Genomic DNA, 72089 nt, shown 5'->3' with positions numbered 1-72089 from the left:
ACCACAAAAACATTCACCACATGACACAATTATTTATACGTGGAAAACCCAAATAGGTAAAAACCATGGTGAGATGAGACTCACAAGATAATATCTGAACTCTTCTGAAGTTTGCCCTATTAGGAGCCAAACCTGTTAAAGCTTTTACAAAAGTCCTGTTAAGAACTGATCCTGTTAGGAATCACCCGGTTAAGGGATTGAATACAAATGCCCTGTTAGAAGCAAATACCTTGTAAGGATTAACCTCAATAGAGGATTTGCAAATCCAATCTAATGGACCACCTTGGTAGAGGATTTAATAAGTAACCAAGCTTGTTAGAGCTTACCCAGTTAGGGGATTTCAATTCTATTGTAATTGTTAGAAAACATTAGGAGTTTCTTGATCTGTCTGAATAGTAGTACACTTGCTTGATCAGATCCATTTAAACTTCTATCTGCCTTTACTCAAACTATAGACTCATTCTCTGGTTTGACAACCACACACTCAACTGATTTCTGTCAACTCTTACCAAAACTAAACAAAACAACTTCATCGACCTTAAATACAAATCAATTAGGTCGGTAACACAACAAAATTCTAATCCTCTCATAGAGATTACAAACAAGTTGGTACAAGCATGACCATTGGATTTCATAGGAATCTCTACACATCACTCAAGAAAACCTCAACCGCTCCTTGATTACCGCTTTGTCGAGCTCAGTTACTCATCACCATATTTGCATTAAATGCGATACACTTTACTCATTCCCTAGACAAACAAACAAACAAACACGCCAAAACAATTGACCTTGTCTTCATACTATGACCTTACATGTCACTATCATTACCACTCAGCATTAGATCATAAACCAACATAACCAATTTAACAACCTTTATCGGTTAGGGTTTAACAAAAACAACTGGTAGGGTTTTCCAGTTACATAACATAGAAAGTGTTTAACCTTTTACTCCAATTACCGGTTCAACTCACAAACTTACATACCAGTTTACAATATTCTTCACAAAGTTCTTCCTACCAGTTACAAGACAATATCAACAATAACACCAATATCAGCAATATCATTATCAGTTCAATTGACATCAATGACAACATAACATATCATTAATGCAATCTTCATGCAAATGCCAACAATCTCCCCCTTTGGCATTGATGGCAATATAAATATCAACACCATTTCTTTGTTGTTGTGATTGTGAATAGGAATCCTGGTTTACATTACCAAGTATTCACATGCTCTCTCTGTCTTCAGTTTGTCACTGGTTTTCCTTCCCATAATCACATAATTTTTCTCCCCCTTTGACAACAATGTCAAATTGAAAGTAAAACATGTAATGTCAAATTTTCACTATGCATCAACAACATACTGCAACTTGATGCCCCCCTGTGGAATACATCCACTTCTACACCAACCCTTGTAAAATTATGCAAGTGATTCAGGGACTGATGCAGTCATCATCATGTTCAACTAACTTCATGAAGAGGGAAAACCCCTAATTGAATTCTAAGATAATCAAAAGTAGTCTTAGGTAGAGGTTTGGTAAAAATATCTGCAAGCTACTCCTTGGTAGAAACATGGGTATGTGTAGGATCATGGTGTGCCAAAACAGGCCCTTAAGTGGCAATGAAATTTCAGAAAATCAGAGTTATGCAACTTGACATGAAAATTTGAATAAGTTGTGAACATTATTTTTAAAATATGTAAGAAGAGAATATATAGAAAATTGAATTTAGTTTCTAAGCTACTAGTTGTTTTTTGGAAAAAAAAAATCCTATTTGATGTAAATTTCAAATTTCAATGTAGTGGTACTAAAATTTCAGGAAAAAAATAAGTACACGTATGTCTGACCACCCTAATCACAATCAAACCATAATATTTTTTTATAATATTTATAATATAAGTATTAGACTCATGTCTGGATGTGACACATATTTTTTTAAAATTTTTTTATATAGTAAATAATTATTTATGAATATTTTACTATAGCTTTTCAGAAATTCAGAAACTCCTACGTCTGACCACCTTAACTTGGTCAAAACCTTATGAAATTTAATTTTTTTAAATTTTTTGTGATAGTAGATAAAGCATAGGATGTGATGCATGTTTCGGATTCAAAAAATGTTATACCGTTTGAAAGTTATGAGTGTTTTTCAATTAGTATATCAATCAGGACTATTGTCAGAATTCAATTAGAAAATAAATAATAATTATTTATTAAAGTCAAAATAAGACAAGCCTTATATTGTTGGAAAGTTGGGAACGTCCTTAAAAAACCCTTTTCGTTTTATCAATTTTGGCTACAAAAAAAGTCATCACCCACTAGTGTAAAGTCTGGAAAATCAAGGAATATTGAAAAACACGTTTTTTCAGTTGACTTTCCAGGCTTGAAACTTCCAAGCCAAATACCAAAGCATTCCCAAGCCGAAATTTGAAATTTGAAAATTTGACAGCAAAAATCGGATATCCGATTTTAATTAGTAAATTCTCTAACTAGATTTGTTTATTAATATATTAATATATTAATTTATAAATAAATTAGTATATTGTTGGCATATGCACACTCCAATGGGACATTGTAAGTGATTGAAGGTTTTGTCATTGATGGCAACCTTACAATCCTATGACATCGGCAAGATAGTTCACCGGCACTAGCAAGATCAACCTCTACACTGACACTTAGACCACCGGCACCGGCAGAGAAAGGAAGCATACCGGCACAGAGGCCGACAGGAATTTTGTTATATTATATTTTGTTTATTATTGTAAAATCTTTGTAAGCCGACTTGGCATCATTGTAAAATGACTCATATATATAAGAGATCATTATAGAACATTTTGTAAGCAAGGAAGAGGAATGAGATTAGGCGAAATAAGGTAGACCTATTATGCGAATTATAGGTTACGGGTTTATGTAAGAAGCAGAGCAGAAACCAGTACTGGATTTGGCATTATAGATGCTATTCTGAAGTAGTACAAGATATTGGATTTATATAATCCATCATTGTAAGTCAGTGAGACTTCCCATTGAGCAGTGAGCTCTAGACACTTGGCCTTCCTGCATGTACGGGCCCCTCTTGTAAGTAATATTCTCTTATTGGCCAGTAAGTGAATATTGTGGGTCACAAATCCCACTGAGGTTTTTCCCACACCGAGTTTCCTCGTTAAAACATTGTGTTATGGTGTGTTTTTCATGTGGATGCTTTTAATTCTGTTTATTGCATTGTTTCTTGCATACCGACACACTATTATAATATGTTCTACATGTTTTAAGTTAAGAAATTCAATTCACCAGTTAGATACTGATTCACCCCCCCCTCTCAGTATCTGTGGGAATCCTAACATATATGATATTAGGGAGAGGGAGAGAGAGAGAGAGAGAGAGAGAGAGAGAGAGAGAGAGAGAGAGAGAGATGGGGAGGGGGAAGGGAGAGAGAGAGAGGGAGGTAGGGAGGGAGGGATAAAGGGAGGGGAGGGAGGGGAGAGAGAGATAAAGATATTAGCAGAGAGAGAGAGAGAGATTAGGGGAGAAGGATAGAGTGAGATTAGTGGAGAGATTAGGGGAGAGAGAGAGAGAGATAGAGAGACAATGGGAGAGAGATGGGGAGGGGGAAGGGAGAGAGAGAGAGATAGAGAGAGATTAGGAGAGAGAGAGATAGATGGAGAGATTAGGGGAGAGGGATAGAGAGAGATTAGGGGGGAGAGAGAGAGAGAAGGAGAGGGAGAGAGATTATGGGAGAGAGAGAGATTAGGGGAGAGGGGGAGAGAGAGAGATTAAGACACCATAGGACCCAAAGCGACCCAATATGGTGTCATAACGGGCCGTATGACATCCTAAGGGGTCATAAGGGTTCATGGGACACCATATGACCCCTAAGGACAACATACGACCCCTTATGACACCATATGGTGTCATTAGGGATCATACGGTGTCCATAGGCATCATATGGTGTCCTATGACACCATATGACCCCTTAAGACACCAAATTGTGTGTTATGGGTCATATGTTGTCCTAAGGGGTCATAAGACACCATATGACCCAAAGTGACCTAATATGGTGTCATTGGGGGTTTAATGGTGTCCTAAGGGGTCATATGATGTCTTAAAGGGGTCTTATGACACAATATGACCCACTAGGACACAATATGACCCATAACGACTAAATATGGTGTCTTAAAGGGTCATATGGTGTCCTAAGGGGTCATAGGACACCATATGACCCCTTAGGACACCATATGACCCAAAGCGACCCAATATGGTGTCATAATGGGTTGTATGGTGTCCCAAGACACCATATGACCCCTTTGGACACCATAGGACCCCTTAAGACACCAAATCATGTCGTTAGGGGTCATATGGTGTCTTAAGGGGTCATATGGTCTCCCATGAACCCTTATGACCTCTTAGGACACCATATGACCCCTAATGACACCATATTGGGTCGCTTTGGGTCATGTTGTGTCCTAAGGGGTCATATTGTGTCCTACGACCCCTTAGGACACCATATGACCCCTAACAACATGATTTGGTTTCTTAAGGGGTCCTATGGTGTCATTAAGGGTCATATGGTGTCCATAGGGGTCATGTGGTGTCTTGGGACACCATATGACCCCTAATGATACCATATTGGGTCGCTTTGGGTCATATTGTGTCCTAAGGGGTCATAAGACACAATATCACCCAAAGTGACCCAATATGGTGTCATTAGGGGTCATATGGTGTCCTAAGAGGTCATAAGGGTTCATGGGACACCGTATAACCACTTAGGACACCATATGACCCCTAACAACACAATTTGGTGTCTTAAGGAGTCATATGGTGTCCCAAGACACCATATGACCCCTATGGAAACCATATGACCCATAACGACACCATAGTACCCCTTAAGACACCAAATCATGTCGTTAGGGGTCATATGGTGTCCTAAGGGGTCATAGGACACAATATGACCCCTTAGGACATAATATGACCCAAAGCGACCCAATATGGTGTCATTAGGGGTCATATGGTGTCCCAAGACATCGTATGACCCCTATGGACACCATATGATCCCTAACGATACCATAGGACCCCTTAAGACACCAAATCGCATCGTTAGGGGTAATATGGTGTCCTAAGGGTTCATATGGTGTCCCATGAACCCTTATGACCTCGTAGGACACCATACAACCCCTAATGACACCATATTGGGTCACTTTGGGTCATATTGTGTCCTAAGGGGTCATATTGTGTCCTACGACCCCTTACGACACTATATGACCCCTAACGACATCATTTGGTGTCTTAAGGGGTCATATGGTGTCCATAGGGGTTCATGGGACACCATATGACCCCTAACAACACAATTTGGTGTCTTAAGGGGTCCTATGGTGTCCCAAGACACCATATGATCCCTATGGACACCATATGACCCCTAACGACACCATAGGACCCCTTAAGACACCAAATCATGTCGTTAGGGGTCATATGGTGTCCTAAGGGGTAGTAGGACACAATATGACCCAAAGCGATCCAATATGGTGTCATTAGGGGTCATATGGTGTCCTAAGAGGTCATAAGGGTTCATATGACCTCTTATGACCCAAAATTGTGGCCCAAAATTTTGTCGTTAGGGGTGATATGACCCAAACTTGTGTCGTTAGGGGTCATATGGTGTCCTAAGGGGTTATATGGTGTCCCATGAACCCCTATGGGCACCATATGACCCCTAACAACACCATAGGACCCCTTAAGACACCAAATCATGTCATTAGGGATCATATTGTGTCCTAAGGGGTCATAGGACACAATATGACCCAAAGCGACCCAATATGGTATCATTAGGGGTCATATGGTGTCCCAAGACATCATATGACTCCTATGGACACAATATGACCCTTAACAACACCTTAAGACCCCTTAAGACACCAAATCATGTCATTAGGGGTCATATGGTGTCCTAAGGGGTTATACGATGTCCCATGAACCCCTATGGACACCATATGACCCCTAACGACACCATAGGACTCCTTAAGACACCAAATCACATCGTTAGGGGTCATATGGTGTCCTCAGGGGTCATAGGACACAATATGACCCCTTAGGACATAATATGACCCAAAGTGACCCAATATGGTGTCATTAGGGGTCATATGCTATCCTAAGAGGTCATAAGGGTCACATGGTGTCTCTCTCTCCCTCTCCTCCTCTCTCCCCCTCTCCTCCTCTCTCTCTCTCTCTCTCTCTCTCTCCCTCCCTCCCTCCCTCCCTCCCTCCCTCTCTCTCTCTCTCTCTCTCTCTCTGTCCTCTCCTCTCCTCTCCTCTCCTCTCCTCTCCTCTATTCTCTCTCTCTCTCTCTCTCTCTCTCTCTCTCTCTCTCTCTCTCTCTCTCTCTCTCTCTCTCTCTCTCCTTCTCTATCTCTCTCTCTCTCTCTAAAATATGACTAATAAAATCCGATATCCGATTTAATCGGATATCAAAGTTCTGCCATGTGGCAGTTTAGCAAATAAAAGGCAGCAACGGGAAAATTTTTGGGGACCACAAATTTTTTCACTAAAATCGAATATCCGATAAAATCGCATATCCGATTTTAGTACAAAAAAAAAAAGATAAAAAGGGTTTGTGGGCCATTTTGTAGATTCCAATGGCCCACAGTCTGCATATTCTATTTTCTGTCGAGGATCATAGGTTTTCAGACAGGTAGAGACAAATTTGTGCTTTTGGGAGATTCTTAAAGTGAAAACTTACATTGTCAATCACAAAGGAGCATATGTGTGGAGGAAAATGGGGAGTAGTAGTCGTTGGAAGTCTAAACACAAAAGAAAACTTTCAAATGACCAAATTGAAGTGTATAGAGAAAGAGATAGAGAATGTCATAGGAGGAGAATACAAGGTATGTTAAATATTGCTAATGTTACTTCAACTAAAGAGGAAATTGAATTTGAAAATGTGCCACAAGTTATTGAAAATGAAAATGTAGATTTTGAAAGTGAAAATATTGAAAATTTTGAAAATATTGAAAGTGATAATGAAAATGCTAAACATATGGAAAATTTTGACATAGGAGGTGAAAATATGGAAAACTTTAACATTGAAGGTAGAATTGCTCAACCAAGTGAAACATATGTAACACCTAATTACTTTAGAAATGAAGACCCTCTCATGGATGAAAGACAAATTCCAAATCCAAGACCTTCAAGAACCCCAAACTGGTTATTTGAAATCGATGAGAACATTATTGTGAATCTTGAAGGCAAGAGGTCAACAAGAACTGTTCGGTTGTGGGCTACACAACTTTTCAACCAAAATTTTTGCAATAAGACATTGACCGAGCAATGCCAACTCTTTGTTCAATTGCTAAAGATGATAAAGATGAGACCATTTCTAAACAAATTGAAGATTCGTATGAACAAGAAGATGGAGAGAAATTCTATTATTACTAAAAATATATTTGACACTCTCAATTCTATTTGAAAGAATACCAAAGAAAGAGATAAGAGAGCCGCTCAAAGAGTGATTACAACCTCCTTAGAAAGCCATAAATTGAGGAAGGCTCATCAAATGAGACAAACTTGTGTTGATTTTAACATAAACCGTAAAACTTTGGATAGAGCACTTGCACGAAGACAAAGACTTGACAATCCACTTCAACAAGATACATGAGCATTTGGTGGGAGGCTTCCATGCATTGATAGAAAGTTGACTGACAATGTGAAGGAAGAGATTCAACAATTTTGGCACTCTAATTATAGAGTGTCACGCAATGTAAAGGACATTTTGAAATTAAGAATCGGCAATTGAGACCGCACACCGCATCCTAAACATTTCTTGGAATGAAGCCAAACAATGTTGTACAATTTTTTTTGTGAATTAAATCCAAATTTGAAAATATCACAAAGGGCCTTTGAATCTTTGAAACCATTTTATTGTGTTCCTCTTAAGATTCATAATACCTATTGTTGCAAGTACCATGTGGAGTTTTCAATGTACCATGAACGTTTATGTCATATTCGTTCTACAATGCATACTAATGAGATGTTGCAGGAGTGTGGTGCAATGCTATTTCCGAGATCATCAAGAGACTTGCAAGTCTATTTTTATGCCCTAGAGATGATGGCTGCTATTTCTATAGAAATGATTGTTTGAATGAGAAGTGCTCAGAATGCGGTGGGTTGTCAAAGTTTATTTCATGTTTTTATGAGGGCAGCGAACACGAGTTTGGAAAGAATTATGTTGAGAAAAAAAGATACGAGACAATGAAATATATTTTGAAGAGTGGAGGTGAAGGTTCTAGATGCGAATTAGTCTCAAGAGAAGTGAGTATTGCTGATTTTATTTTGGATTTTAAGGAAAATCTTTTCGACAAGTATGCAAGGCACACCCATAGGTCTCAGTGGTTGGATCAATAGTTCAGGATGTGTAAGAACTCTTTCCCAATTGGCACTATTGTATCAGTGGTTGATTTTGTAGAGAACTATACATTGCAACTACAGAATGAGGTATAGTTTCAGTACTACAATTCAGTCCAGATTGCTATTTTTGTTCACATTACATATAGACATGCTCCTGATAGTACAAAAGAGGATAGGAAGATAATTAGGGAGTCTCATTTTTATATGAGTGATGATAGATCACACTCCTCCAAGTATGTGCAACATTCTTTCGAGAATTTTTTTGAGTTCTTGCATGAGAAAGATATTGCAATTGACCGACATATAATATGGTCAGATAACTGTACGGGTCAATTCAAGAATGCCCGTATGTTTTATTGGTTTAGTAGAATGCATGTGGAGAGGCGTATACTTCATATTTGGTGTTCTTTTGAGGTAGGGTATGGGAAGGGAGAGCATGATGGAGCAGGTGCATGTTTGAAGAGAGCTCTAGTTAAGGAGCAATTGAGGATTTTAGGTGCAAATTTCTGTGATGCACGTTCTATTGTTGATTGGTGTAGTTCAACATTGTCACATGGAGGTACTCTTGATTCAACAGTGAGCAAATTCTTTTGGTTGGTTGAGGAGGGAACAATGGGAGATAGATTGGATTGTCAAACAATTAAAGATTCTTCAAAGATGCATTTATTTCTTAGCTCAGATGCAAGTACATGGACCATTTGGACATGAGCGTTGGCTTGTTTTTGTCAGAGTTGTGTTCCGTGTGATTGGGATCAGTGCGAGTCAAGTGAGTGGGTTGATACGTGGGTTCCCCACTATCTAACTCCTTTATCTCAAACAATATCCTTATCAAAGGATGACATGGAAAGTTCACTTGAGTATGATCGTCTGTCAGATCTTGTACAACCAGGACATGTTTTTGCAGTTGTTGCACCGCAAGAGAATGAAGAGAGATCAGAATATTGGTTGGCATGATGTGTATAGGGAAAAAAAAAGCTAACACAACTAGTGATAGATGATGACGGGTTCACATATCCTATAGGTTCAATTGTTGTTGTGGGAACTTGATTGTGAACATACATGATTAGAAAGAATGGTATACCTGCATTTGAAGACTATGAGAGACACAAAACCATTATAATGTATTCACACCTTATTATAGCTGCAAATGTTATGTTGTTGAAGCATCAAGCAAAACCAAAGACCAAAGAGCTATGGACAGTGACTACTGCTGATCATGAAGCAATACTGGATACTCTTAAACAAAGAGATGACCCTTCAGGCACACTTGAGTAGTAGGTCTTTAATGGTGCCTTATTTTTTTTATCATGTGCATTTCATTTCAAACAATGATCATTAAACCTTAATGATCAAGTTTGTTACATGTATATTAAGGATGTGTTGAAAATGCAGGTCTATTGATGAATGTTTTTTTTGGCAACACAATTTTTGCATGCACATAGCGGGTACATGATAAAATTGGAAGGGACGTATTTTTGCAGCATGACTTATTATCATGCATTTGATGAGCTTTACAATTTTTGTTATTAGAGAACACTATCTGATTGTTGGCATTATAACAGACAAGAAGAAGGTTGGCATTCCAATTACAATGAGAGATTGTTGGCATTTCAATAAGGATATTAAGAAGGTTGTTGATGACTATGGATATAACTGATTAACGATGATTATTGTCTTAATATTATTATTTTGTCATTGATGTCAAGAAATTGATTTTCTAATTCAGTATGATGTTGCCATATCTTAAGAAGTATGATTTAATGAGTATAAAGATGTCGGTAAAAGACACAAAAAGAATATGATGAATAAGGGGATAAGTTATTCAATGGGCAACTATTACCGAGTTAGACAATGATGAGATCATGATGTTTAGATTGTTTTGATATCCTACACATGCTATTGTTTGAAAGGTTAACACTATACTATGTTACCAAGCAAAGAACCTAGTTGGTAAACCCTAAGGAACCTAGTCGGTAAACCCTAAGGTTATCGTTATCGGTTAATGAAGGCAGAATGTCTATCGAGTGAAGTTTAGTATTTACCGAGTTACAACCAAGCTATAACAGAATGCATTAAATGTTTACATGTGATATTTAATGAAGGAAGATGATGAGCTGGAGCGAATTAAATGATTGGTAAGCCGTGTATGAAGATTGTTAAAGAATCTATGGTAAAGAAAGATCGGCAGGAAGATCTACAGCTCAGATTGAATCACAATACCCTAACACAAGTTCCAAGGTGAAAATGCAAGTTCCAAGGCGGGGTAAAACATTTTCAAATTGAAGGATACATTGAACTTGGACAAGATTGAAGATCTGATGGCTATGATTGATCATGGGAAATGTGATCAAGGAGATTAAGCGGTTAGAAGATTGTTTATAAATAGGAAACTGTTGATAAACAATGCATGCGGGCAAGTGTATGCACAGGGATGCTACATAGTGATTATCGAGCACAGAAGCTTGAAGACCTGTTAGAATAACAGAGTATAGATGCCCAACAGATAGACAAGATTAGTTCTATGTCTAAATTGTATTGAATAAATAGGAATCTGCTTTAGCATTTTTAGATGTGACATTGCAGACATATTTTTATTACCGTTATTTTGAGAAGTAGCAGAAAATCTCTTAACCGAGTGGACTTAACAGTCTTATATGTAAATCCTCTAGCAAGGTGACATTCTTATTGAGCGTTTGAAATCCTTTAACAAGGTCACTTATAACAAGGTGAAGATCCTAACAGATCTGAGAGAAATCCCTTAACCGGGTCACATCTAGCAATGTGTTTGTAATCTTTAACATGATTTTCTTTTAACCGAGCATACTCTAGAAGAGTATATTTCTTAGTGGGCTCGAAATCCCACAGTGGTTTTTCCCTATTTGGGTTTCCACGTTAAATCTGGTGTTATGAGATTTATATTGTTCATATGCTTTTAAGTTTGCATGTTTGACAGTTTTGGTTATATGACTGATATCTATGTTACCGAGGTTGAATCTGATGTTTTTATGGATGATTAAGTTTGTATGATTCACCCCCCCCTCTCATACTATTAGCTTGGCATCTGTACTAATCATATTTAGTATCAGAACTATCAATTGGTATCAACGCTTTGGACTCTAAAAGGAAAGTTTAAAGGCACTTGAGTTAAAGATCCAAAGATGTATAAGAGGGATGCACCGAAGCTGAATAAGTCAAGTTTCTCTACATGGTAGAAAAGGATGAAGCTACATCTATCAGGAATTGGAGAATATGCTATCTATTATCTAGAGAATGATTTCATCACACCGAGCACCTATCCATTGACAATGGAAGAGATAAAGGAAAAGCAAGAACATATTCAAGCAATGATTGAAATAACATCTGCATTGACCGACTCAGAGTTTAATGATCTAGAAGGCTGCAATGATGCAAAGGCAATGTGGACTAAGTTCATATCAATATATGGTGGAGATGAACATGTTCAAAGAGCAAAAGTGGATAGTTTAAGAGGACAACTTGAATCTATGAGGATGAATGAAGGTGAGAACATAACCCAGTACAGTATAAGACTAAAGGAGATTGTAAATCAAATCAAAGGAGCAGGAGGAACTATTGAAGAAAAGGATGTAACAGGTAAGTTGTTAAGAACCCTTCTACCTGCCTATGCAATCCGAGTCTCTGCAATCAATGAATTGAGGTCTATACCCAATATGTCAGTTTCTTTAGATGCTACTATTGGTAAGCTACATGAATTTGAGTTAAGTAACTTTGATAATAGTGGGTCATCGGTAAATAAAGTTGAATCTGCATTCAGTTCTTTTCATATTGATGAAACTGATGATTACAATGATAGAAAGTATAAGTACTCTGAAGGGAATCACAATGGAGCAAGTGAAAGATTTCACAAAAACATGGAGGAGGTACACAAACTGTATGAGGAAATCAGAAAGCAAGAAGAGTTTGAAGCACTATTAGCCAGAAGGCTATCGAGAGGAAAAGGTAAGTATAAAGGAAAGCTACCTTTAAAATGTTTCAATTGTGATAAGATAGGACATATGGCTTCTAACTGTCCTAACAAAGAATCTAGTGAAAAGAGAGATTACCGAGATGACAGACAGAAAGATAATCATTACAAAGGACCCCGAGACTTCAGGTGAAGAGATAAAAAGACATGCCTAATAGCTGATGAGGAATCTAATGATGATAAATTAGATGAAACTGATACAGAGGAAGTTGTTTATGTGGCTATTAAAGATGGATCAGATGAAGAAAGGTATGAAGAAAAAGCTTTAATATCTCATATAAATACTAATGATTCTTGGATCATAGATAGTGGTTGCTCACATCACATGACAGGTGATAAACACAAGTTTATTAAATTAGATGATTATGATGGAGGCTATGTAAGATTTGGTAATGATGCACCATTTCTAGTAAGAGGTAAAGGATCCATAACACTTCTTGACAATGCTAAATGTAATGATGTTTATTGGGTTGAAGGTTTGAAATACAATTTGTTGAGTGTAGCACAGCTAAACAACACAGGTTACCGAATAGAGTTTGAAAAAGGAATTGTCAAAGTTCATGACAAGCATGGAAAGTTAGCTGCTACTGGGACACAAACAAGAGGTACTACATTTCATCTTGACTCAACTTGGAATAAATGTCTATATGCAAGGATAGATGATACTTGGTTATGGCATAAAAGGTTTTGTCATGATTTTGATAATCTGATCAAAATAAGTAAGAAGCACCGAGTAAGAGGTCTACCGAGTCTTGAAAAACCTAAGAATGCTATGTGCCGAGGATGTGAGATGGGTAAGATGACAAGATCAAGCTTTACAAGTAAGTCCTACACTTCTAAGGGAATTTTAGATCTTGTGCATATTGATCTTTGTGGTCCTATGAAAGTTCAGAGTTATTATGGTGATAAATATTTCATATTATTTGTGGATGATTACTCAAGGATGATGTTAGTAATGTTTTTAAAAGAAAAATCAGAAGCTTTTCAAATGTTTAAATGGTACAAGGCTAGAGTTGAAAATGAAACATGAAGACAACTGAAATGTCTCATATCAGATAGAGGAGGAGAGTTTACATCTGATGAGTTCAACTTATTTTGTAATGATCATGGTATAAAGAAACAAGTCTCTACACCGAGAACTCCACAGCAGAATGGGATAGCTGAGAGAAGGAACAGATCTATTGTGGATTGTGCCAGAACCTTGATGATTGAAAAGAAAGTTTCACAAACATTTTGGAGAGAAGCAATAAGCATAGCTGTTTACACCTTGAACCAAGTTCAATTGAAGAAAGGTATTTTGAAGACACCTTGTGAAATCTGGTATGACAAGAAACCTAATGTAAGTTATTTTAAAATCTTTGGGAGTAGATGCTATGTTCATAAAGATGATAGAAATGGCAAGTTTGATCAGAAAAGTGAAGAAGGAATGTTTCTAGGTTATTCTTCTAGAACCAAAGCATTTAAATGTCTGATCAAATCATCTAACAAAATAATAGAAAGTGCAAATGTGAAAATTGATGAATTTATAGAAAGAAATGATAAAGGAAACTCCAAAGAACCAAAAGATTATGAAGGATTTGTCTATGTGCAACCGAGAAGTCCTACCGAGATAACTGTTGAAGAAAATGAAGAAAATATCCAGTTACCGAGTGATGAAGAAGATCATACAGAGCCTACCGAGCCTGTATTAGCCAAGTATGTTAGAAGACATCATGCACCAAGTCAGATTATAGGAGATAAGGATGATCCAGTGATGACAAGGAACAAACTAAGACAGAACACATGTTTGATATCTGAATTTGAACCGAGAATAGTGAAAGAGGCATTTAACAGTGAAGATTGGATAAATGCTATGTCAAAAGAGATTGATCAAATCAAGAAGAATGACACATGGACATTGGTCTTAAGACCGAAGGACAAAAATGTAATCGATACAAATTGGATCTTCAGAAACAAGCTAAATAAAAAGGGTGAGGTCATTCGGAATAAAGCAAGACTAGTTTGCAAAGGTTATGCCGAAGAAGAAGGAGTTGATTATGGTGAGACTTTTGCACCTGTGGCAAGACTTGAAGGAGTAAGAACATTGTTGGCATATGCTTCTTACAAGAATTTCAAGGTATATCAAATGGATGTCAAATCTGCATTTCTGAATGGTATATTAGAAAAAGTAGTTTTCATTGAACAACCTGAAGGATTTGTTGAAGGAGAAAATAATGATCAGGTATGTGAATTGAACAAAGCTTTATATGGTCTGAAACAAGCACCTAGAGCATGGTATGAGAGATTGCACTCTTATTTGATTAAGATTGGTTTTATAAGGACAATTGAGAACAACAACATGTACATGAAGAAGGTTGAATTTGATGTTTTTATGGATGATTAAGTTTGTATGATTCACCCCCCCCCCTCTCATACTATTAGCTTGGCATCTATACTAATCATATTTAGTATCAGAACTATCATATTAAGGATGTGTTGAAAATGCAGGTCTATTGATGAATGTTTTTTTTTGGCAACACGGTTTTTGCATGCACATAGCGAGTACACGATATTATCGGAAGGGACCTATTTTTGCAACATGACTTATTATCATGCATTTGATGAGCTTTACAATTTTTGTTATTAGAGAACACTATCTGACAATTTTTGATGATATAATTATCGCAAAACCTTTATGCTCATGCAGGTCTTTTTTTATGATATACAATAGTACATCACATTATGATTTTTGATGATATACAGGTTCATGCTATATCATTCGCCATTGACAAGACCCTCTCTTGGTGATGGTACATATTATTTTGTGCATTAATGAGATAAAATTTTGTGCATAAACATTAAATCAAGTGAATGTATTGCTATTTAGAAATGACCATATCTACCATCGTCTTCAACCATGCAGAGAAATGCAGTGAGAAGGGCTTTAATCAACATGCGTCTTTCTTCAAAGTTATGCTTGTATACTTTGCAGAGAAACTGGTAAGTTTCATAATTATACAATCTTGTGCGTCTTAAAAATGTTTGAAATGATCTATTTATAATTTGCCAAACTAATTTGTATTAAGTGTTATAATTTGTTTCCTGTAGCAAATTCATTCCGCATAAAAAGGTTACTTATTTTGGTCTTCATGTATATGCAGGCATTGTTGTATGTAAGCTTTTCTCTTAGGACATGAGGATGTCTGATGCAGATGAAGTGGGATGTTGTATCTGTATATGGATGTGAATTGATGTAACATTATTATGATGATATACAATGTCCATGAGCAAATTGGTTTAGTTATATTGATGATAATGTTCATGTATTTGTACATGAGTACATTGGTGTAGTTGTATTGATAATGAAAAAAAAAATCATGTTTGCATATCCCTTCATGGATGTCACATGCAAGTGTCATGGTCATCGCGACGAGCAGAATGAGAAATCAGCCACGCGACAACATTCGATTGAGTGAGACTGACAATTTTTTCGCCAACAGAAAAATTGCTGCCCTAATAAAACCGTAGGGAAAATTGAAAAAATGAGATAGGATTTTGTAGGGACCCCTCTCGTGGCCCCGTAGGTTCAAATAGATCGTTTGCAGGTGCCACGGATTCCAAGTTAGGGCCCGTCAAAGTTTGACAATTTTGAGCACTTAGGGCACTCAAGGGACGACGCTGGTAGGGTATGACCCCAAGCGTTTGATCTAGTGGGTGGGAAAAATAGGAGCATGCGTAGGGTAATAATGCCTAACTGGACATGTCGGAGTTGACGGTTCATCATCACGACGAGCAGAATGATAAATCGGCCACGCGACAACATTCGATTGAGTGAGACTGATGATTTTTTCACCAATAGAAAAATTGCTGCCCTAATAAAACCCTGAGCGTTTGACCAAGGCGGGGGGGAAAATAGGACCATGCATAGGGCAATAATAAATTGTATCAAGTATTATTCATTAAATGAATTGTATTGTATTGTTGATTAAATGAATTTATTGTTCATGAATTGTATTGTATTGTTGATTAAATGAATTGTATTGTTCATTAAATAATTATATTTTTCATTATAAAAACAACACTTATGATGAAATGAAATGAATTATATTGTTCATTAAATAGCCATTATTAACCATTGTTAATTATTGGAATGAAGATTAAAGATTTCCATGATAACACCATGCACAGATGAGCAACAATTTATATGATCGAATATCAACTTCTGTATATATAAAAATGTCAAATGATTACAAATGTATGTCCATACACAAATATGGCATAAATGCCAACTAAAACAAAATGTATGTCTAAATACGTGAATGTATGTCCATATACAAAATATACATGCCAACTAGACATGTAAGTATCCCAAAACTATCTATAACATCCTAAGCTGCTGATGGATCATCAAAATTGATCCTCTTTGCTGCACTGCTTGGCTCTGAAGGATCCTGCACAAGAAAAACAAACCACGATTAATATTAGTTATATTATATAATTCACATTCGAAAAGTTAACATAAAAATGAACTATAATTGAACTATTCATGTTTACCTCATCTCCACATTTTCTCTTCAGCTTTGCAAGACTCTTGATGTATGTCCTCGGTAGAGGAGGTATGTTTTGAATATTTTTATACACAACCTACATATGTTCAGAATCATGACATTGATACAAGTTAGCATATAATTGTCACTGATAATAACAAATTATATCTACTAATCAAAAAATAAAATAAACACACATCTACTTGAGGCATCTCTTCTTCTTCTTCAGGTATACTAGGTGTAGTCATCAAGGATGTGAAGCCAAGAATTCTCTGTATATATACACAACAAGTATATGAAACTATCAATCTATGTCTAGACATGTATAATCACTATAAGTTATTTAAACTATTCATTCAATCATATTTGCATTCAATTACCTTTCCCATGTCTCCAACTGCACTACCAGATCCTAAATCACACTACCCCACACTCATGCTACTTGTGCCCTACAAGAGTAAAATAAGATATACATGCAAGTTACTACATAATCTAATTAATACCAATATAAATGATGAGCATGTATGTACAATAAAATACAAACGACTAGGTGCAATAATATATGTACCGTCAAGCTATCAAGGCCAAATGAAATGGCCGACAAGGTGCCCTCTTAAATCTGTCTCAACTCATCCTTGGTCATCAACTGTTAAATAAACCATGTAAATAAAAATTAGTACTTAATATTATCTAATTTATAAATATTTTATTAAAATATAACATGAACTATGAAAATACAAATCTTACCACTACATCATCAATGTATGATGATGATGCCTCCTCACCTCTAGCATGTGAGGACTCCCCAGGGTATCCTCCAGTCTGTGTAATAATATCTGGTGCATCATGCATCTCATGCACCTCATAATCTGTACTGTCCACAGGAGGATCAACGGGCTGTCCAACTGGACCCAAGCATACGTGTCCACACATGACACAACTATGGGGCACACATATGTGTGGAGCCGAGGATGACATGTCAATGCCATCAGATGCACTGCTACCATCAAGAGTAGGCTGAGCTACTGACATAGCCTAAGAAACCAAAAGGCTACTCAAAGAGTGAATAGCCGATATGGTCCGTGAAGCTGCCTCACAAATGATATCAAGATGCTGCACTGCAGGTGGGGGATCAATAGGAGGAGGGGGGACATATGGGCCCTGGACTACTCTGACTGCCCCAAGTCTATTTTGGGGCATACCTAAACCTACACCCTGGAAAGGTTGGATGTCAAAGTAGTTCACATGTTTGTGTAAAACAAACTTAGCATATAATTTTTTTGTGAAATAGAAGGGGATATCAAGATTGTTGTTGGGTGGTTTGTCAAAAACCATCCACCAACGATCCCAAAATTTTTTCACAATCTCATCATTTGTGCACCATTTAATAGAAAGTTTTATTTTTTTGGGATCTATGGGTTGACCAGCACGGGGATCGACAAACAATGAGGTGATTTCATCTTTGGATATCTTGAGATCCTTGATATCCTTATACGACAAGCCATCTGCATATTTTTCCCTCATATAATCTCGCCACAAAAGGGCGGCATTGTGCTCCTCAGTCATGGTTTCCATACTTTTTATGATCGATGTGAGAGGATCAAACATTGGGTTTAGACGAGGGATCCTATGATATACTTCTGCAATCCCCCTCAATTCATTCAAATTTTGTGCAATCAAATCCTGAATTGAGGGGGGGTTTGGTAAATGAGGGTTTGGTTGTTGCAGTTGTGGTTGGTCAGTGTTTTCATTGTTATCCCCCATTTTTAACCTAATTGAATGCAAACAATTAAATTTAGTTAACAAATTTAAACAATTAGGTATTTGATTTTAAAAAACCAAGTTTTCATGAAAAAAACCATATTTTTAATGAAAAATCAAATAAACATTAACATAAACTACAAAAAATGAATGAAAATGATTGAAAACGATAAAATTCTTACCTCTCAATCTATTTTTTAGCAATTTTTTGCCAAAACACCGGATATCGGGTGCACTGGATATCGGATTTTGATGAAATCGCGCGGCCCATGAGTTAAAAATGACTCATGAGCTGTCACTGTCGAAATATAAAAGTCTCAGAAAATCGGATATCCGATTTTTATACTTAAATTATTTTTAAATAACATATATAATATAATAATATATTATTATATTATATAATACGTATTGTATTATATTATATATATTATAATATATAATATAATATATAATATAATATAATATAATATTATATTATATTATATTATAATATATATAATATAATATTGTATTATATAATACATATTATATAATATATTATTATATAATACGTATTATATAATATATATAATGTAATAATATATTATATAATATATTATTACATTATATATTATATAATATAATAATATATTATATATTATATAATATGTCACATATAATATGTTTTTTAAATTAAAATTACAAATAAAAATCGGATATCCGATTTGCATAGGTAATTACCAAGCCAAGGTGCATTGACACCCAAGCCAAGCAAAAAGTCAACACGGATTTTTGCGTTTTTAGGCAAGTGAAGAAGGCTATTTTTTTCTTATTGCCACTTTTTGGCCCCCCTTGATCCTGCACTAACCCACATGCTCTAAGATAACATCTTTGCTTTGAACTTTTTCCCTCAAGAAATGATACTTCAGTTCAATGTGATTGGTTCATGTGTGCAAAATGAGATTCTTGGAATTATTTATGGCACTCAAGTGTTATCACATAAAATCTTTATAGGTTCTGAAATCTTCATCTTAAAACTTTCCAAAATGTGCCTCATCCAAATAACCTATGTGCAATTCATATAAGCTGCAACATACTCAACTTCAACAGTAGATTGTGAAGTACAACTCTTCTTTTTACTACTCCATGAAACAAGCCTTCCTCCAAGAAAAAATGCTCCACCGGTTGTTCTTTTCCGATCATCAACATTTCCTGCCCAATCAACATTTGTGTATGCCTTCAAATCAAATTTTCCACCATATGGATACCATAATCCATAGTCAAAAGTACCTTTTAGGTATCTAAAGATTCTCTTGGTTGCTATCAAGTATGTCTCCTTAGGATTCTTCTGGAATCTAGCAACTATGCCAACCACATGGGCTATGTCCGGTCTCTTGTGAACAACATAGTGCAATTTGCCAATCATTGACTTGTATTCCTTCTCATCAACAGACTTAGATTCATCTTCCTTGGACAACTTACAACCTGTAACCATTGGTGTCCCAACTAGTTTATAGTCACTCATGCCAAATGTTTTCAAAACCTCTTTCACATACTTATACTGTGTAATGAAAATACCATTCTTCATTTGCTATATCTGCAAGCCTATGAATTTTTTTATTTCCCCTACTAAAGACATTTCAAACTCATTTTTCATTTCCTCTACAAAACTGTTGCTCATGACATCATTACCTCCAAATATAATATCATCAACAAATCCTTCATTGACCAGTATTTCATCTCCTTCAGACTTGAGATATATGTTACTATCATCACTAGTTCTCAGAAAGCCTATCTTCATTAGATGTGTATGAATCCTTTCATACCATGCTCTGGGTTCCTTCTTTAATCCATATAAAGCCTTATGCAATCTGCATACCATGTCTTTCTCAACAGTCAAAGCATAACCATCTGGCTGCTCTATGTATATCTCTTCTTCCAATATCCCATTCAAAAATGCAAACTTAACATCCATTTGATATACCTTGAAATTTTTATGGGTTGCAAATGCAAGTAAAGTTCTGACACCTTCTAGTCTTGCTATTGGTGCAAAAGTTTTGCCATAATATTCTCCTTCTTCTTACGTATAACCCTTGCAAACTAATCTTTCCTTGTTGCGAACTACAACACCATCTTCATTCAACTTGTTCCTATATACCCATTTAGTACCTATAACATTCTTATTTACTGGTCGAGGTACTAGGGTCCAAGTGTTATTTTTCTCAATTTGATCCAATTCCTCCTCCATAGCTTTAACCCAATGATCATCACCAAATGCCTCTTTAGCAGTTCTTGGTTCAATGGTGGAGATCATGCAAGAATTCTCTCCGATTCTTCTTCTAGTTAGCACTCCAACATCCTTATCTCCAATAATCTGCTCAGGATTGTGATTTAGTCTCACATATCTAGGAATAACATGATCATTATCTTCAAGTTCAGCTTCTTCATTGTCATCATCTTCTTCTGAATTTATCTGTTCCGGTTGGACTGGAGCATCGAAATTTGCTTTGTCGGTTTCAGATTTCACAGTTTTTGGTTCCAAAAATAAAATGCAAGGATCTTCATCCTTTTTCTCTAAACTGGTTCCTTCTGATACTTTAGGAAACTCATCCACTCGAACATCAACACTCTCAACAATTCTCTGTGTCCGGTTGTTAAAACATTTGTAGGCCCTACTCTTGGTGAAATAGCCAAGAAATATGCCTTCATCACTCCTAGCCTCAAATTTGCTAATGTAATCACCTATCTTAATAAAAAATTTGCTTCCAAATATCTTAAAATAGCTAACATCGGGTGATCTTCCATACCAATATTCATAAGGAGTCTTTTCGTTACCTCTCTTTACCAGAACCCGGTTCATTGTGTAGACAGTTGTGCTGATAGCTTCTCTCCAAAAGGTTTTCGCTACACCTCCTTGTATCAACATTGTCCTAGCAGCTTCAAGAACTGTCTGGTTGTTCCTTTCTGTGATACCATTCTGCTATGGTGTCCTCAGTGCAGAAAGTTATCATTTGATACCATTCTCTTCACTATACCTAGTGAATTCCATAGAAGTAAATTCACCGCCTTGATCTGTCCTCAAACATTTTATCAACTTACCGCTCTCTTTCTCAGCTAAGGCCCTGAAAGCCTTGAATTTACCAAAAGCTTCAATCTTATCTTTCAAGAATGTGACCCCCATCATCCTTGAGCAATCATTAGTGAGAATCATAAAATATCTGTCACCTTGAATGCTTTTTGTTCTTATTGGTCCACAAAGGTCTATATGAACCAAATCTAACAAGTGCTCTGCTGAAAAGGATTTGCTTTTCAAAGTTGAAGAAGTCATCTTTCCTAACTGGCATTCTTTGCAAAGAGAATTAACCGGCTTGTCTAACTGAGGCAAACCTCTCACTGTCTTGCACTTACTCACTTTAACAATGTTATCAAAGTTTATATGACAAAATCTCCTATGCCAAAGCCAACTATCATCTATTTTTCCAATAAAATAGTTGCTAACTTTAGAATTAAGGTGAAACAGGTTACCTTTAGTTTGTTTCTCGGTTGCAATCAATTCACCTTTGTTGTCAAAGATTTTGCACATACCATTTTTAAACTCGAGTGGGTATCCTTTGTCATTGAGTTATGCCACACTCAAAAGATTGTGCTTTAATCCTTCAACCCAGTAGACATCATCTGCACTACTCTTCCCATTAAGAGAAATAACTCCTTTACCTGTAACCATGCAGGGTGAGTCATTGCCAAATCTAACAACACTGCCATCAAATTCTTTCAAGGAAATAAATTTTCTCCGATCACCGGTCATATGATGTGAACAACCACTATCAATGATCCAATCATCAAAGTTATCCATCCTGGATACTAATGCCTTCTGGTCTGATATCTCTTCCTTAATAGCTACAAACACAATATCTTCACTAGCATCACCATCAGATTCTTCATCAGTGATACCATTATCAATAGCAATAAGACAATCTCTCTTGCCTTTACCCTTATACTTCTTGAATTTATCTCTCTTGTGTTTATTTTCACCATTAGGACAATTAGCCGCTATGTGACCAATCTTGTTGCATGCAAAACATTTCAAAGGTAATTTACCTCTATATTTACTAGTGTCTCTAGGCAACCGCTTTTCCAATAATGCTTCAAGCTCCACTAAAATGTCTTCATCATCAACATCTCTGCTGGATCTAGATTCATAACCATGACTAGTATCTCTACTTTTTCTCACAGATGGGTTAGAGACAGAAGCTCTAAATTCAGACTCATATTTCTATACACTACCATCATAACCATTTAATTCAAAAGCAGTAAGCTTGCCAATGATGGAGTCAAGAGTTACCTTAGTTTTGTCAATGGACTTCAGCTCCTGAATATCTGCAACTTGAATATCATAGATCGGTCGAAGGGTTCTCAGTACCTTACTGATTACTGTGGCATCTTCCACTTTCCCTCTTGCACTCTTAATTTCACCGACTATCTCTTTTATCCTTTGACCATACTGCTGGATATTCTCACCTTCAGACATCCTCATGTCATCAAGCTTTCCTCTTAGACTCTCTTCTTTAGCAATATTAACATGTTCATCACCACTATAAATCTCTTCAAGTTTTTTCCATACTTCATATGTAGTTTCAAGACCATGAACATCTACATATTCAGCATCAGACAGGGAACTGATAATAGCCTCCAATGCTTCATGATTTTCTTGCTCTTCTTTATTCTGATCATCAGTCAGAGTCCCATTAGGTGTAATATACTTAGTATCTACATGATCCCAATACTGAATTCCCAGAATCTTGATGTAAATCTTCATTCTGTCGCTCCATATCTTATAGTTTTCTCTGTTGAACTTCAGACCTTCCTTCTTCATCATGATCTAGTAGATATTTTCCTCAAGCTGGTAGGCTTAGACCTTAGAGGACCTGAGATGCTTTGATACCAATTGATGGTATGATGAAAGAATAAGTATCTGGTAGATTACTGAGAGCCGGGGGGGGGGTTGAATCAGTAAATAGAAAAACTGATATAAACTTCCCAAACTCAAACTCAAACATACAAAGTAAACTTATCAATGAAATACCACTGTCAAGATCAATACTCATAAGAATACTGGTTGACTATTACATCAACTTAACAGTAAACAACATTTAACTTGTAAACATCCAAATGCTTTATCATATGCCAATGCTTCATTTCTCAATGTTTCTGGTTATCATGCCTTATCAGAAATAGTTAAGTAGTTAATCAAATCAACCATAAGATCATAAGTATAAAAAAATTCACCACATGAAACAAGTATTTATTCGTGGAAAACCCAAATAGGTAAAAACCACGGTGAGATGAGACTCACAAGATAATATCTAAACTCTTCTGAAGTTCAGGGAGCCAAGCCTGTTAAAGCTTTTACAAAAGTCATGTTAAGAACTGATCCTATTAGGAATCACCTGGTTAAGGGATTGACTACAAATGCCTTGTTAGAAACAAATACCTAGTAAGGAGTAACCTTAGTAGAGGATTTGAAAATCCAATCTAATGGACCATATTGTTAGAGGATTTAATAAGTAACCAAGCTTGTTAGAGCTTACTCGGTTAGGGGATTTAAATTCTGCTGTAATTGTGATAAAACAACAGGAGTTTCTTGATCTGTCTGAATAGCACTACACTTGCTTGAGTAGATCCATTTTTCTATCTGCCTTTACTCAAACTGCAGACTCATTCTTCGGTTCGACAACCACACACTCAACTGGTTTATGTCAACTCTTGCCAACACTAAACAAAACAACTTCATCGACCTTAAATACAATCAATTAGGTTGGTAACACAACAAAAAGCTAATTCTCTCATTGAGATTACAAACAAGTCGGTACAAGCATGACCGTTGGATTTCATAGCAATCTCTACACATCAATAAAGAAAACCTCAACCAATCCTTGATTACTGCTTCATCGAGCTTAGTAACTCATCACATGCTTTGCATTAAATGCAATACACTTTGCTCATTCCCTAGACAAACAAACAAATAAACAAGCAAAAAAAATTGACCTTGTCTTCATATAATGACCTTATGTGTCACCATCATTACCGCTCAACATCAAATCATAAACCAACATAGCCAATTCAACAACCTTAATCGGTTAGGGTTTAAAAAAAAACAACTGGTAGGGTTTACCGGTTACATAACATAGAAAGGGTTTAACCTTTCACTCTAGTTACCGGTTCAACTCACAAACTTACATACCGGTTTACAATATTCTTCACAAAGTTCTTCCTATCAGTTACAAGACAATATCAACAATAACAACAATATCAACAATATCATTACCGGTTCAGTTGACATCAATGACAACATAACATATCATTAATGCAATCTTCATGCAAATGCCAACATTTTATTAGGTCATTCAGTTCATGTGTTTGTCATCTTATTACATTCAATGTCTATGATCACATCAAAAGAGCATTGAATAATCATTCTTCCTATCAACAATTATATATTTGAGGTATATCTTCTAGCATTTACTTAAGTATTTACCTTATTCAATCTAAGGTTAATTTCTAAACCAAGGTTTGACCTAAAGCAAACCCCTATCCACAACCTTTTTCGTTGTGTGTGTGTGCGCGCAAAAAACTGATTTAGGAATTGTGATTGAATATTCCAATAGAGTTGACAATGATGAATAGGTTTAGATTTTGATGGAGAAAAAATGGAGGACTGGGTTGACCTAACATCACAATCTTAGGAATTTTGCTAGATTTTCTGACAGTGGATCTAGTGCGTCTCCCTGATCCAAAAAAGATACCACTTGCCCATCCAAGATTTACAGGACCAGGACGACCTACCACCATGATCTCGACATTTTATCCTAAACTTTCAGCAGTAGGTTATGATCTTATCCTTCTTCTCTGATCTCTATCTATGGCTTTGTCTGACATCTTTAGCACTTTGTTATTTATGTTTCACTCTACTTATCCATTGCTTTACCCTACACTTCACAATTTACATCCAATTTTAACTCAAAAAAGGGTGGACACAAAAAAAAGTGAATCTAATCAACATTTCATTCCTTTTCCTAATTGAATTGAGTGTAGAGTTTTGCTTTAAACAAATGCATTTTGTGCATATCCTGCAATCATCACTTGAAAACAAGGAAAATTGGTAGAACAATTGAAGACCAATTTTTTTTGGTGCATCCTGTTAAAAAGTGTGCGTGCCTTGTCTACAATTCCACATTTTGTAGATATTCTACTAGAATACTTCCAAATGTGATACCTTAAAAAATATCCCTTCCATTGTGTTTAGATGGACATCCATACCCTGTTCCAAAGCTCCTATTTTGGCATAGACCGAGAGTATGCTTGTAAATAAAAATTGGTTGCTATGTTGATAATTACATACACAAGGAAGAAATGGTATTTAAAAAACACTTGTGCGAGCAATCGAAAATGGAGATTGTGAACAAAAAATGAGATGGTTCAAGAGGTCCCACCAACCACCTAAGCTCGGGCAAAGTTTAGTGTGTGGTGGTTAATCCCAACCCTCTAAATAATGTAAATAAAATTAAATAAATTTTAACTTAATCTTAATTTATTTTTTGATACTTATTTTCTTATTATATTCTTAAGACATTCAATCAATCTTAAATAGTTGTAAGTGTTATTCTTGTGGTGCGGTAAATTAAGTGATTTTTTTAAGGATTCAACAACATAGTCTTTAGATCAATTTCAACTGCTCATATTTTATGAGTAATAGTAACATAACCCGGTCTCTTTTAAACATGAATAATCTATTTAATACTCATTACATCTACATAATACTCACAACAAGAAAACATAAAAAACTTCCTATCGATCATTAATACTCATTACATTTACATAATACTCACTAAAGTGAAATGTAGAACTCTTGCTATAGATCAATATTAAAAAATCTCTAAATACAAATATAGATGGAACACACACACCACACGTGTCGTCTACTTTCTTGTGATAGGACCACAATTTCTCTATCAAATACAAAACACAATGCAAAACATTTAAGACATGCCACTTTCCCATTGACTTCTTTTTCTTTCCCGTGTTGTACCAAATCTTTTCATGGAGTTCTTGATAAAGTTATTTAATACTGATTACATCTACATAATACTCATGAGAGTGAAATAAACCAACTTCCTACAGATCATTAATACTCATGAGAGTGAAACAAACCAACTTCCTATGGATCATTAATACTCATTACATCAACATAATACTCACAAGATTAATCTTAAAAAATTTCGCTCTACGACAAACACAAGAATTTAAATATCAATATAGATGAAATGCACACCACACACGTGTCAGCTTTCTTGTGATAGCACCGCAATTCCTCTATCAAATTTGAAAGAGATTGTAAAACAGTTAAGACCAAAAAACCATGCCACATTTCCCATGGACTTCTTTTTCGTTTCCGTGTTGGACCAAATCTTCTCATGGAGTTCTTGATAAAGTTATTCAATTGTAGGTCTGATAAAGTTAATATTCAATTGTAGGTAGAGCTACTATGTAATTAAATCTCGATTGTAATGATAAAATTGCTAGCCATTATCAGCAGTACACGTCTCTAATCTCTCCGCTGAACCAGGTGGAGCAACACAGACATGAACACAAGAACCACAACTTCTTTTCCAGATCATTTCTTCCTCCTTTTCTGCGTTACTATTTTCTTCACCAATCTCCATCTAAGCCCATGCAAGGCAGCAAAAAGCGTTTGCAATGGCGACCATTACACAAATGGAAGTAAAGTTGAGAGAAATATCAATGCGGTTGTTAATTATCTTGTTCAACACGCTTCCTCCTCAGGGGGTTTCAACACTACAGTGGAAGGCCAAGGTGCCGACCTCATTTCTGGGCTTATCCAATGCAGAGGAGACACAACAGGCAAGGAATGTCACGCTTGTTCCATGGAAGCCAATAAAACGATTCGACAAGTGTGTGGAAATTGTATAGGCGGTAGAGTCTGGCTTGACAAGTGCTATTTGCGCTATGAGCACGTCCATTTCATTGGAGATCTCGACACTACCTCCTATCTAGTCCAAAATAATCGTCTAAACGCCACAGATCCTGAAGCTTTTGGCTCCACCGTTAAGGCCCTCTTGTCTGATTTGTTAGTTAAAGTGACAAAATCATCTAATCTGTATTCTTCTGATTCGGCTGTAGATTATTCTTCATCGACCAAGATTTTTGGGCTTGTTCAATGCTGGAGAGACGTTTCTGTAGAGGACTGCGCAGCTTGTTTAGATAACGCAATCAGTGCCCTCATGGAGGTGACAAATGGGGCACATAATCTTGGAGGTGTGGTTTATTCGGGAAGTTGTACTGCTCGTTATGATACTTACCCTTTCTTTAATTTGCCATCACATCCACAGAACTCATCGCCCTCAAGTAAGTCCTGATCCATATCCAGTAATATTGCATGGCAACTTAATTTGGTTTTCTTTTACTCAGTTGAATTGTATTTAAGTTTCTAGCATTGGGTTACACTGAAAATTTACAAGCCATGCAGAAAAGTCTTCAAACAAAATCCCAATCATTTTGGGCTCTCTGGGCGGTTTAATAACCCTCCTTTTATTAGGAGGGCTGATTGCAGTGCGAAGAAAATCAAAGTCTGCCATATCTGAGAAGGGTAGAAAACAAGGTAACTTTCAACTGAATATTTTCACATTATTTTCTGCAAAACCTTTTGGTATGTGTCTTTGATAATGGCTTAACTCTTCTAATTGCTTCACGATTAACAAACAATGCCACCTACAAACATTTAGAAGCATTAAGTGTTGGAACATGGCTAGGTCTAATCATTTGAACATCTAGAAACATTCTATTATTTTTTTTTCAATGAATGAATAGTGAATAAATGAAAATAAAGGAAGTAAATAATACCAATCATTATAGTTATCTTCCCTGATTTTCTGGAAAGCCCGAAGTTGAATGGCAAACTCCATTCAAGATTTAAGGATTTTACTATTACAGGGAATGAACATATGCAAACTGACATGATGTGGGGTCAAGATCTCCGAATATTTTTTAACATGGAAACGCTAGTAGCTGCAACTAGCAATTTCCATGAGGACAAGAAGCTGGGAGAGGGAGGATTTGGCCCTGTATATAAGGTAGAGTAAGATTATTCGTTATTGGATTCTTAGCGTGCATATCAAATATTAGTACTGATATTTTGCTTAAATTTTCAAATATTTAGATGAGTTCTCTGTGCTTATAGAATCACATATTTAAATAGCCTATGTGAATATGCCCTCACTGAATACTTCTTTGATTTGTGTATCAGGGCGAAATGCCAGATGGAAGAGAAGTAGCAGTGAAGAAGTTGTCTGCAAAATCTTCGCAAGGAGAAAGACAATTTTTAAACGAGGTTAAGCTAGTTGCCAAAGTTCAGCATCGAAATCTTGTGAGCCTACTTGGGTGTTGTATACAAGGATCAGAAAGATTGCTTGTTTATGAGTACTTAGCCAACAATAGCCTTGATAAGATACTCTTTCGTAAGTACTCAAACTTCTTAAATGACAAATGTTCTAAAAATATTTTACTGGTTCGCTGGATTTAATTATTACGAATATTTTACATAATTTACAGATCCACAACGGAGCATAGAACTGGACTGGCAGAAGCGTTTAAACATCATAACTGGGGTAGCCCGTGGGCTTCTATACTTGCACGAAGATTCCCAATTGCGAATAATTCATCGGGATATCAAAGCAAGTAATATTTTGCTGGACGAGAAAATGAATGCAAAGATAGCAGATTTTGGATTAGCAAAATTGTTTCCAGAAAATAAGACTCATGTTAACACTCGAGTTGCAGGAACATAGTAAGAATGCTGTGGAAGATATTTTTTATATTTTATAAATCATATATTTTTAGATAGTTTACATTAAAGTGTCTTGATTTCCACAATGCAGCGGTTATTTGGCACCAGAATATGCTATGGGCGGACAACTATCTACTAAAGCTGATGTATATAGCTTTGGTGTTGTACTTCTGGAAGTTGTAAGCGGGAGAAAGAACATCGATTTTAAACTGCCTACAGAACTCCACAATCTTTTAGAATTGGTGAGATATTATAACAGACACAAAAGTAACCTTAGTTTTCTCTGAAGATGTAATGTTTATATGGTGATTATGCAGGCATGGAGATGTTACAGCGGAGGAAATAGTGAAGAGGTGATTGATAGAGAAATAATAGAGAGGTGTCCTCAGGAGCAGTGTATAAGATGCATTCAAGTGGGTCTGCTCTGCACACAGACAGAGGCATCACTTCGTCCACCCATGTCAACTGTTTATTCAATGCTTTCAAATAGTTCTTTCACCAATTTGCCAAATCCTACAAAGCCCGCTTTTGTAAATGCTACACATGAAAGAAGTCCATTGTATGCATCTAGAACTCCAAATTTAATATCTCTATCATCATCATCATATGCTCCATCTGTCAATGATGCCTCCCACACAGAAATACTAGCCAGATAAGTAGACATTAGTGTTGGCAGGCATTAATTTCTGCGATAAAACATATGGCAATTGTCAAACTCAGTCTTTAAAGCAAAAGCTTCCACACTGAATTTTGGATGTCTCTCCCAGTCAACACTCTAGATAATTTTTATGTTATTTACTGCTGTCTTATTTGGTCAATTACTGTGTAGATCAAGACATCAATGTTATCTGTCTCACATTGGTTATAAATGGAATGTAATGAAATTGTTACTCACTTCGCGATGAGTTCAACTTCACAGAGCTAAAAATTGTAAGTTGTAGCTTTGTTTGTCTTTGTCAAAGCAAAAGTTCATAATGTTGATTTGTAATGCTTTGGTTTGATTAATATACATGGTTTTTAGTTCTATATTTTCTTTCTTTCAATTCATAAAATTAGTGCATGCGCATTGTCAATAGAGAATAGTTGGAAGGATTGAAATAACATTTTATTTTACCAAATCATAAAATGTAGTAATAGAAATTTTGGTGGTTTTAGTTGGATGTTGTTTGGCTGTGGCTTTCATTGTTAATATCTTTGAGCAGCTTGCTTTGTTGGGTCTAGATCCTAGTAAAATTTATTGGGTTTCAGGTCCCTTCAAAACCTATTGTATGGGATTTTTGGTCCTCTCAAAACCTGTTTTCCCTTAATCAAAAACTTTGATGGTTTTAGTGAAACGTTACTGATGAAGACCAATGTTCAAATTTTGGAAGAATTACATCCCCATCTACTTTATGTACATCTCTTGTAAGAAGGGTTCATTCTTGACCTTTTTGAAGTAAATAACTTTTTTACAAAGATATTTTCAATTAATGAGTATGGATATAATTTACGACACTACAAGTTTGTTTATTGATCATAATTTTTTTTAGTAGTTGCACTATAAAATAAATTAAGAAATTGAATCATTTATCATTTATAGCTCTTTTAAAATGCAAGCAATGAGAAGTTTAAATCTAATGAAATGATATTGGAAATTGGTGAGAATAAATTAGTGAAGTTTGAGTGAGATGAAATAAGTGAATGAGAAGGTCTCATTTTATTTTACAACAAACATCAAACATATAGAGATGTAGAAGTTTCATATTTTGCCAAAAAATTGATCTTTATGCAACTCGACAGTGTTAGTAATTTGAGTTGACACAATATTGTCCATGTCCTCAATCAATTACATTTTTAGCCTGCAAGAAAATGTGAGTTTAATAGCTAGAGGTACCAAAATAATTGATCACTCCTATCTTTTATATTTCAAAGAAAGAGTTTCAATTGAAGTTGGTTTGATCAAACATCTTTCGATTGAAGATAGTTTAACGAAGATAATTTATGCAACAACCTATAGCAACCTTCATTTTCATATTTGCATGTAATGGTTTTATAATATTGTTGCCCCCATATTTGGCCTACATAAAATTTGAACTTCAAATCGGTCTCAATGTCGGGTAATGACCCAATAGTTGTTTTTGCATAAACAGTGAACACGCAATCCAAGGTCCTTACTAGTCAGAATATGAAAATGAAATAATTTTGAAAATTATCACAAATTGAGGGAAATCATTTGACAGTCAGGATCTAAACATCATTTTGTTTCACGTGGCCAACTTTCACCTGAACCTAGTTCATACTTTATCATATTTTAAACTTTCAATTTTTGGTGTCTTTTTCCCCCAAAATGATTAAATATCTCATCCTAGGCTTCATCATGAGATGCAAATGATTGTGTGGACCTTCTTCCCTTTCATTGACACATGTTTCAAATTTCAGGACCTAACTCCCTACCGTTTGAAAGTTATGCCATTTTTCTCCAGCCAAAGCGATATATTTAAAATATTTAAATTATTTCTCAAATGATAATTTAATATTTTAAATTATTTCACTATGTTTGGTCATTTGCGATATGAAAATCATCTTCAGTTGTCGGTTGCATTCTTCCTTGATTCATTCTCAATGAAAAATGGTTTCCAAGGTCTAAAGGATAGCTTGCTGAAGCAAAAGGTTAGAAATGCTCAAAAAGTGAGCATTCTTAACCTCATTTCTTAACTTTTTGTCAAGAAGGTTAGAAATGCTCAAAAAGTGAGCATTTCTAACCCATATTTCTAACCTATCACAAAAAAAGGTTAGGAATGCTAAAAAATTGAGCATTTCTAACCTCATTTCTTAACCTTGCGGGCCCCACTTTGTCAAAAAGGTTAGAAATGCTCAGTTTTTGAGCATTCTTAACCTCTTATAGATTTTATCGAAGAAAAATATTTTAAAAAGAAAAAAAATAAAATTAAAAGAAGGCTGCAAACAACAAGATATGAGCATTCAAAATGAAATGAAGAAGAGAGAGAGTTCATTAGATGTTAAAGTTGCAGTTACACCGGAAGACAAAATTGCAGATTAAGGCAACATTCTCATGCCATGAAATGTAAATATGTATGGGAAATATGGAAGGCATAGACAAGATACAAACCATTTGACATAGTGCCTCACAGAGATGCCATCTTATGGCTGTCAAAATTGATCTTCATGCACACAATGGAGTTATTGAAAATGACTAGGTAAACTTAGCGTAAAGACAAAGTCCAAAGCTGAAAGAGAAAACAAAGCTCGTGCCAAAGACCTTCATTTTTTTTTCATATCTTACGAAGGAGGAGTCATTCCAATCAATTTATTTTACACAATTGACTCAACTCAGACTTGAACAGGGCTGTTACAACAAACTCCCAACAATCAAACATGCCAAATTCCAATTGGTTTCAGACACCCATTTAGAGGGCTATTTGTAATGTAGGGGGGACTTTTGATAGAAGGGGAAAACTCTGCTGGAATTCCAGGAGAAACTTGTAATGACATTTTGATTTGCACTATGTATAGAAAGGATTTTGGACTTGTATATTTCCTAAAGGATAATGAAGAAAACGTCTTAGTTCGTGTGTTCTAAATGTATTCATATGCTATCATTGCCGATTTCTCATATGTTAAATTGGTAGTCTTTTTATGCTTATGTAATTTGAACAATTGATGTGATGATGCACAAGCAACCTTTGGTATCTCAGTTTGAATGTGTTGAAGTATCTTATCTCTCCGTACGTTGAGATTTGTCATTCTTCTTTATCCTCATCTCATGGCTAAGCATATTACCTTATAAACTCCCCTTTGTAATTGGTTGCAATGTTGAGAAATCTCAGTTGATGGTCGTATGTCTATTGTTGGGGTTTCTATATTCATTTCTTTTTAGTTTTATGTTTTCTCCTTTGTGTACTTTCCGGTTAAAAGTACACAAAAATCCTAAATACCCCTATCATACAAGGGAGATGCCCCTCTCAAATGTAGAGGAAGATCGTGTTTCACAGAACGATCTCTCCAACTATTGGAACATTTGTCACTGCTTATCGGGAAAACAGGGTCAGTTTCAGGTAAACGACCGCAGTGACAAATCTGTTTACCAATAGATTTTTGGCAACTCTGCTGGGGAACGACATACTAGTGTGCTTTGTTCCTCAGATATTTCAGGGTACCTTCTTCAGAATGAGGTTTGGCGACTCTGTCTGAAAGATCGAATCTAGAACAATGGTTTGGTACAAAGGAAAGCTGGAAAGTGATAGCGAAAGTGACGATGAAGACTATGTATATCCAAAGAAGCAAGTTTCTGATGAGCCCATGCAAGTTGAGTTCTTGAAGAGATTTTATGGTGGTATACAGTTTACTCCTGATAAGATTCATCCCTCTTTATGTCAAGTGTTGCAAGATATTGAAGAAAATGATGGAAAGGAGATCGGTTTTCTTGCTTATGATCATTTACCCAAATCAACAATCAAGAGAGATGAAGACAATAGTGATGTTTTTCCTAAACTAGTTGCTCAACATAATCAAAGTCACGATGATCCCAAACAAGTCAAGTTTTTTAAGTATTTCAACAATGGAAAGAAACTTGATCCTCATAAAATTAACCCTTCTCTACTCCAGACTGCAAAAGATTGAGGAAAAAGATGGGAGAGAGAACCAAATTTTTTCTCATGATTGTATTCTTGAATCAACAATGGATAATAATGCCGATGCTCATTCTCCTCCACCCATTTTGCAACAAAATAAGATTCTTGATGATTCACATATCAATTTTTTGGAAAGCTTCTATGGAAATAGGAAACTTGATCATGCCAAAGTGCATCCTTCTCTTCTTCAAACATTACAAAAGACTAAACAAAAAGATGAGAATGAGAATCATTTTCTCATTGATATAAATTCCTGTGAGAAAATTAATGAAAGAAGCTCATTAGAGTGTGTATACATAGAAGAAGATGAAATCACATCTAAGGACACATTTCAAGAGAAAGATCAAAAGGTGAGTGAGATAAAGAAAGAAGATTGTGTTCCTGTATGCCATGAGCATTATGAATATTATCAGAGTGAGGAAGAAGTCTTCAATGAACCTGAGAACAAAAAGCTTGAAGGAGGAATAAATGATTTCAAGACTTCCATGCAGTTCAAGCTTCAAGAAAATGTTGAAGATGAGAGGAATAAAGAAGAATCTCCTATAGTTATCATTCCAACTTGGTGTCTCAATTCTTCTGACAATGACTTTCTATGTGGTGAAGATGTTCTCATTCATCCATCACTAGCAATTGAAGATGAAAACTTTTCCGAGGAAACCAAAGGTAGGATACATAGTGGACAACCTTGTATGGATATGACCAATGAAGAAGCAACCATAAGTAAAATTTTGCAGACATATTCGTTATCTCCAAAAATGGAGACTTTTACTGAAGTTACAGATCAGTCCCAAGTGAAAGAGGATGAACCATCAAGCATCCACTCTTTATCATACATGCCACCTGAGTATGAAGTTTTCAAATTTCATGAAGAGTTTGATGAAGAGAAATCATTGAGATAGGAGAACACAAAAAGTAATGCAGATGTCTATGAGCAGGTTGAAAATGAAATCTATGAATGTTTATCAACAAATGTCCCTATCTTGATGGAATTTAAATCTATGCCTTATGAAGTATGCAAGGTTCAAAGAAATCCTCCTTTTGAATCTTTAGATCAAGAAGACACCCCTATCAAAGAGGATAGTTTTGGGAACTATACCAGGAATGCAAAGATAAATAAGGTAATGGATGATCTAATGAAGGAAGCCAATGAGGTTAATTCTCATAATGTTTGTATTACAGATTGGTGTTTGAAGGCTTCAAATGATGACTTCTCCTATGGTGAAAGTGTGTGTCTCAATCCTTTATTCTCGGATGAGTGCATTTCTACAGGTGATTTTCAAGCTGATAGTTATGAACCTGATTCAATGGTTGCGTCTACTTAAGTTTCTTCACATCACAAATTATATGAATGTTGTCTAATTCGTGGATTAATTTATTTCAAAACTTACTATCAGAGGGATCTTCAAATAGAGGATATAGGTATACTTGGGAATATTCCACAAATTGCCAATAATGTTCAAAATGGTACCCAAATCTTTCAAGAGAGCTCACAGATTTATGATGAGATATGGTTGTTTGGTTCATTTCTCATCTTCTACATGTTGATCTTGCCAGCCTGCTGAGCTTACATGTATTACATGGATGCACTCCACTATTCCACAAAGATGCCTATTTCTCTCAGCCCATGAATGGTTTTGTATGATAATCATGGAGAGCTTTGAGGTGGGCTTGGCTACCATGTACATACTTTAGTTGGAGTTTTTTTGTGTTCATCCCATTTTTGGTTTGTGTCTGGTTTCTCTATCTATTCCCTATGTTGTTTCCTCTGTGACTCTATTGCCCAATGAATAGTGCACTAGCCTGCGAACTAGAGATTTTGAGTTCATCTTGCGTCCTTTGTAGTCCTTGTCCCTAGTCAAAGCCATCTGTTGCCCCCATATTTGGTCTACATAAAATTTGAACTTCAAATCAGTCTCAATGTCGAGTAAAGATCCAATAGTTGTTTTTGCATAAACAGTGAACACGCAATCCAAGGTCCTTACTAGTCAGAATATGAAAATGAAATAATTTTGAAAATTATTACAAATTGAGTGAAATCACTTGACAGTCAGGATCTAAACATCATTTTGTATCATGTGGCCAACTTTCACCTGAACCCAGTTCATACTTTATCATATTTAAAACTTTTAATTTTTGGTGTCTGTTGCCCCTAAAATGATTAAATATCTCATCCTAGGCTTCATCATGAGGTGTAAATAATTGTGTGGACCTTTTTCCCTTTCATTGACATGTATTTCAATTTTCAGGACCTAACTCCCTACCGTTTGAAAGTTATGCCATTTTTCTCCAGCCAAAGCGATATATTTAAAATATTTAAATTATTTCTCAAATGATAATTTAATATTTTAAATTATTTCAATATGTTTGGTCATTTGCGATAATAAAATCATCTTCAGTCATCAGTGGCATTCTTCCTTGATTCATTCTCAATGAAAAATGGTTTCCAAGGTCTAAAGGATAACTTGTTGAAGTAGAAGGTTAGAAATGCTCAAAAAGTGAGCATTCTTAACCTCATTTCTTAACCTTTTGTCAAGATTTTGAGCATTTCTAACCCATATTTCTAACCTATCACAAAAAAAAGGTTAGGAATGCTAAAAAATTGAGCATTTCTAACCTCATTTCTTAACCTTGTGGGCTCCACTTTATCAAGAAGGTTAGAAATGCTCAGTTTTTTAGCATTCTTAACCTCTTATAGATTTTATCAAAGAAGAATATTTTAAAAAGAAAATTAAAAGAAGGCTGCAAACAACAGGATATGAGCATTCAAAATGAATTGAAGAAGAGAGGGAGTTCATCAAATGTTAAAGTTACAGTTACACTGGAAGACATAATTGCAGATTAAGGCAACATTCACATGCCATGAAATGTAAATATGTATGCGAAATATGGAAGGCATAGACAAGCTACAAACCATTTGACATAGTGCCTCATAGAGATGCCATCTTATGGCTATGAAAATTGATCTTCATGCACACAAAATGGAGTTACTGAAAATGACTAAGTAATCAAACTTAGCGTAAAGACAAAGTCCAAAGCTGAAAGAGAAAACAAAGCTCGTACCAACGACCTTCAATGAACTTCATTTTTTTTTTCGTATCTTACGAAGGAGGAGTCATTCCAATCAATTTATTTTACACCATTGACTCAGCTTAGACTTGAACAGGGCTGTTACAGGAAACTCCCAGCAGTCAAACAAGCCAAATTCCAATTGGTTTCAGACACCCATTTAGAACGCTATATATTTTTCACAATTGCCAGCAATATACTGATCTTCATGCAAGCAGAATTTAATTGCACAAACAATGCACTTCAACATTGCAAACCTTTGTAGCCCAGACAACGCATGTGAACTGTTTTGGCAGATTTGAAAGGCAACGTGGAAGTATAGACAACACATACAAATTGTTTGACAAAATCTCTCAAAGAAACATGGTCTCATGACACCGATTTCCACAACCTTTTCCAGCATCCTCCCTACCAACGATAAGATAGAATCAATTGGTCCACGACATAATCTCTAATAAAAGAAAATAGAATTACATCTGCCCAGATAGACATGAATGTGAGCGTAGAAGTATAAACAAGGTACACTAACAGTCTAATAGAATGCAAGATATAACGTTATATGACCAAAGAAATGTGGTCTCATGGAATGCGATGAATGCAGGATATGCACGGAATGGAGTTTGCAAGGAAGCTCTCAAAATGTATGAATTAAAGCAAAACACAGGCATTTAATAGACCACCTCAAATAGATGTCATCTCATTAAATATCCGATTGAAGGACATATGAAAAATGAATTTGTTGAAAAACCTTTAGAAACTTCAGCAAATGCAATTGGCAGACGTAAAACCAAATTCCACAACCATTGCCTATGCTAAAATGGTAGCTTTAGAATAGACTATGGACATTCAAATAGCATAATGAGAGGTATTTCCTTTGTCAAAATTTTAACTGGAAATGCTCAGAAGACACGACTGCGAACCTTGGAAGCATCAATGAGACACATGATTTATTTGAATAAATGCATCAATGGTAACAATGAATGATAGGAAAGGATTGCAGAGACTTTACAGGTGACACGTTTGACAAAATGCCTTCATAAAATAAGCTCACATGGAATTCTAGATATGCACAAAATTGTTCTATTGCGAAGGTTTCAGAACACCTTGGGCCAAATTGAAAGCTTTGAACCAGCATGTGGGCATTCATCATTTGACAGAATAACCATGGATCTCTTCAACCAATTTTGTAGTAAACTCATGTGGGATATCAATATCTTATTCTAGATATGCATATGCCTCAAAGTTATGTAAAGATGAGGATGGTTTTGTTGTGTTATGAAAAGGATCAAAGTCTTGCCAATTACATCTCTTGAGAAATGGCTCAAAGTTGTGGACAAGCACTTATGTTTATACCAGAGAGGATGGCATCATTTAAACCCTTGTAAGAACGAGAAAAGACATTGGTGAATGTGTCCACTTGGTGCTCGTATATCACATAAAAATATGAGTTTAAGAGTATATGCAACAACTCAAATGATGTGGCTTATGTTCATCTCTTGAACATTTGTGCAGAATCAAGTATAAGAGTCAAGGTTCGAGTCGTGAGGAAATTGGCGAATGAATAAAATAAAGTTGGATAAGAACCTCGTTGCAATCCTAACTTAAAAGTTTTATCTAAAGTTTTATGTTTCAAGATGTTCTTTTGTAAAATTGATTTAACTCACTTATTGTAACTAAAGGTTAGGAAGTTGAGTTTTTTTGCACATAAGTGTGTAGGTTATTAACTCTTTGAAATTCACACAGAAAAGAGTTAGTTATTAACCCATGATTAAAGTTAGTTACTAAGGTGGTTATTCTGGGAAGCCTATAAATACAAGGCTATTTGTAATATAGGGGGGACTTTTGACAAAGGGGAAAACTCTGCTGGAATTCCAGGATAAACTTGTAATGACATTTTGGTTTGCACTATGTATAGAAAGGATTTTGGACTTGTATATTTCCAAAAGGATAATGAAGAATACGTCTTAGTTCGTGTGTTCTAAATGTATTCATGTGTTATCATTGCCGATTTCTTGTATGTTAAATTGGTAGTCTTTTTATGCATATGTAATTTGTACAATTGATGTGATGATGCACAAGCAACCTTTGGTATCTCTGTTTGAATGTGTTGAAGTATCTTATCTCTCTATACACTGAGATTTGTCATTCTTCTTTATCGTCATCTCATGGCTAAGCATATTACCTTATAAACTCCCCTTTGTAATTGGTTGCAATGTTGAGAAATCTCAGTTTATGGTCGTATGTCTATTGTTGGGGTTTCTATCTTTATTTATTTTTAGTTTTACGTTTTCTCCTTTGTGTACTTTCCGGTTAAAAGTACACAAAAATCCTAAATACCCCTATCATACGAGGGAGTTGCCCCTCTCAAATGCAGCGGAAGATCGTGTTTCATAGAACAATCTCTCCAACTGTTGGAACATTTGTCACTGCTTATCGGGCAAACAGGGTCAGTTTCATGTTAACGATCGCAGTGACAAATCTATTTACCAACAAATACAAAATAGTCAACTTTATATCATGAATGTAGTTGTCAAAATAAGTCACTAGAAGGGGAGATTTTCCATTTCTATAATCTTAAAAGTTATCTTTCTAAAATGTATAATACATAATATTTCTTAGTATTGCACATTTTTTAATCATTTAATAAATAAGATAGACAAAACTAAAAAACTCTATTAGAAACATGAAGAAAAGTAGAAAGCTAGATCAAATAAAGAATGAGATTTTGTATTCTACTTCACATCATATCACCTATTTGAAAAAAAGAAATTTTATTTTGATGATTATCTAAAAAACATTCTATATAGTAAAATGTAGGTCTAAATTTATGTCAACATAACTAAAATGATAATAATAAATGAAATGTCCATGAAAAAAATATAAAAAAATCTCCACACTCGAGATATTGAAGTTGATGATCTAATTGTAAGAAATCCTAAAAAAGGTAAAGTTATAGTAAAAGCTATGTATCATAGAAAAAGGTCACTCACTACAAATAGTAGAAAAATAATAGAAAACTTATTGAGAAGTGACGAAAAAATGATAGATTTTTTTTTTTTTTTTTTGAAAAGTGAATATACAAAGAAAATTACTCAAGTAACACTATTTTACAATTATCTCTAAATTCTTGACATATTTTTTAACATAACTAATACAATATGCTGAATGCTGAAAAATATTGAGTTTGGAGACCCAATAATCCTAAAAGTGGGGCACACCATTTTGCTTTGACCATATGTGACTAGACATGATAATGAGGCTCTGTAGCATCCATCAATACCTAATAACTTGAAATAGACATCATAGTGACAATATGTTACCCCATCAATTAGTTTTATTTGTAGGATGCAAGTAATTAGAGGGGGAAATCATACATAAAACTAAATTTAATCTAGATAGATAAGCATTTAATCATGAAATCATGTGTAGTACCTGCAATAACAAACACATCATGTGATGGTCATGCAAACATTTAGAATGATAAGTCTTGGTAAACATTTGTGGGGTAGAGATGTCGTCAAGATAGTAAGGTTCTCTCATTGTGAACAATGAGAAATGATAATTAGAGCTTTAATTATGAAAAACATTCATATAAATACACACGATAGTAAATTGAAAATATAATCCCCATGTGGCATCTAAGAATATGAACACATAATAGTATAATTAAAATAATAACAAGTCCCATAGATATTGATAGAAAAAGGATAATAAGTTAAAAAAAAGCATGATGCTCTTAAATATTTGAAAAGATGATGCCCAAAGGATGGAAGATAGTATCTCTCTATAGTAAAAAACTCTGAACGCATTAAATAGTAAAGTGAACCCAACAAGTAAATCTAACACTGTGATGTAGCAATATAACATCAAAAAGTACCTCTAAAAATGGGTCAGCCTTAAACCCTACTCACTAGGCAACATATTAAGTCTAGAGAATGTTATTTAATCCTGAATGTTTAACACTTTTAAGGCTAGAAGTGTATTCTTAGTGTGACCACACACGTTAAACAACATATTAAGCCAAGAAAATGTCAGTCAACTCTGAGCATTTAACACTTTTAAGCTTTAAAATGTAAGCTTAAGTGAGTGATTTAAGCCGTACCAAACAAGATACTTCTATGTATTAATGGACTACGCGCGCCTTAGTGTTGTACGCCTGGCTTTTTCTCAACCACAAACCTAACAAGGAAAAAATCCTGTAAACGTACTAAAAGCATTTTTCCCACAGAGAAGAAAGAAACCTCCGGTTGGAAAGACATTTTCTCGCACAGTACATCTCTTTTGGGATTTGAGGTGGAGTTATGGAAAAGATGAAGTTCACCAGTTCGTCCTTGGAGAATGTTTTCCTCTATTTCTCTATTTCTTTGCTGTTAATTATTCCGTGCCTACGTCTATGCAAGGCAGCGGATACGTTTTGCAACAGCACAGGCAAGATCAGAGAGGGAAGTAAAATGGAGCAAAACAGAAATATAGTTGTCGATAATCTTGTCCACCACGCATTTCAATCTGGCGGTTTCAATACTAGTGTCTCTGGGCAAAGCCCAAATCACATTTACGGCCTTCTTCAATGCAGGGGAGATTTGACAGCTGAGAAATGCTACGCTTGCTCGATGGAGATAAATTCCACGGTACTAAGATTGTGTGCACATGAGGCACACGCAGTAGTTTTCTTTAACGACAAGTGCTACCTGCGCTATGATACTTCCAATTTCATTGGAAAACTGGATAACACCACCGAGCTATACCGTATAAATGGTGAGAACGCCACAAATCCTGCTGCCTTTAGTTTGGCCATTAAGCAACTCTTCTCCAATTTGTTGGCTAAAGTGGGCGAGTCGTCTATTCTATATGCCTCTGGTTTCACTTCTGGGTATTCCCAGATTACCAAGATTTATGGTCTCATTCAGTGTGAAAGAGATATTTCTGGTGAGGATTGCAAAGCATGTTTGGCCAGGGGAATTGGTGGTCTGGTGAATAAGAGTGAAGGAGGATATCGTCTTGGAGGTGTGGGTTGGTTTGGAACTTGCTTGGCTATCTATCAAAATTATCCTTTCTATGATTCTGCATCACCACCTCCATCATCAACAATTTTACCTTCATCAAGTACTAATCATACTAACTTATAATTTTGGGTTTTCCTTTTATTGAGCCATGTGATTTATTGTGTTATATTTATTCTTCATTGAGTGAAATTCGAAATTGGTTTTCCATGCAGAAGAGTCTTCAAACAAAATACCCATAATTCTGGGTTCTCTTGGTGGCTTCATAATCCTCGTGTTGTTGGTAGGAGGGCTGCTTACTATGCGCAGAAAATTGAAGCCTGCAAAATATGGGGAGGGTGGATTCCAAGGTATTGAATTAGGAGGTATGTTAACTTCTCTTTTCTTTGACATTTGGAATCAAATTTTTCAATTTTTTCCTTTCAGAAAGATATCTCAATCAATCACGAATTGGAAAGGGCAGGTGAGTGGTGCAGCCACCTACTACTTTCAGCGGGTAGAAATGATCATTATAAGTAAAATGTGATACAGGTTGATAAAGTGATAGGACTTAATTGATATTAAGTGATTGATAAGACCTTTCTTTTAAGCTAGACCGGTGAAGTAAAAGTTGGTCGCTTTGTCTTTTGTATCTTTATAAAATTTTGATGGATATTTGATTGATATAATGTGATTGATAAGAACGTCCTATTTACCTTGGACCAGTGAAGGTAAAGTTGATCTGTTTGGATTTTATCATTATTTCAAAGGATTGCGGTGTGACATATACATACCATTGACATTATTAAAAACTTGCAAGTATCAGAACCATGCCTTTTTTTTTTCTCAAATCCCCAATGCAAGTGTCATTATTCATTAACTCTGTTTTAAACTCTTGCAATTCTATTTAAAATCCCAAGTTCTTTTTCTCTCTAATTCTGTTCTGTAATACAGGTGAAGTAGACTGGCCCTTTGATCTGCATCATCAAATAATATTTAATTTGAAAACGTTAACAGCTGCAACTAGAGATTTCCATGAGGATAACAAGCTTGGAGAGGGTGGATTTGGCGCTGTGTTCAAGGTGTGACTACATTTCATTTATCTGATCTCTTATTGTGCAACTGCATATCAATTTGTTTTTATATAATTTATTGAAGTAGAGACTCGATTCTTCTTAGTTAACATGCTTATCACCAGAGACTGAAACCTATTCATACTTAATACGAAATCGTATTCATCTTAGCATTCAGAAACCTAGAGACAATTATCTCTATAACCCATGTTCAAAAAGTCAAAATGGGTGCTAGAAATCAGCTGATAGTATATTTTTAATCTTAGGGCACTATGCCTGATGGAAGAGAGATAGCAGTCAAGAAGCTGTCCCTACAATCTTCACAAGGAAAGAAAGAATTCGAAAATGAGGTCAAGCTGTTGGCCAAGATTCAACATCAAAATCTTGTAAATCTTCTTGGATGTTGCACAAAAGGATCAGAAAGTTTGCTTGTTTATGAATACTTAGTTAACAACAGCCTTGACAAAATACTATTCGGTTGGTAACTTCATTCTATCTACAACTAAAATTCAAACGATTACATAAAAATGTTTAGGTTACTTTGTCATAATGCTAAAAACATAAATGTTTTGAGTTTTCAGATCCACAACGGAGTGGAGAGCTAGATTGGCAGAAGCGTTTCAACATCATAATTGGAGTAGCTCGTGGGCTTTTGTTCTTACACAATGATTCTCATCCGCGAATAATTCATCGCGACATGAAAGCAAGTAATATTTTGCTAGATGAACAAATGAATCCCAAAATAGCAGACTTTGGGATAGCACGATTGTTTCCAGAAGATGAGACTCATGTTAGCACACGAGTTGCTGGAACATAGTAAGAGTTTCAATTACCATTTTTGTTTTCTCTCGAAGCAATTTGTTTGCACCATCTCTTTCTCCTCTCACAATGAATATTTTGGTTGATTTCTACTATAATAATTTGATTTGATTTAGTGTCTTTTTTTCTTCATATGCAGTGGTTATTTGGCACCAGAGTATGCCATGCATGGTCAGTTGTCTGACAAAACTGATGTGTATAGCTTCGGTGTTGTACTTTTGGAAATTGTAAGTGGAAGAAAGAATACAGATTCTCAACTTTCTGATGGAGTCCAAGGCCTTCTAGAATTGGTAATCCTACTGATGTTTCTCCGTGTCATTCAATTTAAATATTAGATGAAATAGTCAATAGTCGTTTTATATTTTATATCAAAATAAGATTTATTTTTTTTAAAACTTCTCACTGTCCTAGGGCAATTATGTAGGCATGGGAATGTTACAGCGGAGGAAATAGTGTGGATGTAATTGATAAAAGTATAGTTGAAAACTGCCCAATGGAGGAATGTTTTAGATGCATTCATGTGGGTCTACTTTGTACACAAGCAGAGGCGTCTCTTCGTCCACCAATGTTTACCATCTACTCAATGCTTTCAAAATTTTCCATCACCAACTTACCAAATCCCACAAAGCCAGCGTTTGTAAATGCTACACAATGAATAAACCTACATCTAGATCTTAGAAACACTTCTCCATCAATTTCATCTGCTTCGTCTCCTAGCTATGCTTCCATGATAATTACATTGGCTATTTGGGATCTATGGTTATGGCCAATGGAGGGGATGAACAATGACTACAACATTTTAAACTTCTTACAGTAGGCTTAATCACTTTTTTTATTCAAGAATTATTAAAAGCTTTATAATTGTTGGTGTTAATATTTTTCCTTAATATATATTTTCATCTGAAAAATATAATTCTATTTACTCTTCCGATTTTATTGAGAATATAATGATTTGAATTTTGTGTGTTTTTTTTTCATATTTTACTCAACTAAAAAATAGAATCTGATTCGAATTTATTTTTTATATAATTATTTTGCTAATGTTAATGTTATTTTTTACTTTGTATTAGTTTTTCAAGTTAGATTTTTAAATATAAATAAAAAATATATATATTAATCATTTGAAATTAAATTTATGAAAAGGGAAGGGTGAGAAAAAGAAAAAATTCAAAATCAACCCCATCCCTTATGAGAAACAAGGTCATCCATAGTCCACTAAGAGTCATTAGAATTGCATCAATTACTCTTTAATTAACCATCAATTACTTTCAATTGTAAATTTTTTTTCTTTAATTTCCTTCCTTAAGTTCATTATTTGTAGATGAGTGGAAGCAACCTCTTGAATAAATAAATAAGACATTCTAATTATTCACCTAGCTCGCAAGCTAGAGTTTTTCCTCTTCACAATTCATATGTTTCCCACTTGCCTCCTTATCTACCTTCAAAATATTGGCGACAAAGAAAACCTTAGAGACCTTAAGAAGAGAAGCATTGCCAATGTAGCATATTAGTTTGGCATCAACAATCTCTTCTTATTTGTACTTTCCTTTTAGACCAAAAATTATCTTTGTTTTTTTTATTTTGGTTTTATGTAGTAACAAATGGTCATCACTACCCTCCTTAAAAAATCAAGAGTTTATCCCTTTGTCATCACTTATCTAGGAACTAACATCACAACTGAACTTAGCAACATCTCTAACCTTTAAAATCTCTAAGTCTAATTTGTTTACTCCCTATTGATTTTTTTTAATCACATCTCCCATCAAACAACCATGATTCCTCCATGATAAAATATTCATTAGTTGTGCCTACTTTCTTGTTCCAATTTTTAATAAAACTAAAGGGGAACCCAAAGGATGTAAAGAGGTACAAGCCGAGATATTGTGGCCTAGACAGTTGTATCAAAAATATCTAAAACACAATTGCCTTCATAGTTTGCATAATAAATCCAAGATCCTTGCATAGAAAAAATACCAATAGCATGCAAAAGGGGTTTAGAAATACACAAAATTCTCTTAAAGCTTGCAACTAATCAAATTTTTAAAAGAAAAACTATTTACTTTGAAAGAAGCCTAAGAAAATACAAATGAAGTGTTTTGAGATGAATACAAATGTGACTTATTTAAAAATATAATAAAGATGGTAAAAGGATGATTTTCATGACATAATATATACTCCAAAATTTCTAAACAAACATTCCACGCTCCGCAAAAATTTTAGATCTTCTTTTGATTGAAATACACTAAGAAGAAAACTCTAGAAATCATAAACAAATGACCTCCAACCTCACTCCAACTGATTCCCATCCAACAAAAAATATCATTTAGTCATGATTTCTCCTACAATTTTACACATCAACTTGATCTACTAACTTATTCCATGGAAAGTTGACTAAAAGTGTCCATTAGAAAAATACATATAGATTGCCTTATAATATTTTAACTAGAACATATCCAAAAAATAGTCATTGTGTGATTTATGTTATTAACCAGATCCTTTAGCACCTTATCTAATCATCTTTAATTTATTCTTTAAAATTAGGTTTAAGCCTTGAAGCCTCATATAAAGGTACTCTAACTTGTAATGATGAACTAATCCCATTTAACCTTAATATCTTGTGACATAAAATAACCCTACCATAATCATGAAAGGGACTCATGGAATATTTACATTCCTTGGTAACCTTTCACTCAGCCAATGTTTCACACAACTAAAAGATTCACGTCAAAAAAGGCATTGACATGAAATAGCCCTACCATAAAAGTGAATTGTATTTGCATTCCTTAGTAACCTTTCACTCGACCAATCTCTCACACAACTAAAAGACCCCCTAAAACAAGGAGGCATCAAATATCCAAGTTGTAAAGCCCACACAAAAATTTGAGGAGAAAAAGGGAGATTTTATTAAATTTGAGAGCTATAAATGGTGTTACACAAGTATGGTATGGATTCAAAAAATATTTATATTATAGAAGTAACTTTTCATTCACCTGAAGTAACACACTTTGAAATAGTGGTTAATTTAGTAGTAAATCTTTGTAAATTAGCAATTGAATGCCTTCATTTTGGTGAATAGATTCAAACATAAGAAGGGAAAATGATTAAACAATTTTGTTAAGATTTATTTCAATGGTTTCAAATCACATCCCCATTTATTTATAGATCATTAATATTATATCATTTTTCTATAGTAAAGTATTCAGATTTGATGACTCGTTACTTGAAATTTTTGATACACATTGCAATTAAACATCATAATCACCATTACTATTAAAAATTTCACCCAATTGTTGGGGCCTTATTTAACTTGCAATTATCACCCATGATTTGAATGCATGCTTTGTGAACAGTTTGAGGAGGTTGGTCATGGCCTTCTCAAGTATGGGAATGTTGATGTGTGCTTCATCAATTAACATTTATATATATTTCCTTGTTGGGTTCTTAAACTTTGGTTACTTTGTTATGAGTCTATAATTTTTTTTTTAATGTTTGATATGGTGTTTTAGTCACAATGCATCTACATGTTGTCTCTATTTTGTATGTTAGTAATGTGTTGTTTCATTTGTATGTTGTACTATGTAAATATATGAGTTGTGTAGTTTTGTGGGCTATCTATGCCCATAGATTACATGGATAAATTGGATACAGATAGTTTATACCCATAGATCTCCTATTGTGTTGATGCAAATTTTGTTGGTTGCATATTTTTGTTATCTTAGTGCATTGATGTGTTTATTATAGTGACGTAGAAAGATGATGTTTAGAGTTCTTTAGATAGTTTTACTTTTGAACCTATAGTTTTCAACTATGGTTCCATGAGAGGGTTCAAATCATGTTTTAGTGGAAGCTTTATGCATCTACTTATGTAGCCATATCTTCTTGGTTGGAAATCATGGTTCTACTTTGAGTTCAACTAGTGTTGTAGTTCTATTCTTTGGTTTTGTGAGTACCATAAAATTATGTGATCTTAAGTTAGGTTATATATCATAGTACCATGGGTATCTTAGGACGACCTTTAATGAGAGATTTATAAGTGCTGTAGATATATTAAATTATGTTGGATAATCTTCTATAGTGGTTTTTGGTATTGTTGGTAAACAGATTTGTTGCTTTAAGAAACTTTCTTGAAAAACTCTGTTTTGCCCTATAATTAGCAACAAAACGTTCACAACAGTTGAAGAATCACAAAGAAATGGTAATTCTTCTCTGCGTTTGAGAGGGGCAGCTCCCTCGTATAATGGGGGTATTTGGATTTTTTTTTTTTTTTGAAAATTTAAAGAACGAACAATAAAGAAAGATTGAACGCCATACAAGGTATGAATCTAGATTAAAATAAATTCCATATAATCAAGTTTGAGATACCACAACTTGAAATAAACTTTTTCACATTCAATGTTAAAGGGAAAAGCATAAGGTAATCATCAGTCAAACATAAGAACATGATAATAACCCATGAGAATAAGTTGAACACACATTCAAATTGATCTCTATTGCTTAATTGCTTGAATAATACTATCCAAGTCTCTTATACAAGGCTTGTGAAAAAGTGGAATCCCCTTTCATTGAATAATAATGAGGTATATATAGGTGAAGTGGTAACCACCTGAGGTAACTACCCTAACTACCTTTACAACTACTTTATAACTTCCTCAACTACTTGAAATAACTTCCTCAATTTTGGGAGAAATAACTACTTAGAATAACTACCCAAAATGAGAACTTAGGATAACTACCTCATATGAAAAGAGCCAAGATTATCCTTTATTACAATACAGAAATAGAGATGAGAGAAAAGGAAACTCGATCATGAGAGTTATTTACAAGAAAGACAAAAACATGATGCGAGTAACACAACAAAAATAAAGGCTATACAAAATGCAACTCTGCACTTATTCTAAGCTAACTCCTTGCACTGCCGATGAGGTTGTCGCTTCTATAGGCACATTATGTTGTTCAGGTCCTTTGTCTCTGAATATTCTGAAAAGTCTGATGGCTGAAGTGACGGATTTTCCTTTGGGAATTAGGATGTTAGCTATCCTTATTTTCCATGTCTTCAAGTTTCTATGAATGCCACTTAGTTCTGTCACCATGCTGAGTGTCTGAGGCATAGAAATTCTCAAGGAAGAGTAAATATCAATCAACCTTTCGATGGTATTTTCACTGAAGTTTGTCTTGTTAAAAAGCTGTTGATCTACCATGTTCTGGAAGCTATTCTGTAACACCTGCGAATCTTCCATCAATGTCACATCTGGGAGAAGAGTAGTGAGTTGTCCTTGGAGTTTGGTACACACTTGATCACATGAAAGCATGAGCTTTTCTAACTCTGATGAAACTTGATCTATGATCACTAGTTTCCAGTTAATGCTTTCCATCCATATCTCTAGATAATCTTTTTCATTACTAGGCAAGATTTTCTCGGTTGCAAGGGTGTCCATTCCAATTTCTATCATTTGTTTAAAATAATTCACAATTTCTTTCCAGGCTGCCTCCTCTTTCTTGACATTCCTCAAGTCTTTCTCAATAGTATTTTTCTTTATTAAGGCTTCATCATGGATAGATTTTGCTTGGACTAGGAATTCACATGCGAGAGTTTTGACCTTTTCTACCCATCCTTCAGTTACCTTTCCATAGGCTTGGTACTTTTGAAGATTATCCATAACATTCTTTTCAATTACTCCTTCTGGTGTAAATATAATTGGCTGGTGATCTACACTTAGTGGCATAGTGGAGGTATCAACTACGGATCTCAAGTAAGAAGACAAAGTGTGCACTTGTTGTTTCAATTGATCCTTGGATTGCTTATCCTTTTCACTTCTCTCCACCATTCTGGCTGCCATCACATTAAAGTTCTGAATATCAGACTCATGAGAAGAAGGTCCCATATCAATCTTTGTCACAACAAAGTCCGCAGAGGTGGCTTCATTTGTATCCATCTCAGATATGGGTTGAGCAATCTCTAAGCACATATTCCTTGAATTTGGATCAGTCTTTATTCTTGAGGATACTTTGAGTTTCTTCGGTTTTTCAGCTCTTTCAAAAAGATCAGATATGCTACTAAATTCAGGTACCACTAGCTTTTCTACCCTCCTCTTCTTCAATAGACTTTGTTCTAACCATGGGAATGAAGAATTTTCTGTGGACTCTTGAATGTTTTCCTACCTTGCTACCAGTGTTGTAGTCGCCTCTCTGATTTCTTCAAATTGATCGCTTGGATTGCTTGGAAATGATGAATCCATGACTAAAGTATTTTGTTGTGCTTCTTGTCGTAGGGATTCAAAAGGAACTGAGGGAGATATGGAATGCATTCCATCATCAAATCTTGTGTCATCTAGAATTTCCACTGGAACTTGATCCTTTACTTGACTTGCAATAGAATTTTCTTCTATGTCTTTTTCTTTGGATTTCTTCCTCTTTTGTCGGGGTTCATCACCACATGTGTTTTGAAGATTGTTCCTCCTTGGAGGGTCTTCATCTCCATCACTTCCTTGAGTATTTTGGTAAGAAGGAGTATCGCTAGCTAGAGTATGGGAAGAATGCAGCGACGTAGAGCTCTCAAGCTGACTTCCTTTCTTTCTTGGAGTTTCCTTTGTTGGTCTGGTAGCAGTCATTTGAGTAATCTTCTTCTTAATCCAGGCTTCAGAATTCTTGATTACAAAACTTGTTCTTTCTCTAACATCTCTCATTTCCGGACCTGCTCAATTCAAACTGGGAAGTGGTTGGGACTGGACTTGCTCAAAATAGATAGGATCAATCAAATCAGATCCATCATCTTCAATGCCTTCTATGGTCCAATCCATCTTGAAATCTTTCATATGCTTCAAAGTTAACCTGGTCCAATCTCTTTTTCTAACCTCGAATTCGTCTTCGCAATCCTCCCAAAAGTCTTCGTGATTAGGAAAATGAAAATAGCCAGGGCCTAACTTTAAGCTGCTCTTGACATAATCCTTACTATCAAAAGGAAACCTCATCTGATATGGATACAAGTTGACTTTGGATAAAGCTTTTTCTGTCTCATCTGCTCTTGAACTTGACTCACATCTATAGTGCCCGAGACAAATGGGAAAGGCTACCCCTCTATTCTTTCTATCTCTGCATTTCTTTTGAACTGAAACCAATTGCCAACAAAGCTAAACTAAAATGAGCTTATCATCAACATATCTGGGTAGCTTGTGTGGATAACCTTCAAATCCTCCTACTCGAAGATAGGTAAATCTCGGAAACTGGATGAAGAAGCTTCCATATTTCTTTATCAATTTAGCAGCTTCCTTTGATATTCTGGTGGCGATGTCTCCTTGTAATAACCTTACTGCCCACATTGTGAAAGCATCATTCACCCGCCTGAAATACACAAAGCTTTCTTCAAGTTGCAATTGCTTGTAATAATGGTAAACTTGAGTTTCTTGATTCAAGACACCATTAGTACTCAACCCTGGCCATGACCTCAAATTAGCAATAGCATATATCAAGTAAGAGATCATATGGAAACGTTGACTTGTTTTGAAGTGGACTAACTGGTCATGTATGCAGTTGCTGATGAGATGGCCCTAGTCAATGAATTGTTTACCGGCAATGAAGAGATACATCCACATTTCAAACTCAGTGGAGTCAGGACTTCCTGTCACTCTATGGAGTAACAAAATCAAGTAACAAATCTCTTTGATGAAAAGAGAACGATGGAGTGTTTTTGGAAGCTGAGACTGTCCTCCCCGTGGTGCAACCATCCATTCTTTAGCCAGATTTTTAAGGCATTTGCTTCTATTGTCGCTGAAGTATTTATAAGCTTTTTGCTTATCGATGTGAGTGAACTTTTCCTTATAAGGCAAACGAAGAATAATAGCTATTGAAATTCCGTCTAGTTTGGCCATTAAGGATCCATCTGCAGCTCTTATCTCTCTCGCATCGGGATTATATCTTTTTGAGCATTCTAGTACCAAATCTGCACATTGAATTGATATGGGAAAACATGCTGCTTCAATCAAGCCACTTCCCGCCACTCTGCAAGACAATTTTGATCTGTCACCTTCCATGAAGAAGCTTTTGATCTCCTGCAAATTTATGTGCCCAATCTTGGTATCATGAACCTCTGGAATCATGGTGGTGATCATTGGAGCGTACTCGTACTCCTGAGCCTTGTACTTCATGATGGTATTTCCACAAACCCTTTGTATTGAAGTCCTCCATGTCAATGTTACTGGAACTTTGAGACTTTGAAGATTTGTGACTGACTTGATTAAGTGACTATGTCTCGCCCATAAGCAAGATCTACCCACTGTCTTTATCATGGATGATCCATTTGTTCCTCCTTGAATGGCTGCTCATGATTAACCTGACAATCAATGACAAAATGTTACCTTCTTCAAACTGAGGTTTGTGATTGACCTCTCTGTCACTTCTTTGAATGGAAAAATGACTTTTCTTTTGGTTCTTTGGGGCTGATTATGACAAAGACTCGGACCATTATCTCCTCACTGTTTATTGAACTGCGCATTAGACCTATTGGGGTGGTTGTGATAGCTGTGACCATGCCTGATAGATTCTCCGCTCATTGATGATTTCTATCAACCATCCATGTTGTCAATGTCTTCAGTATTGTGAGTCAATTGTCCAATAGCTTGGACTGCACTACCACTGTGTCTTGGTTTTGTTTTCTTTTTGGTCTAAACCTCTTATCACTGTCTTTGCAACTTTATCGATGTGTCTCTGGGTCACTGCACTTTGCTACCTGTAGATTGCTCACACAGACCCTTGTTCTTTCTCGTGGCGATGAAGTGTTATCTTCTAAAGATCCTGGGCATTCACACCGAGATCTTCCTACATTCCGGTGGGCACCATTGCAACTATATTCATTATGCAAAACGTGCAGGAAACTCTACAGCTCGGGAATTCTGCATGAACTATTATCGCAGTTGTTTTGGCTTTCAATGCTGGGATAAGACAAGTCGCCCGCTCATTGCCTATTGCTGGTAGGTATCGCTTACTGAATTTCGAAAAAGAAGAACCTGCCTGCTTTAAATAACAGTAATAGACTTTGTTTTTTAAATTCCCACCGTTCTGCTGCTCTTCTCATGAAAATCTTGAATTATATTATGCTTTGTGAGCGTCCATACTATCTAAGGAACTGGAAAAGGTTGTGGCATTCAAATTTACACCTGACATTTTGAAATTGCTCGAAAGTTTTCTCAACCAATTTCAACGAATCTATAGGTCGTATCTTTTGTACATTGAGAGACCCTATCAAACGGTTCACTTGCCTTATCTTTGCTTCCAGATTTCTTTGAAAATCAATTTGGGTATGTCGCCTTTGAGAAGATGCAAACAAAGTTATTGAACACGGCTCCAAACGTGCCAATTGTATTTTTTTTTTTCAAACGTCTAAAGCCTTTTCAATAAATCCACTCACTGCAAATTTTGAGAATCATTATGTTACATGGGACGACCTCTCTTATGAGGTGGCTGCCAACATTTTTCATATCGTGTCTATGCTTCAACATTTTGCATGCAAGTGTCGAATCATAGCCAAAGTGGCCTGAACCATATAATGAAATGCATCAAAGATATTTCATCCCATCAGATGCTAATATTGTAGTTTGCGCCAAATGACCTTGTTGAAGAAGCTTTAGAGATCCTCGAGAAAGTGTAGATGGTACCTGTAAAACCAGATTTGGGAGCTTACAAACTGGTTATGGACATGCATCAAAGCATAATAGTAGAGAGAGCTTTGTCAAATATTATCTTTGGAAACCACCAGAATGCGTCAAATAGACTTTGTTTTTTTTTTCTAAATTCCCACCGTTCTGCTGTTCTTCTCAATCCCACCAGGGCTTCGTTCGGAGAAAAAGGAGCAGGAAACTCTACCAGCGACTAGCCATCGATGCACATATGACATATCTGCAGAATACAAGGTGTTTGAAGACTTCTTATTCAATAGCTGCGAGTAGTCTTGAAGTTGCGAGTGGAGCACGATAGCATGCATATCCATCGGCATGCAAAACAAATGTGGAGTAGTTAAAAAAAAACCGGTTTTCACCTTTCTTTCTGGCCACGCGGTAGGTTCCTTCTGCCAAATGGACGTTAAAATGAGCTTGGTGGAGCGATTTCCCAGTTGTAGATGGATCGACATGTTAGCCAACTTAACCAAGATGCCGATAGTAATCCAAAACATAACTGAAAACAGTTAGTTGGCTATCGATATTGGCTTGTTTACCCTTTGGTCAACTTTGCCGATATCTTTCATGCATAAGTGAGTTCGATGCAAAACACTTGGTAACTTGATAAAGTTAGCCAACTCACCGATGAAGAAGATGTCAATGTTAAAACCTTGCATAAAGAAACATATCGGTCCCTTGATAATTTTACCAACTTGATGATAGTTTCTCATTCGCAACTCGAAATTGGTGTTCATTGGTCCTTTTAACCATTTTACCATGTTGCCGCTAACAATTGGTCAACTATCAGCATAGACCGTTGATGATCGTGTTTACTTTAAACTCTTCGAGAATGCCAATAACAATCCTAGACAATACAATATTTTCATCCATTTATTGGCGATTCGAGGGATCATTTAACTTGGAGTTTAGAGGTCAACATGTTACTTTGAATCATATCCTTTACTTTGAAAACGTTCATAGGATTACAAATACAAATACAAAGAGTTTCTCGATTTTCTCAAAAACATGATTTGCGACCCTTCACCATCATGATGTGAAGTACAATTATAACTTGGGCGAATTTTGGGAATTCACATATGGTCCTTTTTTTTTTTAATGAATATATCCAAATATTCGACGAACCATTCACACTAAATGACCCGTTATTACATGGAAATGAAGAAGAATCATAGTTGTCAAATTTACAATTAGGATCAAGAGCTGGCTCTGACTGGGGACGAGGACCGTAAGGGACGATGAAGAAACCCATAATCTCTGGTTAACGACAGTCAGTGTATTCATTGGGCAACAGAGTCAAAAGGATCGGTGCACTACTTTACATTGACTAAGGAGGGAGAAACAAGCCAAAAAGAAGAAAGAACAACACACACACAAACAAAAGGGAACAAAGCCAAAACTCCTAACTAAGCTATATACAAGACGATAGGTAGATAAGCTTATGGAGTATATAATTTTAAGTGTTGCCCATTATAAGGAAGGGGCATATGTGTGCCATCTAAGTATGCCAGATAGAATGAATTTTTACCGCAGACTTGCCTGAGTCGAAAAGGTCCTCTCCAAAGTGAATCAAATTTACCATGTAGTCCCTTCAGTTCTCTTCGTTTATCCCACAATAGGACCAAATCGCCAACTTGAAAAGATCTTTCCCTGGCTTCCCGGTCAAACAGTTCTTTCACTCGCATTTGATGTTCTCTGATCCTATCCACTACTGTTTCTCTCTGTTCTTCCATCTTGGTTAAGTACAATATCCATTTTTCCAATGCATCTTTAAATTCATGATTTTCGACTACTTCTTGCAACTTAAGAGAAGCTAACTCCAATGGAATAGGTAATCTAGCTTCCGCACCAAAAACTAATTTGAATGGAGACATCTTGATAGCCCGCTTCTTCGTAGTACGATCAGCCCACAGTGCTTCATATAGATACTTATGCCACGTTCTCTGATTTTTATCGACTAACTTGCGGAGAATAGTGATGATATTCTTATTGCTTGCTTCAGCTTGACCATTTCCCTGAGGATAATAGTCAGATGCATGTGAAAGTATAACTCCATACTTGTAACAGAAAGCCGATATTTCATAAGAAGAGAAGTTGGTAGCATTATCGGTGACGATTTTCTACGGAACTCCATATCTTACAAGAATGTTTTGTTTGACGAAGTCACAAACTACTTCTGATGTTGTTTGTCTAACTGGAGCTGCTTCAACCCACTTAGTGAAATAATCAGTGGCTACCAAGATGTGAGTATGACCTGCACTGGAACGAGGATGGATTGGACCGATAAAATCTAATCCCCACTGCTGAAATGGTTCTTCAATAATCACAGGTTTCAAAGGTAGGGCAGCAAGTTGTACTCTTCCCTTGAATTGTTGACATGCATCGCATCTCTTTACCCACTCATCCGCATCTTTGAACATTCCAGGCCAATAATAGCAATTTCTCAAAATTTTGAAAGTCGTTACTGAGGAAGAAAAATGTCCTCCACAGGCTTCATTATGAAAGAACTGAAGGAGCTTCTTTCTTTGTCCTTTGTCTACACACCTGAGAAATGTGCCATCTATTCCTTTTTTATAAAGAACATCACCCCAAATAATATATTTAGCAGCCTTCAACTTGATAGTTCGTTTCTCTCTAGGGGTTAGATGAGCAGGACATTCTCCGTATGTGAGGAAATGTGCTATGTTGGAAAACCACTCATCTGTGGTGCTAACAAATAGAACCAAAGGTAGTTCAGACTCTTGAGCAACATTCCTATTAGAATTATTCTCAGCTATTAGCTTACACAACCCATGTCCGCGAACGAGCTTGGTTGGTTTGATATCAATATCATACTCTTGAACCTTTGCAATCCAAGAGGCTCGCTTGCTCATACCAATTTCTTGTTGTGTGAGTATGGTCTTCACTGCAGTATCTGGGACATACACTATAGAATGAGAATTTAAAACATAAAAGCGAAATTGCTTCATAGCCTTAACCACTGCATAAGCTTGCTTTTCAACTGGAGAATACTTTAATTCATGCTTTTTCAGTGGAATACTCATAAAAGAAATCGGTGCCTCAATGTTTTCATTATGATGTTGGGTCAATATTGCGGATAATGTAATGTCAGAAGCATAACAATATACATTGAAATCTTTGGAGAAATCTGGATAAACCAATGTAGGTGCATCCGCAATGGCTGACTTGATCTGATTGAAAGCCCTTTTTCCTTCCTCTGACCATTTGAATGTGACATTATCTCTCATCATGTCAACAATGGATTTTGTAATTTCTGAGAAATCAGGAATGAACTTTCTTATAAAATTAATCTGGCCAAAGAAAGAGCGAACACCAGGCTTACTGGAAGGTAACGGTAACTGCTGAATGGCTTTTACTCGCTCTGGATCAATATGAATACCTTCTTTTGAAACAATGTGACCTAATAATTTCCCTTCTGTCACTCCAAAAATGGATTTCTTTGGGTTCAATGAAATACCTTGTTGCCTACAACGTTGTAGCACACACTCCAAATGATAAGCATGTTCTTCACGTTTCTTGGAGAAAACAGTTAAGTCATCTAGGTATACAACAATAATTTTATTTCTCAAGTCACCAAAAGAAAGATCCATTGCACGTTGAAAGGTGGCACCAGCATTAATCAAACCGAAAGGCATACGGTTATAGGCAAATGTTCCCCACGGAGTAGTGAAAGCTGTCTTATGCTGATCATCTTGTTTTACACCGATTTGATTATATCCAGAAAAACCATCAAGCATCGACATCATCTCCGAACCAGAGACAGTTTGAAGGAGATGGTCCATTACTGGTAAGGGATAGTTGTCTTTAAGAGATGCTTGATTGAGATTGCGAAAATCAACACAAATTCTTATCTCACCATTCTTCTTTCTAACAGGCACTATGTTTGCAACCCATGTAGAATGATGGATTGGATAAATGATTTTAGCCTTTAACATTTTATCTACCTCCGCAAAGATTGCATCTACTATCTTTGGATTGAATTGCCTTTGTTTTTGCTTGAATGGGGAAGAATTAGGCTTAAGAGGAATATGATGCTTAAATTCGCCATTCATAAACACTTTAAGATCATCATAGCACCATGCGAATACATCAATATAGCTATTCAACAAATCAATGATGACTTTTCTTTCCTTGTGGGACAAGCATTTTCCAATTAAAACAATCTTGGGATCATTTTCAAAACCAATATTTACTTTTTCTGTATCTGGAGAACTTGAGGGCTTCTTTTCATCATTCTTTACAAACTGATCATTCTTATCAAAGAGACTCTCAAGAGTGACTAATCCCTTAGGAATAGTATTTCCTTTTAGTTGCAAAATCTCTGATTCTTTATCTTCTTCCTTTATATTTTGTTGGCTTGTCAAAGAATGATTACCATCAAAGGACGAATTTGAGAAGGTTCCAGTGCCCTCTAAGAACGAGATGATATGCTTATCATCATCAAAAACTTGCCAATTTTGATTATTATCTGGCACACTAGGTCGGTAGATCATTTCTACTATATACACATCTTTTTCAAACTCAGGATGGGGCAGTAATAAAGAGGCTGAAACAGCAAGAGAATCTGCCTTTGTATTTTGTTCTCTTGGGAAGGCTTGTATGGAAAAAGCATCAAAACTTTCGATCTCATCCCATACTTTGTTTCGATAAGACTTGAGCCTTTTATTTTTAGTCTGATATCGACTTCTCACCTGGTTGACAACTAATTCAGCATCTCCCATAACCTGTAACTTCTTGATTCCTTTTTCTTTGGCAAATTCCAAACCTAGAAGAAGAGCTTCATACTCTGCCATGTTATTGGTAGTATCAAATGCGAGCTTGTAGGCTTTAGGAAACTTTTCCCCTTGAGGAGATATCAACACCACACCAGCACCTGAACCAGAAGATGAAGAACTTCCATCAAATTGCATTATCCAAAGTTCTGCAGATATGTCAGGAACCAGAATTTCAGGAACACTCTCCTTCTTTGATGACATCATATATGTACCTGGGCCTGTCTCAACATATAATATTTCAGCTCTTGGATCATCAGATTTGAGAACTGTGTATTTGGCTTTGGGTTCTGGGTCCAATCTAACTTTCTTGTTGCCAAGAGGTATCAAGGCATGTGACCAATCTAATTGAATCTCTCCACCCAAATCTTTACAGAAACTATGACTTAAGAGCATACCATAACTGGCTGGAATATCGGCAACCAAGATGTTAAGTTTCAACTTCTTTTGAGGATGAGCAGCTAAAACAACTTGAGCATCCTTAATTTGTCCGACCAAGGGTACTTGCTTCGATTCCATTGAGAACACTTTACCAGTAGGTTTATTTAAAGATAGGCCTAGTGCATGAGCAACTTTGGAAGGCATTACGTTATCAGAAGCACCGGAATCTATAATACAGTTACTCAACTTACAACCTGCAATGTATAAGGAAATATAGAAAGGATCTGGCTTATTAGAAAAGGAAGTAGCAACAAGAGATGATTCCTTTGAAACAAACCCCTCTTGCTCATCATCATCAAAATTCTCACTTGATTCTTGATGTACGTCTGAGTGAGGTTGCTTGAAATCCTTTTTGATACAATGCACCAATTTATCCAATTGCTGCGGATTCTTCTTAAGATACTCAAATTGAGAAATTTGCACCTTAGTCTTTTTACAATATTCAATGAAATCGAAAGAATCTTCAAAAGAGGAATCACCATGTTCAACTTCTTTTTCAGCTTTTCTTGATGATCCTTCTTCTTTACTTGGTTTCCTGGAAAGAATTTGCTTAGGAACCTCATCCACCTCTTTGTCTTTTGTAGCTAACTTAGCTTTCTCCCCGAGCTTCTGGCGCCAATTCTTTGTAAATACATTACACGAATGATTATTTGTGTCACTATCTTTCTCGTTTTCCTCGCCAGACTCATATTCTAAAAAGTTGACTGTAGGTGGACCAAACTGTTGATTAGTTTCATCTTCAACATATTCTTCAATCTTTTCACTGGTCTGGTTCATCTGCATAAACCTAGTCATCTCGGGACATGAGGCTCCATCATGGTCTGTTGTGAGATGGAAATCACACATTGCAGCAGTTTGACGATTACTCGTAGATGGATGCTCAATTGCCAACCTTGGTGTTGGAGCTGGTAGCTTTGGTTGCCGGTTTTGTTGATATGGAATATAATTCCTTCTAGGAATATCTTGATACATAGGTGGTGGATTCTGTGGTAATTGCTTCTTCAACTGAAGTAAGTCATTTGCTAGCTTTTGAATCATTGGATCGGTAGGTGCAGGATTGGCTTGTTGAATTTTTCCTTTCTGTAATTCTTTATTCCACTTTCCAGCACTCAGTAGGTCATCTTCAACTTCAATGGCTAACCTTTGTGCTGCAGCGAGATCAACTACTCGTCCTCTTCTTATTTGGAAACTAATGTCAGGGGGTTGTGCATTAATGAAGAAACATTTTTGATTTTCCTCCGTAGGCCTCTTGTCAGCTGCTAATTTATTGACTATTTTGTTGAAACGAGCCACAAATTCTCTCATAGGTTCGTGTACTTCTTTCTTCATTTGGGTTAATTGAGCAAGAAGTAAATGACCATCATCTACAGTTTTAAATCTTTCTTCAAATTTTTGTAACAGAATCGCCCAATTAGTAATGGAACCAGATGGTAGCTGATTAAACCATTCAGCTGCGGCATCAATTAGAGTTTCAACAAAAAGTCGTACTGAAACATCCTCATACTGAACTTCGAGGATTGCGCATGCAGTAAAGAAAGCACTAATATGATCTTTTGCAGTGACTTTTCCATCTCCTGAAAATTTTGGGAGATGCTTCCTTGAACCCGTTGGCAAATCATGCAATTGATTTCCTAAAGCTAGAGGGCCTATGGCAGCACCCCATGGAACTGGTTGTGGTTGAGCCATGATTGGTTGTGTAAAGTTAATAACAAAAGGAGGAAGTAAAGTTAAGGCTTGGAAAAGTGAGGAATGAGCACTTGCTTTCTTTGGCGAAGAAGGTCTACTGGTAGACTTAACTTTCTTTTTATAAGTGGTAGAAGGTGTGGAAAAATCAACCTTGTATAGTTCAGCAAAATCAGGGTCAATGATACCCTTGCTTCTATCACCTCTAGTATACCTTTTGCTTGCCAGCGTGCTTGCTACTCACCTTGCTTGTACTGGTCTTGCATACAACAAATATTTTATCTTATCACTTGATGCACTTGTTAGTATTCTGGATCAACTTGTCATATTCTAGGCTGTCTTTGATTTGGTTGCTCAATCAAGATCATGCGAGGAAATCTTTCCACTATTCTTTCACGGACCACCACTGGATTCTGAGCTTGTCTTTCTTCTTCTGCCAATATAGCACTTACTCTTTGATATTCAGCCGTACTTCTTCTATTCCTCCAAGCTAAAGTATCCAATTGCGAAAGTATATCTTCTTGCTCTGCATGAATCCAATCAAGATTCGGTTGTAGCACAGGGAAGAGGTTCTCATGTGGAAGAACCATCTTGTTTCATGCTTGGCCTATCAAGGCGACTGTCTTCTTATTTCGATTTCGTTTTCCCCAGCAGAGTCGCCAAAAATCTGTTGGTAAACAGATTTGTTGCTTTAAGAAACTTTCTTGAAAAACTCTGTTTTGCCCTGTAATTAGCAACAAAACGTTTACAACAGTTGAAGAATCACAGAGAAATGGTAATTCTTCTCTGCGTTTGAGAGGGGCAGCTCCCTCGTATAATGGGGGTATTTGGATTTTTTTTTTTTTTTTTGAAAATTTAAAGAACGAACAATAAAGAAAGATTGAACGCCATACAAGGTATGAATCTAGATTAGAATAAATTCCATATAATCAAGTTTGAGATACCACAACTTGAAATAAACTTTTTCACATTCAATGTTAAAGGGAAAAGCATAAGGTAATCATCAGTCAAACATAAGAACATGATAATAACCCATGAGAATAAGTTGAACACACATTCAAATTGATCTCTATTGCTTAATTGCTTGAATAATACTATCCAAGTCTCTTATACAAGGCTTGTGAAAAAGTGGAATCCCCTTTCATTGAATAATAATGAGGTATATATAGGTGAAGTGGTAACCACCTGAGGTAACTACCCTAACTACCTTTACAACTACTTTATAACTTCCTCAACTACTTGAAATAACTTCCTCAATTTTGGGAGAAATAACTACTTAGAATAACTACCCAAAATGAGAACTTAGGATAACTACCTCATATGAAAAGAGCCAAGATTATCCTTTATTACAATACAGAAATAGAGATGAGAGAAAAGGAAACTCGATCATGAGAGTTATTTACAAGAAAGACAAAAACATGATGCGAGTAACACAACAAAAATAAAGGCTATACAAAATGCAACTCTGCACTTATTCTAAGCTAACTCCTTGCACTGCCGATGAGGTTGTCGCTTCTGTAGGCACATTATGTTGTTCAGGTCCTTTGTCTCTGAATATTCTGAAAAGTCTGATGGCTAAAGTGACGGATTTTCCTTTGGGAATTAGGATGTTAGCTATCCTTATTTTCCATGTCTTCAAGTTTCTATGAATGCCACTTAGTTCTGTCACCATGCTGAGTGTCTGAGGCATAGAAATTCTCAAGGAAGAGTAAATATCAATCAACCTTTCGATGGTATTTTCACTGAAGTTTGTCTTGTTAAAAAGCTGTTGATCTACCATGTTCTGGAAGCTATTCTGTAACACCTACGAATCTTCCATCAATGTCACATCTGGGAGAAGAGTAGTGAGTTGTCCTTGGAGTTTGGTACACACTTGATCACATGAAAGCATGAGCTTTTCTAACTCTGATGAAACTTGATCTATGATCACTAGTTTCCAGTTAATGCTTTCCATCCATATCTCTAGATAATCTTTTTCATTACTAGGCAAGATTTTCTCGGTTGCAAGGGTGTCCATTCCAATTTCTATCATTTGTTTAAAATCATTCACAATTTCTTTCCAGGCTGCCTCCTCTTTCTTGACATTCCTCAAGTCTTTCTCAATAGTATTTTTCTTTATTAAGGCTTCATCATGGATAGATTTTGCTTGGACTAGGAATTCACATGCGAGAGTTTTGACCTTTTCTACCCATCCTTCAGTTACCTTTCCATAGGCTTGGTACTTTTGAAGATTATCCATAACATTCTTTTCAATTACTCCTTCTGGTGTAAATATAATTGGCTGGCGATCTACACTTAGTGGCATAGTGGAGGTATCAACTACGGATCTCAAGTAAGAAGACAAAGTGTGCACTTGTTGTTTCAATTGATCCTTGTTTTGCTTATCCTTTTCACTTCTCTCCACCATTCTGGCTGCCATCACATTAAAGTTCTGAATATCAGACTCATGAGAAGAAGGTCCCATATCAATCTTTGTCACAACAAAGTCCGCAGAGGTGGCTTCATTTGTATCCATCTCAGATATGGGTTGAGCAATCTCTAAGCACATATTCCTTGAATTTGGATCAGTCTTTATTCTTGAGGATACTTTGAGTTTCTTCGGTTTTTCAGCTCTTTCAAAAAGATCAGATATGCTACTAAATTCAGGTACCACTAGCTTTTCTACCCTCCTCTTCTTCAATAGACTTTGTTCTAACCATGGGAATGAAGAATTTTCTGTGGACTCTTGGATGTTTTCCTGCCTTGCTACCAGTGTTGTAGTCGCCTCTCTGATTTCTTCAAATTGATCGCTTGGATTGCTTGGAAATGATGAATCCATGACTAAAGTATTTTGTTGTGCTTCTTGTCGTAGGGATTCAAAAGGAACTGAGGGAGATATGGAATGCATTCCATCATCAAATCTTGTGTCATCTAGAATTTCCACTGGAACTTGATCCTTTACTTGACTTGCAATAGAATTTTCTTCTATGTCTTTTTCTTTGGATTTCTTCCTCTTTTGTCGGGGTTCATCACCACATGTGTTTTGAAGATTGTTCCTCCTTGGAGGGTCTTCATCTCCATCACTTCCTTGAGTATTCTGGTAAGAAGGAGTATCGCTAGCTAGAGTATGGGAAGAATGCAGCGACGTAGAGCTCTCAAGCCGACTTCCTTTCTTTCTTGGAGTTTCCTTTGTTGCTCTGGTAGCAGTCATTTGAGTAATCTTCTTCTTAATCCAGGCTTCAGAATTCTTGATTACAAAACTTGTTCTTTCTCTAACATCTCTCATTTCCGGACCTGCCCAATTCAAACTGGGAAGTGGTTGGGACTGGACTTGCTCAAAATAGATAGGATCAATCAAATCAGATCCATCATCTTCAATGCCTTCTATGGTCCAATCCATCTTGAAATCTTTCATTTGCTTCAAAGTTAACCTGGTCCAATCTCTTTTTCTAACCTCGAATTCGTCTTCGCAATCCTCCCAAAAGTCTTCGTGATTAGGAAAATGAAAATAGCCAGGGCCTAACTTTAAGCTGCTCTTGACATAATCCTTACTATCAAAAGGAAACCTCATCTGATATGGATACAAGTTGACTTTGGATAAAGCTTTTTCTGTCTCATCTGCTCTTGAACTTGACTCACATCTATAGTGCTCGAGACAAATGGGAAAGGCTACCCCTCTATTCTTTCTATCTTTGCATTTCTTTTGAACTGAAACCAATTGCCAACAAAGCTCAACTAAAATGAGCTTATCATCAACATATCTGGGTAGCTTGTGTGGATAACCTTCAAATCCTCCTACTCAAAGATAGGTAAATCTCGGAAACTGGATGAAGAAGCTTCCATATTTCTTTATCAATTTAGCAGCTTCCTTTGATATTCTGGTGGCGATGTCTCCTTGTAATAACCTTACTACCCACATTGTGAAAGCATCATTCACCCGCCTGAAATACACAAAGCTTTCTTCAAGTTGCAATTGCTTGTAATAATGGTAAACTTGAGTTTCTTGATTCAAGACACCATTAGTACTCAACCCTGGCCATGACCTCAAATTAGCAATAGCATATATCAAGTAAGAGATCATATGGAAACGTTGACTTGTTTTGAAGTGGACTAACTGGTCATGTATGCAGTTGCTGATGAGATGGCCCCAGTCAATGAATTGTTTACCGGCAGAGATGATTGTTATGAAGAGATACATCCACATTTCAAACTCAGTGGAGTCAGGACTTCCTGTCACTCTATGGAGTAACAAAATCAAGTAACAAATCTTTTTGATGAAAAGAGAACGATGGAGTGTTTTTGGAAGCTGAGACTGTCCTCCCCGTGGTGCAACCATCCATTCTTTAGCCAGATTTTCAAGGCATTTGCTTCTATTGTCGCTGAAGTATTTATAAGCTTTTTGCTTATCGATGTGAGTGAACTTTTCCTTATAAGGCAAACGAAGAATAATAGCTATTGAAATTCCATCTAGTTTGGCCATTAAGGATCCATCTGCAGCTCTTATCTCTCTCGCATCGGGATTATATCTTTTTGAGCATTCTAGTACCAAATCTGCACATTGAATTGATATGGGAAAACATGCTGCTTCAATCAAGCCACTTCCCGCCACTCTGTAAGACAATTTTGATCTATCACCTTCCATGAAGAACCTTTTGATCTCCTGCAAATTTATGTGCCCAATCTTGGTATCATGAACCTCTGGAATCATGGTGGTGATCATCGGAGCGTACTCGTACTCTTGAGCCTTGTACTTCATGATGGTATTTCCACAAACCCTTTGTATTGAAGTCCTCCATGTCAATGTTACTGGAACTTTGAGACTTTGAAGATTTGTGACTGACTTGATTAAGTGACTATGTCTCGCCCATAAGCAAGATCTACCCACTGTCTTTATCATGGATGATCCATTTGTTCCTCCTTGAATGGCTGCTCATGATTAACCTGACAATCAATGACAAAATGTTACCTTCTTCAAACTGAGGTTTGTGATTGACCTCTCTGTCACTTCTTTGAATGGAAAAATGACTTTTCTTTTGGTTCTTTGGGGCTGATTATGACAAAGACTCGGACCATTATCTCCTCACTGTTTATTGAACTGCGCATTAGACCTATTGGGGTGGTTGTGATAGCTGTGACCATGCCTGATAGATTCTCCGCTCATTGATGATTTCTATCAACCATCCATGTTGTCAATGTCTTCAGTATTGTGAGTCAATTGTCCAATAGCTTGGACTGCACTACCACTGTGTCTTGGTTTTGTTTTCTTTTTGGTCTAAACCTCTTATCACTGTCTTTGCAACTTTATCGATGTGTCTCTGGGTCACTGCACTTTGCTACCTGTAGATTGCTCACACAGACCCTTGTTCTTTCTCGTGGCGATGAAGTGTTATCTTCTAAAGATCCTGGGCATTCACACCGAGATCTTCCTACATTCTGGTGGGCACCATTGCAACTATATTCATTATGCAAAACGTGCAGGAAACTCTACAGCTCGGGAATTCTGCATGAACTATTATCGCAGTTGTTTTGGCTTTCAATGCTGGGATAAGACAAGTCGCCCGCTCATTGCCTATTGCTGGTAGGTATCGCTTACTGAATTTCGAAAAAGAAGAACCTGCCTGCTTTAACTAACAGTAATAGACTTTGTTTTTTAAATTCCCACCGTTCTGCTGCTCTTCTCATGAAAATCTTGAATTATATTATGCTTTGTGAGCGTCCATACTATCTAAGGAACTGGAAAAGGTTGTGGCATTCAAATTTACACCTGACATTTTGAAATTGCTCGAAAGTTTTCTCAACCAATTTCAACGAATCTATAGGTCGTATCTTTTGTACATTGAGAGACCCTATCAAACGGTTCACTTGCCTTATCTTTGCTTCCAGATTTCTTTGAAAATCAATTTGGGTATGTCGCCTTTGAGAAGATGCAAACAAAGTTATTGAACACGGCTCCAAACATGCCAATTGTATTTTTTTTTTTCAAACGTCTAAAGCCTTTTCAATAAATCCACTCACTGCAAATTTTGAGAATCATTATGTTACATGGGACGACCTCTCTTATGAGGTGGCTGCCAACATTTTTCATATCGTGTCTATGCTTCAACATTTTGCATGCAAGTGTCGAATCATAGCCAAAGTGGCCTGAACCATATAATGAAATGCATCAAAGATATTTCATCCCATCAGATGCTAATATTGTAGTTTGCGCCAAATGACCTTGTTGAAGAAGCTTTAGAGATCCTCGAGAAAGTGTAGATGGTACCTGTAAAACCAGATTTGGGAGCTTACAAACTGGTTATGGACATGCATCAAAGCATAATAGTAGAGAGAGCTTTGTCAAATATTATCTTTGGAAACCACCAGAATGCGTCAAATAGACTTTGTTTTTTTTTCTAAATTCCCACCGTTCTGCTGTTCTTCTCAATCCCACCAGGGCTTCGTTCGGAGAAAAAGGAGCAGGAAACTCTACCAGCGACTAGCCATCGATGCACATATGACATATCTGCAGAATACAAGGCGTTTGAAGACTTCTTATTCAATAGCTGCGAGTAGTCTTGAAGTTGCGAGTGGAGCACGATAGCATGCATATCCATCGGCATGCAAAACAAATGTGGAGTAGTTAAAAAAAAACTGGTTTTCACCTTTCTTTCCGGCCACGCGGTAGGTTCCTTCTGCCAAATGGACGTTAAAACGAGCTTGGTGGAGCGATTTCCCAGTTGTAGATGGATCGGCATGTTAGCCAACTTAACCAAGCTGCCGATAGTAATCCAAAACATAACTGAAAACAGTTAGTTGGCTATCGATATTGGCTTGTTTACCCTTTGGTCAACTTTGCCGATATCTTTCATGCATAAGTGAGTTCGATGCAAAACACTTGGTAACTTGATAAAGTTAGCCAACTCACCGATGAAGAAGATGTCAATGTTAAAACCTTGCATAAAGAAACATATCGGTCCCTTGATAATTTTACCAACTTGATGATAGTTTCTCATTCACAACTCGAAATTGGTGTTCATTGGTCCTTTTAACCATTTTACCATGTTGCCGCTAACAATTGGTCAACTATCAGCATAGACCGTTGATGATCGTGTTTACTTTAAACTCTTCGAGAATGCCAATAACAATCCTAGACAATACAATATTTTCATCCATTTATTGGCGATTCGAGGGATCATTTAACTTGGAGTTTAGAGGTCAACATGTTACTTTGAATCATATCCTTTACTTTGAAAACGTTCATAGGATTACAAATACAAATACAAAGAGTTTCTCGATTTTCTCAAAAACATGATTTGCGACCCTTCACCATCATGATGTGAAGTACAATTATAACTTGGGCGAATTTTGGGAATTCACATATGGTCCTTTTTTTTTTTATGAATATATCCAAATATTCGACGAACCATTCACACTAAAACGACCCGTTATTACATGGAAACGAAGAAGAATCATAGTTGTCAAATTTACAATTAGGATCAACAGGTATTACAAGCAACCTTGATACCTACCATACATACATACATACATACATACATACATACACATATAGATACACATATACATATACATATACATATACATATACCTCACTTGAGCCACCAGTTGAGCCACAAGGTGAATCATCACCTATTTTAAGGAGATCCAGTAGAGTAATCAAACCACCTATAAGGTATTCTCTTACTTGTAATTTTTCTTATGCATTACTTATTGATGTTGGTGAACCTAGATCATATCAAGAGGCTTGTGAAGCTGAATGTGCAAGCAAATAGAGAGTTGTTATGGAAGAGGAGATGGAAGCTCTGCATACAAACAAGAAATGGGAGCTCATGCCATTTCTTAAGGGGAGAGAAGCTATTGGGAACAAGTGGTTCTTCAAGTTGAAGAGGGATTTAAATTATAATTTGGAGAGATATAAAGCTCGGTTGGTGGCTAAGGGGTATGCACAAAAATCTAGTATTGATTTTGATGAAATTTTTTCACCTGTTGTATGGTTGAGTATCGTCAGAGTTGTTTTAGCTCTTGTTTCTAGTCTTGATTTGGAGTTAGAACAGTTAGATGTTAAAACAACCTTCTTGCATGGTGATCTCGCTGAGGAGATTTATATGCAGTAGCTAGGGGTTTTGAGGAAAGAGGCAAATAGAATCTTGATTGTAGGTTGAGAAAATCACTGTATGGTTTGAAATAGGCGACACAGTGTTGGTACAAGCAGTTTGATTCCTTCATGATGAGTTTGGATTTTAGTAGAAGTGAGGCTGATCATTGGGCCTATGTTCAAAAGTATGATGATGACAGTTTTAGTATTCTACTACTATATTTTGATGATATGTTGGTAGTAGGTCTCAACATGTATAAAATCATCCATTTGAAAACTCAACTTGCTAGGGATTTTGAGATGAAGAACTTAGGCAGTGAAAATCATATTCTTGGAATGAGGATACATAGAGATAAAAATAATAGGAAATTATGGTTGTCACAAAAAAATTATGTGGAGAAGGTTCTGCAATGCTTCAATATGCAGAATGCACAACCAGTTAGTACTTCATTTCTTGTTCATATTAAATTGTCTTTGAAAAGTTCCCTAGCATAGAAGCAAAGAAGAAACATATGTCTCATGTACCATACTCATCAACAGTAGGAAGTCTTATGTTTGCCATGGTGTGCAGCAGACCAGACATTGCACATGCAGTGCGAGTTGTCAGTAGGTACATGGCGAATCCTGTCATTAATAATTGGACAACTATGAAGTGGATTCTCATATATTTGAGAGACACTTCAGATGTTTCTATTTGTTACAGTGGGAGTAGTCTTCAGGTTAATGGGTATGTGGATGCAGATTTTGGTGGAGACAGAGATAAGAGTAAGTCTACAACAGGTTATGTTTTTTCTTTAGCTAGAGGTGTTGCTCGTTGGGTGTCAAAGTTGCAGACAGTGGTGGCATTGTCTACTACTGAGGCCGAATATATGGTAGCAACACAGGCTAGCAAGGAGGCAATCTGGCTTCATAGACTTTTGGGTGAATTACAAGTGAAGCAAGATAACATGGTATTGTATTGTGATAGTCAAAGTGCTTTACATGTAGCACGAGACTCACCATACCATTCCAAAACAAAGCATATTGATATTCAATATCACTTTGTTCATGAAGTGGTGGAAGGAGGACAAATCTCTTTAGCCAAGATTCACATTGAGGTAAACCCTGTAGATATTATGACAAAACCTATTAGTAGAGAGAAGTTTATTTGGTGCAAAACTTCTCTTAGTGTACAGACTATGTGATGATAGGTAGCATTGGCAATGGTCTTTCAGTAGAGGAATTATTCAGAGTTTGAAATTTGACTTCAACTGGGAGAATGTTGGAATGTGAAGTCCAAATTGGGCTCTTAGCTTGCAACGGTTGAGTCATCTTGGACTCCCATTTAGCAATGGTTGAGTCATCATGACCTTCTTAGGTAGCAGTGTTTGTGCCATGGATTATAATGCAGTGGTTGAGTCAAATTTTTTAGACTCACTATAAATAGAAAGTTTTGTTAGGAAACTTTCTATAAATAGTAATTTTGACATGTGTTTTACATGTAGTTGTGTGAGTCATACTTACTATATTTAGTAAGTTGTCTTCAAGTAGGACTCTGCAACTCAGTTGTGTTATGCAACTCGAAGTCATGCTTTTGATGTGCAGTTTTGAAGATTGTTGTAACTCTGTAATTCTCGAGAATCAATATGAAAGTTAATTTGCCCGTGGTTTTTTACTGGTATAGTTTTACTAGGTTTTTCCACAAAAACTTCTTTGTTATGTGCTATTGTTCTTCATTGCAAATTTTATGCACTTGTTATTTTTCTCACAATTCACTGGTAAATTCTGAGCTATTTTCAATGGTCAAATTAGGACTCAAACATAGAACCTCCATGTGTATGTCAAGATGCTTCACCAATAAGATAATAATCTTATTCACTACAAGCATTTAACATATTCCTTAGTGCAATTCAAATGTAATTTGCTTCTTCACATTTTGATTTAATCAACATATTACCATCCAAAATTAGTACATTATTTTCATGATTCAAACCTAATAGCTCCCATATATGTATCTCAAAATCTACTTATCCTCTTTAAAACTGAAACCTTTTAATGAACTCCTTACAACGATTCTAATATGATTTATTTCTTTATAAATCAAATTTATATCCTAGTTATTACAACTAAAATTAAACAGACAACATACTAAATGCATAAACTTTACGGCTCCCTCTAATGTTTCCTACGAAATGCTTAGGTGGCTTGACACTTTTAAAGTTTTCTACCAGCTACGCTATCCCTGTACCCCAATCAGTCATATTACGGCCTGGAAAGTTAGTCATATTGAAATTTAGTGAAAGGGGAAATGCGTCGCATCGTTCGTTAGTTTTGTTTTGACACCTGATCCTCAATGTTATGCAATTAAGAGAACAACCCATTATCCAACACACATACAAAAGGTATTGCAGACTTCAATTTTGTTCGCGCTGCAAGTTTTTTCCCTTAGTTTCCCACTGTCTGGAAGTCTGGTTTTCACTGACAGATTATAAAGCAGAATTAACTTGGATGAATTCTTGGTTTGATTAGTTTTGACCATCACAAACACAATAACAATTATAAAATAACCGTCTCATGTGGATGAGTTTAGAGAATATATGTACAGGTAAAACATTCGAGACGTTTGATTTACTAAGGAAGGAAGTGATACTGAAAGTCTGAACGCATATTCAATCTGGGGGTCTACATGGGATTCAGAATTGATCCATTAAAAAGAGAGAGGTGAATAAAATATGCATCAAAAGAAGTGAACCAACTGGAAGAAATCGCGTTCATTTGATATGGAAAAGATAGCAGACAAACAGAAAACGATTTTATATTTTTTGTTTAGAAAGAAATTATAGTTTAATTTTTGTTTTGACAAAATTTCAAATTTAGAAATAAATAATCATTTATAATTATTTTATTAATTAATAATCGTTTATTTATAATCTAAAAAGTTTAATAGTTCTCTTTGACGGATTTCGTTTTTAAGTTTAAAATACTAGTATACCTATATTTTAAAAAATTTATGTAAGATACGCCGAGAGATATCAATTTGAAGGCAAGAGCTATATAAATACCATGGTAATGATTCGAAACAAAAGTAGGTATGATCATAAACATGAAACATATAAAATGTAAACTAAAATTGACATGAAGAGAACATAAATTTATAATCTAATGTGTTGCATAAGAACATAAGCATATAAATTATAGCAGACCATAAGCATGAAAATAATACAAATGAACAATTAACAAGAAACATATTGATGCATAGACAAGATATTCATAATTTTAAGAAGCCAATCATTTTTTTAAAATAACTAATAGTCATAGCAATCTCTAAGCCATTTATCCTAATAATGTTTTTATCATGGCCATTTATCCT

The 72089-nt window shown here is 35.9% G+C and overlaps 2 protein-coding genes across 4 annotated transcripts; both read left to right on the top strand.

Moving 5' to 3' along the window:
* Nucleotides 1-27088: 27088 nt before the first annotated feature.
* On the top strand, nucleotides 27089-30413 carry LOC131856248 (cysteine-rich receptor-like protein kinase 10). Its single transcript, XM_059207722.1, has 7 exons — nucleotides 27089-28081; nucleotides 28203-28334; nucleotides 28667-28806; nucleotides 28980-29190; nucleotides 29285-29519; nucleotides 29611-29761; nucleotides 29837-30413. The coding sequence occupies exons 1-7, from the start codon at nucleotides 27298-27300 to the stop codon at nucleotides 30173-30175; spliced, it is 1992 nt and encodes a 663-aa protein (XP_059063705.1). The 5' UTR covers nucleotides 27089-27297; the 3' UTR covers nucleotides 30176-30413.
* A 10951-nt stretch (nucleotides 30414-41364) lies between these two features.
* Nucleotides 41365-44995, top strand: LOC131033062 (cysteine-rich receptor-like protein kinase 10). Of its 3 annotated transcripts, none has more exons than XM_059207720.1 (7): nucleotides 41365-42319; nucleotides 42435-42581; nucleotides 43150-43277; nucleotides 43535-43745; nucleotides 43850-44084; nucleotides 44227-44377; nucleotides 44512-44995. In XM_059207720.1, exons 1-7 carry the CDS (start codon nucleotides 41518-41520, stop codon nucleotides 44740-44742), a joined length of 1905 nt encoding a protein of 634 aa, XP_059063703.1. In that variant the 5' UTR covers nucleotides 41365-41517; the 3' UTR covers nucleotides 44743-44995. The 3 variants fall into 3 exon arrangements, with proteins under 3 accessions (XP_059063703.1, XP_059063704.1, XP_057820169.2); XM_059207721.1 differs by having other exon boundaries at nucleotides 41366-42319; nucleotides 42432-42566; XM_057964186.2 differs by having other exon boundaries at nucleotides 41366-42319; nucleotides 42432-42581.
* Nucleotides 44996-72089: the final 27094 nt, after the last annotated feature.

Source organism: Cryptomeria japonica, chromosome 7 (genome assembly GCF_030272615.1).
Source record: "Cryptomeria japonica chromosome 7, Sugi_1.0, whole genome shotgun sequence".
Taxonomy (NCBI): Eukaryota; Viridiplantae; Streptophyta; class Pinopsida; order Cupressales; family Cupressaceae; genus Cryptomeria; species Cryptomeria japonica.
The sequence above is the reverse complement of the archived record's forward strand: the minus strand, read 5'-3'. Positions and strand labels throughout refer to the sequence as shown.

Bases quoted from the DNA above. Each gene is read 5' to 3' on its own strand.
- LOC131856248 (XM_059207722.1), top strand. From the start codon at position 27,298: ATGAACACAAGAACCACAACTTCTTTTCCAGATCATTTCTTCCTCCTT. The intron at 29,191-29,284 runs GTAAGTACTCAA...CATAATTTACAG, and splicing joins CCTTGATAAGATACTCTTTC to ATCCACAACGGAGCATAGAA. The intron at 29,762-29,836 runs GTGAGATATTAT...GTGATTATGCAG, and splicing joins TCCACAATCTTTTAGAATTG to GCATGGAGATGTTACAGCGG.
- LOC131033062 (XM_057964186.2), top strand. From the start codon at position 41,518: ATGGAAAAGATGAAGTTCACCAGTTCGTCCTTGGAGAATGTTTTCCTC. The intron at 42,320-42,431 runs GTACTAATCATA...TTTTCCATGCAG, and splicing joins AACAATTTTACCTTCATCAA to AAGAGTCTTCAAACAAAATA. The intron at 44,378-44,511 runs GTAATCCTACTG...GCAATTATGTAG, and splicing joins TCCAAGGCCTTCTAGAATTG to GCATGGGAATGTTACAGCGG.